At 45.3% G+C, this 60,948-nt stretch overlaps 2 protein-coding genes across 9 annotated transcripts; one reads left to right on the forward strand and one right to left on the reverse strand.

Annotated features, from left to right (window-relative positions):
* The first annotated feature begins 4,575 nt into the window (after positions 1-4,575).
* ZFP1 (ZFP1 zinc finger protein) lies at positions 4,576-31,372 on the forward strand. 8 transcript variants are annotated; one of them, XM_055306940.1, is made up of 4 exons: positions 4,588-4,710; positions 10,073-10,131; positions 26,371-26,522; positions 28,486-31,372. In XM_055306940.1, the coding sequence occupies exons 3-4, from the start codon at positions 26,372-26,374 to the stop codon at positions 29,559-29,561; spliced, it is 1,227 nt and encodes a 408-aa protein (XP_055162915.1). In that variant the 5' UTR covers positions 4,588-4,710; positions 10,073-10,131; position 26,371; the 3' UTR covers positions 29,562-31,372. The 8 variants fall into 8 exon arrangements, with proteins under 8 accessions (XP_055162916.1, XP_055162915.1, XP_055162917.1 ...); XM_055306942.1 differs by having other exon boundaries at positions 26,396-26,522; XM_055306948.1 differs by having other exon boundaries at positions 26,371-26,539; positions 28,486-28,746.
* A 23,902-nt stretch (positions 31,373-55,274) lies between these two features.
* On the reverse strand, positions 55,275-59,852 carry LOC129497655 (chymotrypsinogen 2-like). Its single transcript, XM_055306674.1, has 7 exons — positions 59,801-59,852; positions 57,809-57,912; positions 57,626-57,705; positions 57,444-57,522; positions 57,028-57,208; positions 55,857-55,990; positions 55,275-55,436 (listed from the first exon to the last, which is right to left on the reverse strand). Exons 1-7 carry the CDS (start codon positions 59,850-59,852, stop codon positions 55,275-55,277), a joined length of 792 nt encoding a protein of 263 aa, XP_055162649.1.
* Between the last annotated feature and the right edge of the window lie 1,096 nt (positions 59,853-60,948).

The raw sequence follows: 60,948 nt of genomic DNA on the forward strand, positions 1-60,948 counted from the left end.
AGGGAGTCTGCTTCTCCCCACCACTTTTGCTCTGTCTCTCTCAATATCTCTCAGATAAATAAACAAAATCTTTTAAAAAAAAAGAATCAAAGTACCCCAAAAACAAATAATCCATTTAAGAAATAGACATTTCTCCAAAAAAGACATCCAGACAGCCAACAGCCACATGAAAAGATGCTCAACACCACTCCTCATCAGGGAAAATACAAAACAAAACCACAATGAGATACCACCTCACACCTGTCAGAATGGCTAAAATTCACAACACAAGAAACAACAGGTCTTGGTGAGGATGTGGAGAAAGGGGAACCCTCTTACTCTGTTGGTAGGAATGCAGGCTGGTGCAGCCACTCTGGAAAACAGTGTGGAGGTTCCTCAAAAAGTTAGCAATAGAACTACCCTAGGACTACTACTGGGTTTTTACCCAAAGGATACAAAAATACTGATTCTAAGGGGGCACATACACAGCAATGTTTATAGCAGCATCATCAACAATAGCCAAATTATGAAAAGAGCTGAAATGCCCATCAACTGAAGAATCAATAAAGAAGACAGACACACACACACATATGTATATACACACACCACCACACCTACGTCTATACATATATATGGAATATATATATGTGGAATATTAGCCATAAAAAAGAATAAAATCTTGCCATTTGCAACAATATGGATGGAGCAGAGTGTATTATGCTAAGCAAAATCAATCAGAGAAAGACAAATACCATATGATTTCACTCCTGTGGAATTTAAGAAACACAACAGATGAATATAATAAGGGAAGGAAGAGGGGAAATAAGGAGAGGCAAACCATAAGAGACTATTAATTATAGAGAACAAATTGAGGGTTACTGGAGGGGAGATGGATGAGGGCTGAGCTACATGGGGTGATGGGCATTAAGAAGGGCACTTGTGATGAGCACTGGATATTGTATACAAGTGATGAATCACTAAATTCTATTCCTGAAACTAACATTACATGTTAACTAACTAGAATTTAAACAAAAACATGAAACAAATAAATAAATCTTGAGGGACGCCTAGGGGGCTCAGCGGTTAAGTGTCTGCCTTCGGCTCAGGCACTGATCCTGAAGTCCCGGTTTCAAGTCCCGCATTGGGCTCCCTACATGGAGCCTGCTTCTCCCTCTGCCTGTGTCTCTGTCTCTCTCTCTGTCTCTGTGTGTTTTTCATGAATAAATAAATAAAATATTTAAATCAATAAACCAATCAATCTTGAATCAAGCTTACACTTAGTTGTTTTAAAGGACAGTCTTGGGAATCTAACATTTTTTCCTTTGAATTGTTACTTAGTAGCCCAAGAATGATTATGGAATACTCCAGTCTTTCACTAGTGCTGTGAAAACAGACACTGAAGTAATATATACTCCTGAGCCTTTTTGTTTCTGGGGCCAGTACTAAAAGGTATTCATTATTTTGTGTAATACATTTTTTTAAAAATTTATTTATTCATTCATAATAGACAGAGAGAGAGGCAGAGATACAGGCAGAGGGAGAAGCAAGCTCCATGCCGGGAGCCCGATGCGGGACTCGATCCCAGGACTCCAGGACTCAATCCAGGGACTCCAGGATTGCGCCCTGGGCCAAAGGCAGGCGCTAAACCGCTGAGCCACCCAGAGATCCCCTATTTTGTGTAATACATTTTTATGTCTAATAGCTCTTAGTCTCTCTTTTTTAAAAAAAAAAAAACATGTCCTGAGTAGTCTGTTTTTCTTTCTGAAGTATGGAATTATTCCATAAAACAAAACAAAACAAAACAAAACAATAACCGGAAAAGTGTAATTAGTAAGTAACAAAACTCTTAGTAATTTATGGTTATGCATCCATCACTTCAATCCAGTATATTATTGTTTTAAAATTCTGATAAAATATACATGAAATGTGCCATTTTAACCATTTTAAGCACATAATTTAGTAGCATTAAGCATATTTACAATGTTGTACAGCCCCCAGCACTATCTTTTTTAAAAAATATTATTTATCTATTTATTGAGAGAGAGTGTGTGTGAGCAGGGGGGAGGGAGGGAACAGGGAGAGAGAGAATCTCAAGCAGGCTCTGTGCCACCAAGTAGGACCCTGAGATCATGACCTCAGCAGAAATCAAGAATCAGGTGTTCAACAGATGGAGTCACCCATGCGCCGCTAGCACTATCTCTTTTCAGAACCTTTTCTTGTCCCTCATAGAAACTCCCTACCATTGAGAACTAACTGTCCATGCCTCCCTCCCTCTAATCCTTGGTAATCTCTATTCTACTTTCTCTATGATTTTGCCTATTCTAGATACTTCTTGTAAGTGGTACTACACAATACTGGCTTAGTTCACTTAGCATATCTACACTGTTCATCCACATTGCAGCATATCTCAGAACTTCATTCATTTTTGGCTGAACAATATGCCATTATATGTATATACAACATTTATTTATCCATTCTTTTTTTTTAAATTTTTATTTATGTATGATAGTCACACACACACAGAGAGAGAGAGGCAGAGACACAGGCAGAGGGAGAAGCAGGCTCCATGCACTGGGAGCCCGACGTGGGATTCGATCCTGGGTCTCCAGGATCACGCCCTGGGCCAAAGGCAGGTGCCAAACTGCTGCGCCACCCAGGGATCCCTATTTATCCATTCTTTTGTTGATGGGCACTTGGGATCTTTCTACCATTTGGCTATTGTGAATAATGCCTCTATGATCATCGATCATAGATGTACAAGTACCTTTTTGAGACTATATATTGTTTTGATTAAAAGCTAGTTGCTATCACTACACACCTGTTAGAATGGCCAAAAGCCACAGCATGGACGATACCAAATGCTGGCAAGGATGTGGAGCAACAGGAGACCTCATTCACTGCTGATGGGAATGCAAAATGGCATGGCCGCTTTGAAAGACACTTTGGCAGTTTCTTACTGGATGAAACAAACTCCTTCCATGTGAGCTAGCAATTATACTCCTTAGTGCTTACCCAAGTAGGTTACTTTATGTCCACACAAAACCCTGCACATGAGTTTATAGTAGCTTTATTCATAATGGCCAAAACTTGGAAGCAGCCACTCAATAGATGAAGGGATAAATAAATGGTAGTACAACCATATAACAGATCATTATTCAGTGGTGAAAAGAAATGAGCTATTGGGGCACCTGGCTGTCTCAGTCAGTGGAGCATGCAATTCTTGATCTCAGGGTTGTGAGTTCAAGGCCCATGCTGGCTGTAGAGATTACTTAAAAATTAAAAAGCAAAATCTTTTTTTTTTTTTTTATAAATTTTTATTTATTTATGATAGTCACACAGAGAGAGAGAGGCAGAGACACAGGCAGAGGGAGAAGCAGGCTCCATGCACCGGGAGCCCGACGTGGGATTCGATCCCGGGTCTCCAGGATCGCGCCCCGGGTCAAAGGCAGGCGCCAAACCGCTGCGCCACCCAGGGATCCCTAAAAAGCAAAATCTTAAAAAAGAAACGAGCCATGAAAAAATATACAGGAACCTCTAATACATATTTGTAAGTGAATGAACCTTATCTGAAAAGGCTACATTCTACACGATTCCAACTATGCTAAACTATGCACATGTAAAGATCAGTGTTTTCCAGGGGCTCAGGGAGAGGGAGGAAGGGATTAATAGAAGCAGCACAGGGGATGAAAAACTATTCTGTATGATACTGTAGTGATGGATACATGTCATTATATATTATACATTGTATATATACATATCAAAATCCATAGAATGTACAGCACCAAGAGTGAATCCTAATGTAAACTATAGACTCTGGGTGATGTGTCAATGTACATTTCATTGTAACCAATTAACTACTGCTGTAGGGGATGTTGATAGTGGAGGAGACTGCATGTGCAGGGGCAAATGGTATACGGAAATTCTCTGTACTTTCTTCTCAAATTTTGCTGTGAACATAAAACTGCCCTAAAAAAAAAAAAAAAGACAAAAGCAGCTAGTTGTAGTGTGTAATATCTTTGTGGCCAATTTTATTTTTTTAAGATTTTATTTTTAGGTACTCTATACCCAGCATGGGGCTGGAATCCATGATCCTAAAATTGAGAGTTACATGCTCCATGGACTGAGCCAGCCAAGCTCCCCTGGTCAATTTTATTAAACAAACAAACAAACAAAAAAACCCATAAAGGTATGAACTTAATGATGGGGGTCTTTGAAGAATTAGAGATGACATTTATTTTTTTTTTATATACATTTAAACAATTTTACATACAGTTATCATAGATTACCTGTGTTATTTTTAAAAGCCAGGTTTTTGTATTTAGGGGGAGGAGGTGGTTGTAATTAATTCATAACCCTTTCTGGGGTAAACGAACAGTTCAGTCGCGGGATTATCGCCTCCGCCAGGGATTATTTTGCTCAGCCTCACGCTACCCGCGCCACTAGGCGAAGACTTTCCTGAGAGTCCCTACAAGCAAGAACACACCCCCGCCGCCGCCAAGACTTATGGGAAATGTAGTCCTGAAGTCCCGTAAGCCGCCCCTCTGAGGACCCTGGGACGGCGAGCAGCCCTTGCATCTGCGCATGTGCAATGCTGCGAGCGCGGCGGTGGCTGCCCTTCCCCCACCTCCTGCCGCGAGTGGGTGACAGGGCCCCGGTCTCCGCGCGTCTTCACCGACACGCGCCGTGACCCGGCCTGGCACCGAGCCACAAGTGGAGGCTGTGCCCCTCCAGGTATGAGGGGGCCCGCCACGCAGCTCCGCGGGGCCTGGGGGCCGAGGGGAAGGCGATGAGGGATGGGCTCCTGTCTGCGCGGGGTGGGAGCCCAAACTTCGGCTGCTCGCAGGCGGCGGTGACCCTCGGGGCGGCGTCGGGGGCCGCCCGGCGCTGTCCTCGGCGCGGGGCTGGCGGGGCCAGCCTGGCCGGACGTGCGGGGGCGGAGACGGCGGCGGCGAGGGAGGGCGGCGGCGAGGGCTCGCCTTCCTCCCTTTGTCAGGAGAAGCGCCGCCGAACGGCCGCCGGGCTCTCCTGCCGCGCGGGAGCGAGTCCGGAAGCCCGAGCGGGCGCGCGCGTGACCAGGCCCCGAGGGCGCGGGGCCCGGCCGGGGGCGGGGCCGGGGCCGGACACACCTGGCGGCGCCCGGAAGCCGCGCGTGGCGTCCGCGAGCCTCGCCAGGTGCAGCGCGGAGTGAGAGCCCCGGCAAGTTACCTGACGCACACGGCGTGCCAAGTGACGGCGCTGACCTCCGTGCAAAACCCTCTTGGGCCAGGTCTTCGTCTAACCCTTACACCTCGCCTGTGACGCGGCTGGCATCTCTGTTGCAGCTGTAGAAGAACCGAGGCTCAGATGGGCGGAATACCCGGCAGCACACGGCCAGCCACTTCGTGCGAATCGCACATGTTTTTCCATGTGCCTTTTGATTTCGCTCCCGGGTAGTTTCGCCCTGCAGGCGTTTTGAATTTCTCTGTAGTTAGTTTACTCTTCCTTTTTTATGACGTCCAGAAGCCTTCACCGCTTTGAGATTTTGCAAGTTGACTTATGATTTCCCACTGGTACTTTAGAATCAGTTACAGTTTTAAAAAAATTCTATCTGTATTTTTATTATGATCCTATTAATGGCTGCATTTAATATGGGCAGTGGACACCTTTATGATGTTGGGTCTTACTGTAGGCCTTACCAGTGTTCAGGTCCTGTTTTGTTTTGTCCCCCTTAACAGCACTTTATAATCTTATTTTCAGAAATTTGTCATTTTTCTCGACTTTATTCATATGTATTTTATTGCTATTTAAGATGTAATCATTTTCCCATTTCATATTTTTTCTCGTTTTTTGTTGATATTTTCTACTGCTCTTATTTTGTATATTTGGGATTTCTCCCCCCTTTTTGTTTTTGCCTCTTTAATTAGTGTGGCTGATGGTTATTTTTATTAAAGAATAACTCTTTGATATCTATAGCATCTGTAGTAGTGACTCTTCCATCATTTTTGATATTAATAATTGGTGTTCTCCATTTTTGTCCTTCCTTTTGGTCATTTTGACTAGAGGTTTTTCAGTATTATTGATCTTTTCAAAAAACTTTTGGTTTTATTGAATTTCTCTGTTTTTCTGTCTTGAGTTTTATTGATTTCTATGCTTTATTATTTCCTTCCTTATGCTTGCTTTGGGTTTAACTTTTTCTGATTTCTCAAGGTGGAAGCTGAGGTCATTGATTAAAATCTTCTTTTCTGATACAGTTTAATGCAACGTTCATAGTTACAGTTAATATAGTTAATAGTTTAATGCTGTATTACTACTTTGCTATATCCCTCCAAGTTTGATTTGTTGTGCTTTCATTTCCATGAATTCAGTCCTATGCTTTTTGAAGCTTTCTTTGTGACTTTTCACCCCCTTGGTTATTTAGAAGTCTGTTTAATTTCCAAATATTTGGAAGGAAGGAATTTCCATTTCTTAATTGATTTCTAGTTTAATTCTATTCAGGTCAAAGAATATACTGTGTTACAAATTTCTTTAAAACTTTCTTTAAAACTTCAGGTTTGTTTTCTGGCCAAAAATACGATCTATCTTAGGAATTTTTAGTATGTACTTTAATGACTTGTGCTGTTGGTGGGCTCTTCTATAAGTATGAAATGGGTCAGAGTGGTTGATAGGGTGGTTCAATTCTTTTATATCCTTACTGGTTTTCTGTCTACCTGTTCTGTTGCTCACTGAGAAAAGAGTAGTGAAGTCTCCAACCGTTATTGTGGATTTATCTATTTTTTCTCTTTCAGTTCTATCAATTTTTATTTCTTGTATTTTGAAGTTCTTTTGTTAGGTACATATACATTTAGGATTGTTTGGGTTTTTTTGTTTGTATTTTTAAAGATTTTATTTATTCACAAGGAACACAGAGAGAGGCACAGACATAGGCAGAGGGAGAAGCAGGCTCCTTGTGGGGAACCTGATGGGGGATTCCATCCCAGGAGTCTGGGATCATGACCTGAGCCAAAGGCAGCCGCTCAGCCACTGAGCCACCCAGCCCACATTTAGGATTGTTATGTCTCCTGGTCATTTGACACATTTATCAGGTGTTCTCTATCACAGTGACATTATGTAATATCACTAGCTGATAATATTTTGAAGTCTGCTTTGTTTGATATTAATATAATCACTCTAGTATTCTTTTGAAAGTGTCTACAAATCATATCTTTTTCATCCTTTTACTTTTTAAAAGAAGATTTTATTCATTTAGAGAAACGGAGGGAGAGAGAAAGAGCATGTGGTAGGGAGAGGAGCAGAAGGAGAGGGACTGAGCATGGAGCCCCATGCAGGGCTTGATCTCCACACCCTGAGATCATGACCTGAGCCAAAAGTAAGATATACTTGACTGAGCCACCCAGGCGCCCCCACCCTTTTACTTTTGATCTAGCTATGTTTTTATGTTTCAAACTGCTTATAAATAGTTTGGCCTTGCTTCCCCCCGCCCTCCTCAATTTGACGACCTCTATCATTTACTTGGTGTATTTATACCAACTATCAGTGTGGTTTGATTAAAATCTGCCATCTTGGGCAGCCCCGGTGGTGCAGCGGTTTGGCGCCACCTGCAGCCTGGGGTGTGATCCTGGAGAGCTGGGATCGGTCCCGCGTCGGGCTCCTGGCATGGAGCCTGCTTCTCCCTCTCCCTCTGCGTGTGTCTCTGCCTCTCTCTGTGTCTATGAATAAATAAATAAAATCTTAAAAAAAAAAATCTGCCATCTTGCTGGTTTTTCTACTTGTTCTATTTGGTCTTCATTCCTATTTTCTTTGTTTTCTGACTATTTTGGATTAGTCGGTACTTTTATGCTTTTATTTTTTAAAGATTTTATTTATTTTTTCATGAGAGAGAGAGAGAGGCAGAGACACAGGCAGAGGGAGAAGCAGGGTCATGCAGGGAGCCCAACGTGGGACTCGATCCTGGGTCTCCAGAATCAGGCCCTGGGCTGAAGGTGGTGCTAAACCGCTGAGCCACTGGGGCTGCCCCTGATTTCATTTTTTATCTCCAGTATTGGTTTATCATTTATACCTCTTATAAAAAAATTTTTTTTGTGGTTGCTGTAGGGTTTACAATATACAGCTGGGGTTAATCACAGTGGACCTTTAAGTAATATTATATCATTTAAAATTTTTTTTATCATTATTTATGATAGTCACAGAGAGAGAGAGAGAGAGAGAGGCAGAGACACAGGCAGAGGAAGAAGCAGGTTCCATGCACCGGGAGCCCAACGTGGGACTCGATCCCGGGTCTCCAGGATCGCGCCCTGGGCCAAAGGCAGGCGCCAAACCGCTGCACCACCCAGGGATCCCCTAATATTATATCATTTTATGTGTAAAATAAGATCATTACAATAGTATATTTCTAATTTCATCATCCCATCTTTTGTGCTATTGTCACGTATTTTACTTTTACAAATGCCGTAAGCCTATAAAACTTTGCTGCTATTTTTTGACAAATCAGTTATCTTTTAGAGTGATTAAAAGTAAGAAAAACTTTCCTTTAGAGTCATTATTTTAACCATTCCCAGAGATCTTTATTTCTTTATGTAGATCCAGGTTTTTGTCTGGTATCATATTCCTTCAACCTGAAGAACTACTTTAAATATTTCTTGTAGTACAAGTCTACTGGTAATGAATTCTAGTTTTTGTTTCAGTTTTTGAAAGATATATTTGTTGGGTATAGAATACTGAATTAGTTGATAGTTGCCCCTCTCCCTTTTTTTAAGTACTTTAAAGATGTCACTGCATTATCTTCTGGCTTGTATAATTTCTAATGAGAAATTGGCTATGACTCTTCATCTTGATCCTCTATATAATTGTCAATTTTCTGGCTTCTTTTTTTTTTTTTCTTTTTTTTTTTTTCCTCTGGCTTCTTTTAAGACTTTCCATTTAACCTCAGTTTTCAGTGGTTTGAATATGATGTGTTGCATATGGTTTGGTTTGGTGTTTATCCTGTTTGAATAAATTATTTGAGCTTCTTGGACCTATAGTTTGATATCATTCCTTATTTTTGGAAAATTCTTAGTATGTCTTCAGATATTTTAAGATTTTATTCATTTATTCGTGAGAGACACAGAGAGAGGCAGAGACATAGGCAGAGGGAGAAACTGCTTCCCCACGGAGCCGGACGCAGGACTCGATCCCAGGAACCTGAGATCACAACCTGAGCAGAAGGCAGACACACAACCACTGAGCCACCCAGGCATCCCGTCTTCAGATACTACTTCTGTCCCATTCTCTCTTTTCCTCTTGGGATTCCAACAACATGTTTGTTAGGCTGTTTGATATTGTACTATGGCCTTTGGATTCTGTTTATTTATTTTCATTCTACTTTGTGTTTCATTTTGGGTAATTTCTTTTGACTTGTCTTCAGAATTACTAAAAATTTCCTCTGAGTCCACTATTGAACCTGTTGAAGGTATTCTTTCAACTCTGTTACTGTGCTGTCTTTTCTGTTTGATTTCTTTCTCTTTTCAAATTTCCCATTTGTTTATTCATGTTGTCCATCTTTTCCATTAAAGCTTTTAAAATATGAGTCATAGTTGTTTTGTTTTAAATTCCTTGTCTGATAATTTCATCCATTGAAGCTTGTGTTGGTTGTTTTGTCTTTTGATAGTAGATTGTTTTAGTCTTGCCTTTTCTGGTGTCTCATAATGTTTGATGGAAGGTGAGTGCTGCCAGTATAATCCTTCCTGTCCCTTCTTTTTTTCAAAAAAGCTTTATTTAGGGGTAACTGGATGGCTAAGATGATTAAGTGGCCAACTTTTGATTTTGGCTCAGGTTGTGATTGCAGGATCATGGGATTGGGCCCTGCATCAGGCTCTGTGCTCCGTCTGTAGTCTGCTTGAGATTCTCTCTCCCTCTGTACTTCTGGCTCATCCTCTCTTTTGCCAAAATCAAGAGTTGACTGCTCAGCTAACTGAGCCACCAGGTACCCTCTCTTTGTCTCTTCTGAAAAGGCAAGGGACTATCCCAGTAGATGGTGTTTACCTAAATGATGTGTAAGGATCTGTAAAAAAGTCATTATAGGGGTTCCCAGGCAGGTCAGATCGTTAATAAAAATATCTTCCTTTTTTTTCTCTTCCAGTTCTGCTTTCATAGTTCTCAGCCTTCCCCTAAAAACTGCAAAAAATGAACAAATCCCAGGTGAGTTGATTGTTTTTCCCAACTTTATTTTTCAGTGCATCTGAGGAAGTTTATAAAGACCCAGAAAATGAAATAGAAAGGCATAGATGACTGAAACTCAAGGAAAACATAATAAGAATGATTGATCAATACCAGAAGCCAAAAAGCAAACCAAGTTAATTGCCTTAAACTGATTATGAGTCTCATCTCCTTGGTTCTCAGGTATTAGGTCTGAATAAATTTTATGGATCTTCATATAGATGGCGTTTTGGACATCAGAAACAATGGGTTTATTAGTTTGTGTCTGGTTATTTTATATAGCATTCTTCATTGTAAATACAGGGTTTTGTGTGTATTTTATTTTTTCAATCAAATTAGCATAATGCCAGAGAACTCAGTAAATCTTTGGATATGTATTTAAATTCTCCCCCAAATTCCACAAGTAACCACTGTCATTACTTTCTTGAGTAGCTTTCCAGAGTTTATATGTACATATTTATACAAGTACAAATATAGGTTGAGATAACATATTAATCATGCTGATTTGTTTTATGTGTTTTGTTTTTAATTAAAAGACTTCATTTTTTTAGAGGAGTTTTGAGTTTACAGAATATGTGAGCAAAAAGTACAGAGTTCCCATATACTCCTTCACTCCTTCCACACAGTTAACCCTGTTATTAACATCTTGCATTGATGTGGAACACTTGTTACAATTCATGAGCCAGTATGGACACTTTAACTAAAATCTGTATTTACATTATGTTTTATTCTTGATATCGTACATTCTATGGATTTTGACAAATATATAACATGTATCCACCACTATAGTTTCCTGCCCTAAAAATCCCGTGCTCCATCTGTTCATCCTCCTCTCCCTCTCCTGAGCCCTTGGAAACCGCTGATCTTTTTACTGTGTGCATAGTTTTGCCTTCTCCAGAATGTCATATAGTTGCAGTCCTACAGTATATAACCATTAGTGTCTTTCACTTAGAAATGTGCATGTGAAGTTCCTATATATCTTTTCATGTCTTGATAGATCATTTCTTTTTACCACCAAATGATATCCTGTTATATGGATATACCGCCATTTATTTATCTATTCACCTATTGAATAGTTGCTTCCAGGTTTTGACAGTTATGATACCTGCTACAAACAGTCCTGTGCAGGAGATAAAATAATTTGAGTGAATACTAAGGAGTGTAATGGCTAGATTATATGGTAAGAGTATGTTTAGTTTTGTAAGAAACTGCCAGGGTGTCTTTCTTTTTTTTTTTTTTTTTTTTCTTTTTTCTTTCAGAGTGTCTTTCAAAGTGTCTGTGCCATTTTGCATTTTCACCATCAGTGAATGAGAGTTCCTGTTGCTCCATATACTTGTCAGCATTTGGTGCTGTCAGTGTTGTAGATTTTGGCCATTCTGATAGGTGCATAGCAGTATTTCATTCTAACTTAAAATTCCTTTATGACATGTTGAGCATCTTTTCATATGTTTATTTGCCATCTGTATATTTTATTTGATGAGGTGTCTGTGAGGTCTCTTTGGCCCATTTTTAAATCAGGCTGTTTACTTTCATATTGTTGATTTTTAAGAATTCTTTTATATATTTTGGATACCAGTCCTTTATCAGTTACATATTTTGCAAAGATTTTCTCTCTATCTGTGGCTTGTCTTTTCATTCTCTTGATTTTATATTTTTATCACTGAATAACATATCTGAAGACTTTACATATCAGAACATAGGGTTTCCTCAAATTTTTTTTATTGTGTAATGTAGCATATATACAGAAGGGTATTTAGAGCATTGTAATACTCTATACACAGTATAACAATGTGTATAACAGAGGCACCTGGGTGTCTCAGTGGTTGAGTGTCTGCCTTTGGCTCAGGTCGTGATCCCAGGGTCCTGGAATCAAGTCCCACATCAGGCTCCCCACAAGGAGCCTGCTTCTCCCTCTGCCTATGTCTCTGCCTCTCTCTGTGTGTTTCTCATGAATAAATAAATAAAGTATTTTTTAAAAAGAACCCAACAATGTGTATAACAAATACGTATATCTTAAAGAGTAATAGTAAAATGGGCACCCATGTATCATACCCAAATTAAGAAATAGAACATTCTCTGGGGCACCTGGGTAGCTTTAGTCGGTTAAGCATCTGCCTTTGGCTCAGGGCATGATCCCAGGGTCCTGGAATTGAGCCCAGAGTTGGGCTCCCTGCTCGGCAGGGAGCCTGCTTCTCCCTCTCAGTCTGCCCACTCCCAATATGTGAGCGCACAGGCTCTCTCTCTCTCTCTCTCAAATAAATAACATCTTACAAAAAAAAAAAAAAAAAAGAAGGGACGCCTGGGTGGCTCAGCGGTTTAGCACCTGCCTTCGGCCCAGGGCATAATCCTGGAGTCTCAGGATAGAGTCCCACATTGGGCTCCCTGCATGGAGCCTCCTTCTCCCTCTGCCTGTGTCTCTGCCTCTCTGTCTCTGTGTCTTTTCATGAATAAATAAATAAAATATTTTTTAAAAAATAAGAAATGTTCTCTGTTCTTTATGGTACATTCTCTGATTCAGTCTTCCTAGTACTAGCCGCTATCTTGACATTTCTGTGAATTATTATCTTTTTTTTAAAGATTTTACCACTTATCTATATCCCTAATCAATATAAAATTCAATTTTGAGAAACTATAACTGGAATTTATATTACCTTGTTTTGCATAGTTTTCTTTCTGATTGGTGGAGTTTTTTCTTTTTCTTCCAGACATTAAGATCTAAAGATACTGTTTTATGCACCCATGTTCCCTTGGGTAAGACTTGGGTGTTTTTTGTTTTGGGGGGGTTTAAAAATTTTTTTATTTAAATTCAATTAATTTATAGTGTATTATCAGTTACTGAGGTTGAGTTCAGGGACGCAACAGTTGCATATAACACTCTGCTCATGATATAACATGCCCTCCTTATTGACCATCACCCAGTTATCCCATCCCCCCACCTACTTTCTCTCCAACAGCCCTGTTTTTTTTTTCACATAGTTAGGAGTCTCTTATGGTTTGTCTCCCCCTCTGATTTCATCTTATTTTTTTCCTCCCTTTTCCTATGATCCTCTGTTTTGTTTCTTAAATTTCACGTATGAGTGAAATCATAGAATTGTCTTTCCTGATTGACTTATTTCACTTAGCATAATACCCTCTAGTTCCATCCACATCATTGCAAATGGTAAAATTTCAGGTTTTTTGATGGCTGAGTAATATTCCATTGTATATATCTACCACATCTTCTTCATATGTTCATCTATTGATGGACATCTGGGCTCTTTCCATAGTTTGGCTATTGTGGACATTGCTGCTATAAACATTGGGATGCAGGTGCCCCTTCAGATCACTACATTTATATTCTTTGAGGTTTTTTTAATCTTTTTTTTTTTTTTTTCAAATTACATCAGCCAGTATTTGCTAAAGAGATGTAACCACTTGTGTTATTAGTGATAGTCTGAAATGATATGGCTTTACTGGGGAACAGTGTGGCAAAAATGATCAAGTAAGCATAAGTCTAGTTGTGTCTAGAAATTTTGCTGTTAATGAATAAAGGCTTCTAGGAGAAGATGAGCTGAATAGAGTTTCTGAGTCATAGTCTAGCTTCAGCTTTTCTGAGAGTTTCCAAAAATCCCATTTGGAGAAGTCATTGGCAAGGTCATGAGAAACATAGGAAAACATAGGGCTCATGGGATTGGGCCATCTGGCAGGGTCAAAGTATGGATCAGGTATTGAATTTCTGGTAGAAATATAATTAGAGCAAGTGGGTTGCTCTGTATTCTTTGCTTCTTAGCTCATTGGTCAACTGCCAACTCTCAGGAGTAGATCAAAGCAGAACACAAGAAGTGAGTGTCCTTACCTGATCCAAGGCATCCTAGATCAGCACATGTTCAAAACAAGTCAAACCAAGTACAGATAAGAATCTGAGCCAGGCTTACCCAGGCATTCTGCCCTCAGGTTAAAAAGGTGGTATAATACAGTAGGCATCTTGTTTATGACAGTCCTCAAGATGCCTGCTTTTGAATTACACTGTTCAAAACTATATGGCAAGCAGTTTGGAATCAATAGAGAATCACTGCCATCCTGCAGTCTCTTTCATACTTCTCCTAGGGATTTCCTTCAGCTCTGTTATTGATTGTTTGCCTCTTCCCATGTCTTTGTCTTATTTGGGTTACTGTTGTTTTATTGGAGTACATTCTCCAGTATCTTCTTAAGAAAGGGTATGTGAGAGATTTTTTTTAGACTTTGCATTTCTGAGAATGTCTTCATTCTGTTGTGATACTTGCTTGATAGTATGAATGTGTATGTGTGCATTCATTGCTCTAGTTCTGTCTGGTTTTGCTTGATGTAATTTGAAGCTGTGTTATTGAGTGCATGTGCGTTTATTATTCTGTTTTCCTGAGAGATTTATCTTTCTTTTTTTTTTTTTAAATTTTTTTTTAATTTATTTACGATAGTCATACAGAGAGAGAGAGAGGCAGAGACACAGGCAGAGGGAGAAGCAGGCTCCATGCACCGGGAGCCTGACGTGGGATTCGATCCTGGATCTCCAGGATCGCGCCCTGGGCCAAAGGCAGGCGCCAAACCACTGTGCCACCCAGGGATCCCTAGATTTATCTTTCTATCATTTTGGAATGCCTGTCTTTATCTGTGGTTATATAAATACAGCCATACCTACCTTTTTATGATTAGTGCTTTTGTGGTGTATTTTTAAAGTGGTTTCTGTAGGGATTACAGCTTGTATACTTTACTAATCACCTTGATCATCTTGAATTATTATTATAGTACCTCAGTATGATCCAAGAACAGTATACATGATATTGCAGTGAATTCTTGAAGCTTTTATCTGTATATATGCTTTTAGTTTACCTTTTTTTTTAAAGATTTATTTATTTTATTCATGATGAGAGAGAGAGAGAGAGAGAGAGAGAGAGAGAGGCAGAGACACAGGCAGAGGGAGAAGCAGGCTCCATGCAGGGAGCCCGACGTAGGACTCGATCCCAGGACTCTAGGATCGCGCCCTGGGCCGAAGGCAGGCGCCAAACCGCTGAGCCACCCAGGGATCCCCTAGTTTGCCTTTTTTTAAAAAAATATTTATTCATGAGAGACACAACACAGAGACAGAGAGAGGCAGAGACACAGGCAGAAGGAGAAGCAGGCTCCATGCAGGGAGCCCAACGTGGGACTCAATCCCGGGTCTCCAGGATCACACTCTAGGCTGAAGGTGTGCTTAACCGCTGAGCCACCCAGGCTGCCCTTTAGTTTACTTTTTTTTTTTTTTTTTTTAAGATTTCTTTATTCATGAGAGACATACAGAGAGAGAAAGAGGCAGAGATGCAGGCAGAGGGAGAAGCAGGCTCCACACAAGGAGCCCAATGCGGGACCCAGTCCTGGATCCTGGGATCACAACCTGATTCGAAATCAGCCACCCAACCACTGAGCCACCCAGGCATCCATAGTTTACCTTTTTTAAAAAAGATTTTATTTATTCATTTGAGAAAGCACATAAGTGGAGGGGAGAGGCAGAGAGAGAAGGAAACTCCTCACTGAGCAGGGACCCCAACTTGGGGTTTGATCCCAGGACCCAGAGATCATGACCCCAGCCGAAGGCAGACACCCAACCATTTGAGTCACCCAGACACCCTTGTTTTACTTTTGTTTTATTTTTAAAGATTTTATATATTAGAGAGACAGAGCATGTACATGCATGAGCAGGGGGGAGAGGAAGAAGCAGACTCCTCATTGCATAGGGAACCCAGTGTGTAGCTCGATACCAGAACCCTGGGATCATGACCAGAGCCGAAGGCAGACACTTAAATGGCTGAACTACCCAGATGTCCCTACCTTTATTTTGAAAAATATTTTAACCAGTAGTACATTAAACTTTTTGGGCATATCTCACATTTTTTATGTTTTGGGTTTTCCTCCATTTTTTTTTCCTCTCTGTTTTATTTTTTATTTATTTATTTTTTTTTTATGATAGTCATCACAGAGAGAGAGAGAGAGAGAGAGGCAGAGACACAGGCAGAGGGAGAAGCAGGCTCCATGCACCGGGAGCCCGACGTGGGATTCGATACCGGGTCTCCAGGATCGCGCCCCGGGCCAAAGGCAGGCGCCAAACCGCTGCGCCACCCAGGGATCCCTTCCTCTCTGTTTTAACTTGAAAATATTTTTATTGGCTTGTTTTCTTTTTTCTTTTTTTTTTCTTTTTTTTTAATTTTTTTGATAGGCACACAGTGAGAGAGAGAGAGAGGCAGAGACACAGGCAGAGGGAGAAGCAGGCTCCATGCACCGGGAGCCCGACATGGGATTCGATTCCGGGTCTCCAGGATCACGCCCTGGGCCAAAGGCAGGCGCCAAACCACTGCGCCACCCAGGGATCCCTATTGGCTTGTTTTCAAGTCCATTCTTGTTTTCTGCTGTGTCTAGTCTTCTATTAAAGTCTATACTGTGAGTTCTTAATTTTAGTTAAAAACTATATTTTGCAGGGGTGCCTGGGTGGCTCAGTCAGTTAAGTGTCTGCCTTCCACTCAAGTGTGATTCCAGGGTCCTGGGATCCAGCCCCACATTGGGCTTCCTACTCATGGGGGAGTCTGCTTCTCCATCTCCCTCTGCCTTGTCCCCCCAACTCACGTGCATGCTTTCTCTCTCAGTGTCTCAAATAAATAATCTTTTTATTTAAAAAATACATTTTGCAGTTCTGTATGTCCATCTGCTTCCTTTTTGTAGATTCTAGTTCTTTGTTGAAATATTCCCATATTTTTATATGCATTATCCATCTTTTTCTCTGTATTTTTTTTCTATTAGGTAAACTGTACCCACAATGTGGGGCTTGAACTCATGACCCCAAGATCAAGAGTCACATGCTCTACCAACTGAGTCAGCCAGGCACCCCTTTCTGTATTCTTTTACATACTGCTTTACAGTTAATCTGAAGGTTTTTTTTTTTTTTAAGATTTTATTTATTTATTCATGAGACACACACACACAGAGAGAGACAGGGACACAGGCAGAGGGAGAAGCAGGCCCCACACAGGGAGCAGGATGTAATCCTAGGACTCCAAGATCACGCCCTGTGCCGAAGGCAGGCGCTAAATTGCTGAGCCACCCAGGGATCCCCAGAAGTCTTATGCAGTAACTGTAATCAGTGGATTATCTCTGCATATAGATTGTTGACTGTTCATCCCCCGCCCTTTTTTTTTTTTTATCTTATCACTGCTTTTTTGGTGTTCCATATGTCTAGTAATTTTTATTTATATGCTGGACACAAGTATGACACATAACAAAATATGTTAAATTTTGTTTTGTCAACAACTTATCTACCAGAACAAAACTATTGCCATCTACTATTTCTCCTAGAGACTTGGCCTACTTGCACATATTAGGAACCAGCCAAAGATCTGAGGCGAATTTTAGAGCCCCTTCTCTGTGTCTTCTTTATCTTCATTACCTTGCCCCCAAATCTCAGTTGCTTTGCAGACCCAAATGCTAATTTTAATTTTTTCAATGTAGCAGCAGTGCCATTTGCTGCTTAGGTTCTATTTCTCTGTGCTACCATTTAGAAATACCTTTAGGGAGGTTTTTGCTGTATATAGAATTCAAGATTGATTTTTCAGCACTTTCATCATCATTGTGGATGTAGGGTTCCCCTCATATTCACTGTCCTTTCAATAATTAGAGCCCTGCAATGGTTGCTCTCCAGTGTCTGCAAATTGTTTTATGTATTTGTCTAGCTTTTATTGTTTTTCTCTTTCAGAATTTCAAAGTGATTGCTTTTTAGTGTTGTAGACATGAAGTCCAAAGGCCTTTCTACTTACCAGAATGTGACCTTTCAGTTCTCTACTGAAACTAGTAGGCTTTCCTCTTTGTATTCAGTATTATAAAATTTTCTGATTGCTTTTTAATTCCTGTTTGCAGCATGGTAGTTTATATTTTTTCTTACCTTTGTTTGATTTTGTAAAGTGTGAAAATGCAGAGAAATACAAATAAAATTGTATTATGTTGAGCTATATGAAAGTGCATGATTTGTATATCAAAACGGTTGAATGGCATCAATTTCAATATGGTTCTTTCTAATAACTATGAATCTGTTGCAGTATCCAGTAGTCAAGACTTAACATCTTGGCCTATTTTCTTCCATACTCTGTGTGTGTGTGTGTGTGTGTGTGTGTGTGTGTGTACACACCATGTGTATATATGTATTTTTTCTTTATGTTATATAGTTCATACTCGAATTCTCTCTCTCTTACTCTTTCTCACAGTCATGGTTCTCTGATCTCCCTAGCAGGCTGTCTTTCCTGGCATTAAATCACCTTATTCAGTACTAAAATCCTCTTAACCATTAAAGCTTGTCTCCTCACTTTTTAAAAAAATTTTTTAAAGATTTTATTTATTCATGAGAGACACACACAGAGAGAGGCAGGGACATAGGCAGGGGGAGAAGCAGGCTCCATGCAGGGAGCCCAATGCGGGACTCCATCCTGGTACTCCAGGATCATATCCTGAGCCGAAGACAGATGTGCCGAACCATTGAGCCACCCAGGCATCCTGTCTCCTCACTTTAGAGGTAGCCAGTATTATAAGTTGTGTGCAGTTGTATCCACTTTCTTTTTTTTCATTCTTTTGTATGCATTAAATAGAGTTTATAGAATTTGGGAGTTGTGGCATATACATATTTTTGGAATTCTGTTTTCACTAATTTTTTAATCATTGAGGTTCCTGTGCCAGCTTTTCTAAGTGCCTTTTATTTTGAAGCTTTGTTATTTAAGTTTGCCTCTTGTAAAAAGGTATGTGGTTTTGTTAGTTTTTTTTTTTTTTTTTTTTAACTCTCTGGGGGCACCTGGGTAACACAGTTGGTTAAGCATCAAGTGTCCAACTCTTGGTTTCAGCTTGAGTCATGATCTCAGAATTAGAAGATTGAGCTCCCTGTTTGGCTCTGCACTCAGCATGGAGTCTACTTAAGTTTCTCTTTTGGTCTCCCTCTGTCCCTCCCCCACTAAAATAAATAAACCTTAAAAAAATCATCTAAGGGTCTTAACCTTTTATTAAATGTTTATTTGGGGCAGCCCGGGTGGCTCAGTGGTTTAGCGCACCTTCAGCCCAGGGCCTGATACTGGAGACCCAGGATTGAGTCCCATATCAGGCTCCCTGCATGGAGCCTGCTTCTCCCTCTGCCTGTGTCTCTGTCTCTGTCTCTCTCTCTCTCTTTCTCTCTTTCTCTGTGTGTCTCTCATGAATAAATCTCTAATACATAAATAAATGTGTTTTTTTTTTGTTTTTTTGTTTTTTTTTAAGATTTCATTTACTTGATAGTAAGCCAGGGAACACTGGGGGGAACAGCAGAGAGAGTGAAAGAAGCAGGCTTTTCTTTCTCTTGGCACTTTTAGCACTTTTCTTCCTCTACTGGTCTGTCAAAATATATTTCCATTCTTTTTTTTTTTTTTTAAGATTTTACATATTTATTTTAGAGAGAGAATGAAGGGGAAGGGAAGAGGGAGAGGGAGAAAGAGAATTTTAAACAGACTCCATGCAGAGCCCAACCAAGAGTTGGATGCTTAACCAGCTGAGCCATCAAGGCACCCCATTTCCATTCTTTTAACAATTTAGCTTACTCTTTTGTTGTTTATATTTTAAACAAAGTTTAAAAAGTTAATCACAATTTATATTTTCCTTCCAAACACAATATTTTCCTATTTTCCCCTGCTACAATTGCTGGAATCCTAAAATTAGTTTCAGCTAACTATTTAATACCTTCTTCCCATACCCCATATATACTTATTTTAACAACATATTTTGCTGACTTTTTTGCTCCCTGATGTTTTTTGCATCCAACTGACTCTTCTTAGATTTAATTGTCTTCTTTATGGTTCATATCATTCAATAGTAGTAAATAAAAATAGCTAACACTTACCTGACATTTATTATTTAGTAGCTACCATTTTTTTTAAGATTGTATTTATTTATTTATTTATTTATTTATTTGAGAGAGAGAGAGATCACAAGCAGGAAGAAGGAAGAGAAAGAGAAGCAGACTCCTCACTGAGCAAGAAGCCTGATACGGGGCTTGATCCTAAAACCCTGAGATCATGACCTGACCCAAAGGCAGATGCTTAACCCACTGAGCCACCCAGGTGCCTAGTAGCCATCATTTTAAATCAGGTTGTTGAACTAATGCCCGTGAGCCAAATGGCCTTCTGCTTTCTTTGGTATGGCCCACAGCTTGAGTGTTTTTTACATTTTTAATGGCTAGAAAAAAAAAATCAAAAGAATAGTATTTCATGGTGTGAAAATTATATGAGATTCACATTTCAGTGTCCATAAATCAAGTTTTATTGGAACATAGCCATGCCCATTTATTTACATATTTCCTATGGCGGCTGTCTCCATACAATGGCCGACTTTATTGGTTATAGTTGGGACTGCATGTGGTCTGCAGAATCAAAAACATTTACTGCTTGGCCCTTTATAGAAAGTTTGCCAACTCATTTTCTAGTATCTTCAGCACTTTAAAGATATTCTGTTATTTTCTGGTTTACATTGTTTCTGTTGAAAAGTCAGCTGTCAGTTTTATTGTGCCTTTGTAGGCAGTGCATCTTTTTTCCTCTGGGATTTTTAGCAGTTGTATAGTGTATATAAGTGTGTTTTTCTTTGTATTTGTTCTTTTTGGGGTTAATGGTGTTTGATGGTCTGATGTGTGAGCTGTTTTGGAAAATTCTAAGCCATTGTCTCCATGTAGTTTCCTTGCATTTTGCCTCTTGTGCTGGGACTCCCAACTACAAGTATATTATGCCTTTTTATTTTTAATTTATTTTTTAAAAGATTATTTATTTATTCATTCACGAGAGAGAGAGAGAGAAGCAGGCTCCATGTAGGGAGCCCGACTTGGGACTCGATCCCGGGTCTCCAGGATCAGGCCCTGGACCGAAGGCAGCGCTAAATCACTGAGCCACCCAGGCTGCCCCATATTATGCCTTTTTAGTTTACCCCATGTGCCTTTTAGTCTCTTTGATGTGTTCCCATCCTTTGTTCTTTTCTCAGTTTCAGTCTCCGTTCCTTACTGACCTATCCAGTTTTCAAGTCATCTTTTTAGGATGTGTTTAACCTACTGTTAAATCCAGTTACATATTTTAAAAATATGTTTTCTAACATTCTTTCTTTCCTGTTTAGTTGTACTCTGTGCTGTTCCTTTCTTTTGTGAGAGGTTATGTGGCCCATGACTTTTTTTTTTTTTTTTAGATTTATTTATTCATGAGAGACACAGAGAGGCAGAGACCTAGGTAGAGGGAGAAGCAGGCTCCCTATGGGGAGCTGGATGAAGAACTCAATCCCAGGACCCCAGGATCCCAGGATCATACTTTGAGCCAAAGGCAGATACAACCACTGAGCCACCCAGGTGCCCTTGTGACCCATGACTTATGCCTGGGTCATGACATGTCACATTGTATGTCTCTATGTACGTTATGCTGACAATGTGGAGGTGATTTCACTTTTACTTCGTGAATGGAGTGATCATATCTTGGGTGCTGAAAAGCTTAACCACTACAAAAACTGATATCCAGATACAAATGAAGTTGTCAAGTACAAATAAAGCTAGAATTGATCTAGTAACATACAGATTAAAACTGAATAAAGGGCAGCCCAGGTGGCTCAGCGGTTTACTGCTGCCTTCAGCCCAGGGTGTGATCCTGGAGACCCAGGATCAAGTCCCGTGTTGGGCTCCCTGCATGGAGCCTGCTTCTCTCTCTGCCTGTGTCTCTGCCTCTCTCTCTCTCTCTCTCTTTTTGTGTTTCTCATGAATAAATAAATAATCTTTAAAAAAAAACTGAATAAAAAGCATTTTTAATGAGGAGACAAGCATATTGGAGCATGCATGACATCTTAGAGAAATGAGCCATATATTATATTAGGATTTAGCAAATATTACCAAAATCTTTACATAATCTGGGGATCTCTGGGTGGCTCAGTGGTTTGGTGCCTGCCTTTGGCTCAGGGCGTGACCCTGAGGTCCCAGGATCGGGTCCTGCATGGATCCTGCTTCTCCCTCTGCCTATGTCTCTGCCTCTCTCTCTGTGTGTGTCTTTCATGAATAGATGAATAAAATCTTTTAAAAAAAAATCTTTACATAATCTGAGTATGAACAGTACAGATACTATATTATTTTGGCTGGCTACTTAGGATGTTGCTATAAGAATTATGTGGCATGTCTCTTCAGGAAGAAGAAAATAATGAAAAATAAAACTGAATACTCCATTCAATTTAGCATTATTTTATTTGCTTGTGCCTAACATACTAATGTACTTTGTGCTAACAGGAATATAAAGATGAACAAGATACAATTTCTAGTCTAAAAAATTTTTATCAGGACGCCTGGGTGGCTCACTTGTTGGGCATCTGCCTTCGGCTCAGGTCATGACCCCAGGACCTGGGATTGAGTCTCACATAGGATAGGGCTCCTTGTGGGGCGCCTGCTTCTCCCTCTGCCTGTGTTTCTGCCTCTCTCTGTGTCTCTCATGAATAAATAAAATCTTAAAAATTATCTAGTGGGGAAAGTGGAAGGAATAAGACACATTTAACAAAAGAAAGCAAGGTAAAATTATCACAAGAGATATAAAATATCCCTGGGTTTAAAACTGAGCAGAGACTCAAAATATGGAAGGATCACACCTAAGTAATCTAGAATGTGATCTTCCTGGAAAGATCTTTGCATAGAGAGGAGAGCCATGGGAAAGAGGGTTGGAAAAGAAATTTGAATGATGTTGAATACTGAGATATTTATTAGTTTTCAGTACCTACTCAAGGTATCATATACTAGAGCTACTCTCTAGAAAAATGTTAGTTTTAGAATATAAGGTAGATGAGAATAAGAGGAGACAGAAAATAAGAGGAGGCTTTTGTAATAATTGGGGTGGCTGTGGAAACAGTAAACAGATGAAAGACTTGAGGGGTTCTGTAGCTTGCCTATAAGGGGAAGCTTGATTTTGCTTTTTGTGTCCCTAGTACTTAGTTTAGTCCCTTGGAAATTTCCTAGTGATCTTGTTTTTTGAACTATAACTTTAGAAGCGATCTGATAATAGTAATAAATATTTACTACTGAGAAAATGTTGATTCTCTGATTGTTGACCCTCCATGGCCTTAATCTCAGGTATGACCCACGACCTACATTCTCTACTTTCATGCCAAGTGGCTAAAAAATCCTAGGAGATGTCATGAAATAATGTTAAGCTACTTGCAAATTTGTGGAGTATAACCAGGTCATTTGTAATACTCAGACCTTTATGTCCTTTGTTTTCTTAAAAATTTTTCCCAAGGCTAGGAGTTATGAATGGGAGATGCTGAGAAGTCAGTAGGGCAAGGGTTTTAAAGATGGTGACAAGTGTAATCTAGATTTTGGAGGTATGGAATCTTACATGGACAGTGACAGTTGGGAAGAATCACAAAGGCCTAAGGAATCAAAGGTCATAACTGAAGATGAAAGATTATAGATTCAGAATAGAGAAAATGTGAATAGGTTAAAGAAAATTCTTGTACTCAAAAGTGAAGTTGAGGCAACAGTTTAGATGTGTAGAAAGCCCCCAGCATGAGATTGTTTAACTTATGATTTTTTTTGCTTTACAGTGTTGTGAAAGCAATACACATTCAGTAGAAACTGTACTTGGAATTTTGAACTTTGGGCAAACACTATGTGGTAGGATATTCTTGTAATGGTGGGCAGTGGCAGCAAACCACAGCTCCCACTCAGCCACATGATCAAGAGGGTAAACAACCAGTAGCCTTAAAACCATTCTGTACCATACAACTATTCTGTTTATCATTTCAGTATAGATTTAAATAGATTATATGAAATATTCAACACTTTATTGTAAAATAGGCTTAGAGTTGAGTGATTTTGCCCACATGTCCGCTAATGTCAATGTTCTGAGCACATTTAAGGTAGGCTAAGCAGAGCTACAATGTTTAGCGGGTTAGGTGAACTAACTGCATTTTCAACTTATTTTCACAATTATGATGGTTTATCAGGGTGTAACCCCATCATAAGTTAAGGAAGATCTAACAGTCTGAAGAGTTGAGGAAGGAGTATTAAAAAATAGTCTGCTCTAGATGTCAAATATGGTAGGCACACCTCTACTCAGGGCATAGGCTTTCTACCCAGAACACCAAATTCATTCCAGATAGAAAATACACTGTCTTGACAAAAGTCTTTCAAGTCAGTCATGCTTTATATCACTTTTAATGCTCTTGGATCATAATTATGTTTCATCCAACAATTTTTTGAGTTGTTTGTATAGAGTATGGAAGAATAACACTGAGAAAAAAAACAAAATAGTTTCACATTTGATGTTGGAGTCATTTCTAAATTATTGTAGTCAAAGTTAATTTATTTGAGTCAAAGTAATGTGCCACAGGTTTATCCTCCTTGTTGGTCTGGCAGCCATACAAAAGTTCTTATTGTACCTATCATTTGGTCAAGTGGATGTAGATGAATAAAATCCATGTAGCCACCATTTCAGGCCAAGAAATAGAAATTAGCCAGGATTCTTGAAGCTCTTGTGAAATCCTCCCTGTGTGGCTGGAATTAGTTCATTTCCATTGCTTTATAGGACTCAGTTGTTTTAATATACCATAGGATATTAATCTATTATTGATAAACATTTGTTTTTCCAGCTTTGGGCTCTTAATGTAAAATGTGAGTGTGAACATTTTTTTTAAAATTTTTGAGGTATAATGACATAGGATTATTAGTTTCATGTGTGCAGTGTAATGACTTGATATATATTGCTAAATGATCACCACAGTGATTCTGATAAACATCCATTACTATACACGTTACAGTTTTTTTTCCTTGTGATGAGAGTTTAGCAACTTTCAAATATGCAGTATTGTATTGTTAATTGTAGTCACTGTGCTGCACATTACATCACCACATCTTTGCTTATAATTGGACGTTTGTATCTTTTTAACAAACCCTCTTCCCCCATTTTGCCCACTCCCCACCTCCACTCTGGCAACCAGTCTGTTCTCTGTATTCATGAGCTTGGTTATTTTGGGGTTGTTCTAGATTCCACATATAGGTGAGATGATACAGTATTTGTCTTTCTCTGACTTATTTCGCTTAGCATGATAGCCTCAAGATCCGTCCATGTTGTCACAAGTGACCACAAATTTTCTTTTTTACCTGAGTAATAGTCCATTGTGTGTGTTTGCCACATTTCCTTTTCCATTCGTCATTGGACACTTAGGTTGTTTCCGTATCTTGGCTATCATAAATAAGGCTGCAGCGAATATGGGAGTGCATAGATCTTTTCAAGTTAGTGTTTTTGTTTTCTTTGGATAAATACCAGAAGTGGAATTGCTGGATCATGTGATAGTTCTGTTTTTTTGAGGTGGCTTCATACTGTATTCCTTAGTGGCTATACCAGTTTACCTTTCCACCGTTTACCTTTCCACCAACAGTCCACAAGGGTTCCCTTTTCTCCACATCCTCACCAACATTTCTTATCTTTTTGATAAGAGCCATTCTAACAGGTATGAGGTAATCCATTAGTGATGGGTTGAGCAATCTTCTCATGTACCTGTTGGCCATATATAGGTCTTCTTTGGAAAAATGTCTGTTCAGATCTACCCATTTTTTAATTGGATTGTTTTGCTATTGAGCTGTGAGTTCTTTGTAGATTTTGGATGTTAACCCCTTATCAGATGATTTGCAAGTATTTTATTCCATTCAGTAGGTTGCCTTTGATGGTTTCCTTTCTGTGCAGAACACTTTTAACTTGATATAGGTCCACTTTTTTATTTCTGCCTATCATTTTTATCACTTGGATATGGTAGAGTTCTGTTTATGCCTGACATTTTGTCTTATAATTAGAAGTTCATATTTTGCCTTTAAATATTCAGAGCTTTAATTGACTCTTTAATACTGTCTGGTTTGATACCACAAAAACACCAGAGCACCATCTCTGCCCTGGTAACACTAAATACTGCATATTTATGTATTAATCTCCATATATACATTTTCAGAGAACACTGTTTTATAATCTTAGACGCTTGTCAGCTATGATAGTGCCAGAGGTATAGGGGAATCTAAATAAATGCTTTAACTATTATAAAAAATATTTTTGGAAACATGAAACCTTGAAGATGTATAACTGGTATTCTATATAAATTTTCATGGTGAGTGAATGTTTTATAACAAGGTAAGAATAAGTTTTCACATATCCTTTCTACATCACCAAATGTTGATCATTTCAGAATGAATAGCAATATGCCATTTCAGGGATCTGTTTCATTCACGGATGTGACTGTGGACTTCACTCAGGAGGAATGGGAGCAACTGGACCCCTCACAGAGGATCCTGTACATGGATGTGATGTTGGAGAATTATAGCAACTTACTGTCAGTGGGTAAGGACAGCTTTCGGGTGTAGTTCAGTGTTTGCCTATGATTTATGTACTTTCTGCATTAACCAAAAATTCTGAGCTTCTGAATTACAAAGTAGTTTTGGCCTTGAGCTTCAGTTGTTAAAGCTGAGCAATAAGGAAGAACTTGAGAGTCTGCACTCTTTATTTTAGGGATTTCAGAAGTCAAAGCAGTTAGAAGCTATGTTCCAGTAGCAAGTTCTCTGATATTATCAAACCAGATGTAATTTTCAAGCATCAGGAAGAGGTATAGATAGCATATTAAGAATTGCAAGTTCACAACTTTCTAGGGAAGATGGTGAAAGAGGGAAGGAGAATCAGAAGCCAATGGAAGTGATAGCCTAGGGATTATGAATGGGTTGAAATATTTCAAATTTTTTTTAAAGATTTTATCTATTTGAGAGAGCGTACCCACTCACGAGAGTGCAAGCAGCAGGGAGGGGCAGAGGAAGGAGTAGACTCCCTGCTGAGCAAGGAGCCTAATATGGGGCCCGATCCCAGGACCATGACCTGCGCTGAAGGCAGATGCTTAACTGACTGAGCCACCTAGGTACCCCTAAAATATTTTTTAAGAATCAATTTTTCAGATCTCCAAACCTTCAGAGATGGCCAAACTGGATGACCTATATTCCTCAGGTCTCAGAATCATACCCGTAAAGTATCAGTCTTACATTTTTCCTTTCACACTTGGCATTTGTCTACCTGTCTTAAGCCTTTGTGATTAGTTGTGCTCTTTCATTTGTATTCTCTGCTTGCCAGAATGGTGACTTTGATATTTTAGGTCATGAAATTGGCTTAACAACCTTAAGGAAAATACAGATTATACACACACTTTTTTTTTTTTTTTTTAGTGTGGGGTGATATTGTCCTAAACACAAATGGCAGCAAGATCACAAGAGTCAGGAATAATCAGGAACACATAGATGAAAATAAAGGTTATTAAAGGTCAAGGGTTGGGTAAATTTCCTTCAAATAAAAGCAGGAACAAGATTGGTTTAAGAAGAAATGGAATATATTAGAAAAATATTGTAGTAGAAAAAAGTAGTAAAATGTTTCTGTCAAAAGGCTCTTGGACCCTTGATTAATTTTCTGTTTCCCACAAAATAGTTCTGGGTCTTAACATCCATTTGCAAAAGTCAGACTTTAGAGATCTGGATCTTTGCAATAGGATCAGCTCTGCAGACCTGTGAGAAGTGTTGGCTTTAGGAAGTTGTGTGGCAGAGAGGAGCAGACCACAGTAATTCAGAGCTTGAGGGGTAGTTGCTAAACTCAGATCTGCCTTGGCTTTTTTCCCTTAAAGAAAAGGAGATGTTAAGACTTTTTAATTTATTTATGAGACACACAGAGAGAGAGGCAGACACACAGGCAGAAGGAGAAGCAGGCTCCATGCAGGAAGCCCAATGTGGGACTTAATCCAGGGTCTCCAGGATCACACCTGGACTGAAGGCGACGCTAAACTGCTGAGCCACCCGGGCTGCCCAACTCCTTATTTTCTTGATCCGTGCTGTTTGGTGTCTTTAAGGATAATTTTGAATCTCCTTCCCACATCATGTTTGCTGCCTTTTGTTTTTATTTCACCTTTTAGGGTCATTTTGTAATCTGGCAATGCTACTTGTGTCCATTGTCAGTTTCCATTTCTTTTTCAAAGTTTAAGAATTAGGCAAAATTTCCATTAGAGACTTAAAAAAAAAAATTTATTCATGAAAGACACAGAGAGAGAGAGAGCGAGGCAGAGACATAGGCAGAAGGAGAAGCAGGCTCCCTGCAAGGAGCCCGACAGCAGTGTTGAGCCACCCAGGCTGCCCATGCATTGGAGACTTTTTAATACTGGAAGACCAAATCCTACCTAAAGAGGCAGCCCCCCGATTGGAACATTTGTGGAAATTTCACATTCTCTAACATTACAGGGAAGGGGCTGACAGATCGTATTTTGTGTGCTCTTTCCTAGAGGTGTGGAAGGCTGACGACCAGATGGAGAGGGACCACAGCAACCCAGATGAGCAGGCGAAACCATTTATCATTTTTAAAAACCAAACCCCAATTGAGGAAAGAGGGAATCTCTTTGGAAAAACATTTAATCTGAGCACAGATTTTGTTTCTTTAAGGCAAGTACCCTATAAATATGACTTATATGAAAAAACTTTGAAATCTAATTCAGACTTACTTAATAGTAATAGAAACTATATAAGAAAGAGAGCTGATGAGTGTAATGGATTTGGAAAAGCACTCCTCTATCTGAAGCAAGAGAAAACCCATAATGGATTAGAATACTCTGAATATAATAAAAGTGGGAAAGTCTTTAAAGAATCCATTTTTAAACATCAGAAAATAAGAAATTTGGTCCAACCTTTTATTTGTAATTACTGTGACAAGGCTTTTTCCTTTAAGTCACTGCTCATTAGTCACAAGAGAATACACACTGGAGAGAAACCTTATGAATGTAATGTGTGCAAGAAAACTTTCTCCCATAAGGCAAACCTCATCAAACATCAAAGAATTCATACAGGGGAGAAACCCTTTGAATGTATTGAATGCGGAAAAGCTTTCACGCACCAGTCAAACCTCATTGTACACCAGAGAGCACACATGGAGAAGAAGCCCTATGAATGCAGTGATTGCGGCAAGACATTTGCCCAGAAATTTGAACTTACTACACACCAGAGAATTCATACAGGAGAACGACCCTATGAGTGTAACGAATGTGCAAAAACCTTCTTTAAGAAATCAAACCTCATCATACATCAGAAAATTCACACGGGGGAGAAACGCTACGAGTGCAGTGAATGTGGAAAGTCCTTTATCCAGAACTCACAACTCATTATACATATGAGAACTCATACGGGAGAAAAACCCTACGAATGTACTGAATGTGGCAAAACATTCAGCCAGAGATCAACCCTTAGATTGCATTTGCGAATCCATACAGGAGAGAAACCATATGAGTGTTCGGAATGTGGGAAGGCCTTCAGCAGGAAATCCCGACTCAGTGTCCATCAGAGAGTTCACATGAGGGAAAAGCCCTGAGACTGCAGCCAGCTGGAACTGTGGGAAACCCTTCCATCCTAACCCTTCCCGTTGGGAAAAAACTGCACAAAGGTACTGACGGAACGTACAAGTTCACAGTGAGATACAATCTACCAAATCAAAAACACGTAAAAACAGGGTCCCCTAAGAACAATGTTATACCCAAAGTTAGATATAACGCCCAGCTAAGGAATATATATCAGCATATATCCAATTGTAAATAGACATGCTTAGTTGTATTACAGTGAATTACTCAAGAATGAAATATTCTGAGCAGCAGCATTAAGGATCGGTACCTTAGGAATTTACTGGTTGTGTGTGATCCTATTTTAGATCCACACATGTAAATTTAACACTCTCATTGGGAGTTTGAAATCCTGGTCCTCTTATAATTGGGACATGAATAGGATTTTCCATGCTAGACATGTGTTTTTCAGTACCTTTCCAAGCCAGTATGCATTCCACAGGAAATAGGTAACAGAGTTTCAGTGGCATGTTGCATATGTTTTCTCCTATTGCTCATTGGCATAGAGAGTCGGTCCAACCAACATTATTCAGCTGCCTCTTCAATAAACAGAAGACAAGGTTGAAGTTTTAGCTTGTTTCTGGGGTTGCTAGAAGCATTATTCATATAAATATGTACGTGAGAGAGAATTAAGAGGAGATCTAGAGACATACCACTGTGGGCCATCTCTCCATAGGCACCACAGCTGAAGAGTGCGCCCCATCTCTAGTGCGCAGTTACTTTGCAGTGGGGTGTTTACATACAAATGCATGTCTTTTAACATTGTATAACCCAGAAACTACTTGTACTTTTATTTGTGTGTTTCCCTATTTCTCTTAATATTTTACAAATTGTCTTACAAAAAGTAGAATATGTATGTGGTTCACAAATGTTACATTTTAGAGACTTTAGAGAAAAAATTTAAGAAACTGTCAGTAAATGTCTTAATGCTTTTTTAATTGTCCATGTGCACAACCCACTTTAGAAATGCATTTTTGCCCCATTCTGTGTAAAGGAGGCATTTCCACTCCCTGAGTTTCACGGTCATCAACCAGAAGCATCTCCCTTTGGAACTTGAGTACAAGTTAAGCCTTTCCTTTAAAAGTTCACACATTAAAGGTTACAAGTTAGACTTTTCAGCTATCTCTCCATATGTTTAACAACCTAAAAAAAGCTTTTTGCATAACTCAGAGGCAAAGTATTGATTTCAGATTCCCAAGTTTCTCTCCTGATCAGTCATAAATCACACACTAGATTTGTCACTGGCAACTATAACTGGCCTTTTTTCTTCCTTGCTTCTGAATGTCATTGATGTGCTGTGACTATATATGAATATGAGTGACCGGAACAGATTTACCAGAACATCTATGTCCAGTAAGTCTTTGTCTTTCTAAATTGTCATCTTGTCTACTACCAAGCAAGGAAGCAGGGGAAAAGATTCATCTCATACACTGCTGTTAGAAATGTGTAAAGTGTAACTCTTCTAACATTAAGAATACACATACCCTTCAATCCAGGAGTCTCACTCCTGGGAATCTATCCCTAAGAAAAAATAAAGTGCCAGTATTTAAGATTATATGTTTATCAATGTATATTGTATTTTTTGATAAAGACAAAAACAATGTGAATGACCATCAGTAAGAGAATGAATAAACCTCAGTAAAGATATACCATGCTGGATGGCATTCCATGGAAAAGAATGTAGGAGCAAATGCCTCCAGGTCAGATGAGAAGAGGGAGAGGGAAGGGGAGAGAAGGAAGAGTTTATGTGTGTACACCACATTTTTAAAATAAAGATCTAAGAACATTATGTTTATTTGTATGATTTTATGGTCCTGGAGAATAGAATTCTATATCAAAAAAATATAATTACCATTAAGTCTAATGGAAAATGTTTCATGCATTCCTTGGTCCCTAAATTAACGTATTTATACTAAAACAACACCATAACTCATAACACAGATAATTAACATTAGTTAACAACATAAGGCAGGTTCTCTTAGTTTATAAAATGGCTGTCTGCTGTTCTCAGGCTCTAGTTTTCATAGCTTTATGATATGCTTGAGGCAGTGTTCTCCACGAAAACAGATATTTGACATTCATTGTTCACACAAGGAAACCTTTAATTCAAAAAAAAAAATAGTCAAGACAGAAAAATCCGTGAAAAAATTGCCAGGAACATCAAGGTCATTATTAGAAATCAGATTACAAATGCTTTGACAAAACATTCCCACCCTTACAAATGCAAAGGTCACCATTGGGGTGACTATATTTTGTGAGCTGTTTGCTACCAAGGCCCTAGAAATCCATATCAGAATTAAAAAAAATAAATCTCTCGTAATCCTTATTAACCAAAGTCATTTTAGCTGATATTCTCCTGAAACAGGTTCTTAGAGCCTGGGCATATGACTGCATTTCAGCCTTGCAGTTCTCTGGGTACGGCAGGCCAAAGGCAGTGCACTTTGCACAGCAAAACCCAGCTAGTAGGGGCTGTTTCCAGATTCTGACCTCTGCCTACCTGATTCCAACACCCATGCCCACTGCACTTGGCCCTGTTATCTGTCTTTATTCCATTTGATATTTTTTTTTTAATTTTTATTTATTTATGATAGGGAGAGAGAGAGAGAGAGAGGCACAAAGACATAGGCAGAGGGAGAAGCAGGCTCCATGCACCAGGAGCCCGATGTGGGATTCAATCCTGGGTCTCCAGGATCGCGCCCTGGGCCAAAGGCAGGCGCCAAACCGCTGCGCCACCCAGGGATCCCTGATATTATTTCATAGTTTCTATTTCCATTGATTTTTTTCATAGCTAAAATGCTTAAGTACTTAACGCTTTAAAAATCTAAAGTTGGGGAGCATCTTGTCATAAAGCTGGCATCGATAAATCTAATTGGCATCTCTCTACTTTTAAGTGTAAGGATGATGGGATTGTGTATCTAAGGAAAATGGGGGTTGAGGTGCCAAGGCACAAAGCTTGAAAAAACATGGAAATGTGAGATGCTATGGGTCCTCAGGGTTGGGAGGTGACTTTGTGGAATGTGGCTAGAGATCTCATCTAGCCACTCCTGCTCTGTCCTCATTCTCTGCAGCTGCATGATGACACAGAGCCCCTCTCCCTACTGGACAGCTGGTTTGGGATGGGACATCAGCAACCTGAGCCATCCTCAGGCCTTGTCTGGCCATAATTTTTGACTCAACTACTTGCCTGGATTGTCCCATCAAATCCTGATGTCCAAAGTAGAGAGGACTCTTGGTACCTGGTCTCCACTTGTATCTCCTCACTTGGCTAGGTCTGTGCTCTGGGGGGTTTTGAAGAGGAATACTCCCGTAGTTCATCCTGCTGAACGTATCTCAGACCCTCTGCTCCGGTTTTCCAGATCTTAGCTCATAATTGGTGACCTTATCCTCAAATCTTACCTCTTCTGTCCTGAGAGACTGCTCTTCTATCTTAGACATACACACTGAATTCTATGTAACACATTTGATTAAAGGACAGTGTACCTTTCTCAGTTTTAAAAGGATGGTCAAGATGTTAAAATACAACAAACCAACCAAAACACACCTATAAAAGCTAGTGAAAGAACTCCAAGATGGGTACGGAAGACTTTATTAGTAGTAAAGGGAGAATAACCCCCATGAGAAGACCACAGCTGTTGACACTGATAGTGGATGTGGGGACATTCATTCATCCCAAAAGACATTTTAAGCACCAACAAAGTGAGCTGCCAGGGATTACAGCAGTACACAAGATCATACGATGACAGCTCCTGTCTTGGAGGTATTTACGTATTAGCAGTGCTTCTCAAGAGCAGATGGAAAACCTGGGCAGAGGACATACTACAGGAAGCTAGAGACATAGGTAAGGCCTGTGAGAAAAGTGAGAATCCATAGGAGAGCTTCCAATAAGGGACAGCATCATCTGCTTTTTAACAAGTGAGCTTGATGTTAACTGGGAGGAGCATTGGGGTAGATCCCTCAAATAGAAACCCCCCCACTTGGGATCCCTGGGTGGCGCAGCGGTTTGGCGCCTGCCTTTGGCCCAGGGCGCGATCCTGGAGACCCCGGATCAAGTCCCACGTCGGGCTCCCGGTGCATGGGGCCTGCTTCTCCCTCTGCCTGTGTCTCTGTGTCTCTGCCTCTCTCTCTCTCTATCATAAATAAATAAAAAAATATAAATAAAAAATAAAAAAAAAGAAACCCCCCACTCAGGAAGAGAACCCTAAGAGAGAAAGTTCTACCAACTCATGGCCCCCATTTCAGTAGCTTTCAAAAAAACTTCAAATAGCAACTAAGCATTTCATCACTGATTGTTGGCAATTTATGAGAAATCCTCTTGCAGGGATCCAAGTTCACCTGAATTCCTGCATAGATCTCTTCCTAATGTCTCTGGTGTTTGAACCATCCAGACTCATGAGCCCATCCTCATCTCAAAACTCTGGGATTCCACACCCAAAAGAATAGAATAACTGTCCAGGTGATCTGGAGCAGGGCTGACCTGAGCACTTTCTCCCTGTCTGGCTGGTGCTAAATGTGGGAAGGGGAGTTATCTGAGGCTGGAATCCCTGCAAGGTGCTGAGGCCATTACTGAAAGTGAGAAAAGGAGGAATAGTGCATGAGAGTTGATACCTCTTAGCAAAATGAGAGGCCAGGACTGACAGGGGCTGCTCCCTTTAAATTGAGGCAGAGACCAACGTGTGAGAAGTCCTCTCATGCCGGGAAGTATATATTTGAAGGTAGCAGGAGGCCTGTGGCACCATGGCCTCAGATCACTTTACTCAGGACAATAGACATTGTAATGTTGAAAAATAAAGCGAGACTTTGTGATAAGGATCAGGCAAGGGGTGGGGCAGGGACTGGCTGTGGTCAGCTGGTTTGGCTGTACTGGATACAGGAACAGGCTGAAGAGTAGGCACCGAATGGCCAGGTCTGGGCAAGGAAGGGGCAGTGGAGACAAACTCATTGATGGAACAGGCCATCTAGAGGAATGGGTGACTGACAGTAGGTGAGAAAACATGGCCAAATGGATCAAGCTACTGCAGATACTCAATATGGCTCTCTTGTGGCCCCAGGAGGTCAAATGCTAATAAAAAGTAATAGCAACAGCTGCCACCAGACCAGTAGTAGTAGTAACAACAGTACTGCTAGCAGTGATGGTAAATAGGTATTGCCTGCTTATTATGCTTTTGGCAGCATGTTACTTGCTTTATATACATTAGCTCATTTAATAGTCAAATAACCCATTATTTTTTACCCATACGTTTCTTATTGTTTATAAGAAACAAGTTCAGAGAGGCCAAGATACCCGCTCAAAGCACATGAAGTGGTTACAATACTAAGAAGCATATGAAAAGTTAAGGTTGTATATCACAGTCTAGAACAACCATCACAAAAAAGAAAAATCATGACGAGGTATATCTAAAAAGCCAATAGATAAAATGGAACTCAAAAAATATTTCTAACCCCCAAAAAAGGCAAGAAAGAAGAAAAGGAACAAAACAGGAAAGGAAAACAGGAAACAAAAAGTAGAACGGTGGACTTGAAGTTCAACCATATTAAAAATATTGTCCAGTGAATAATAACAAGATCCAACTACATGCTCTGTAGAGCTATTTTTATTATAAAGAAAATTTGGAAAGTGAGAAAAACCTTACATATAACCACTAAACTTAAGAAGCTTATTAATATCAGAAAAAGTAGACTTCAAGACAGGATTCTAGAGACAAAGGGTAATTCATGATAAAGGGGTCAGTTTAGGAGAATAAACATGCAAGTGCCCAATAATAGGACTTCAAAATAGAGAAAGCAAAAATGGACATATTTAAAGGAAAAGACAATCCACAAGCACAGTTGATTTTAACACCTCTCAGCAACTGACAAAACTCAAAAATATAGAAAACTTGACAACTTTACAAAAACCTAAAAAATAATAGAAAATATGAACACCACTATTAACGACCTTGATCTAATTGGTTTTCATGGAACACTTTACCAACAGCTACAGAATATACATTCTTTTCAAGTGCCTGTAGCACATTTACCAAAACAGATGTATGCTGGGCCATAGAAGTCTTAATGCATTTATAAGGGTTGAAATCCTGCAGGGTGTTCTCTGACCACAACAAAATTAAATAAAAATCAGTAACAAGATAAATGTAGTGTAAGCACCTGACAGTGGGTCCTTTTTTTTTTTATTGTAATGCAAGCCCTGACAAGCCATCCACTTGAAAGATCACTATTTCAAAAGAACACATTGCCAGCACAACACAACTGGGTAAGTAGCCAGGCTGCTCCCTGACCTCACACACGCCTAAAGTTTCCTTTATTTTAGAGATCTCTGGTTGACTTAGGTAACTATTTGGCTTGTTTTTCCCTGCCTGCATTTTAATTCCTGCCCTTAAATCCACCAATGAAGAGTGAACTCAAAACACTAGGCCCCCACCCTCAACCCCAGGCCTACTCACTGATATTCCTCTCCAACTTCACGTAGGCTCTGGGACAGGTCATGTCCTCTCCAGAACCTGTGAATACTAAACCTCAGTGTCCTTTCACACACACACACACACACACACACACACACACACACACAATTTCCAGTAATAACCCAATAGTTATTACTGAAGGAGTCTTGCAATTGGAAGAAGGGCTGGTCCAGCCACATTGGTTCAGAAAAGGGAGATGTCTGGGGGTGAGTTCACTGGGCCCAGGTGAGCTCCCCCAGGCATTTCTAGCTGATAGCCACACCACCGATAGGCTGAGACCAAAATAATTGGCAGAGTCAGCAAGATTCCTTGATTGCTCTTGCAGCCAGTAACAATCTAGGAAAGGGACACCAGTTGCCAGGATCCGTCACACTGCTGTGTGCTTTTGCCTGTTACCTCTCTCATTTGTTGCCTGCGGCATTCATCCCAAAACGTCCAGAATAATTCAGCGTCTCCCCAGAGCAGCAGGGTCAAGGCCTATTGTCTGACAAGAAGATTGGCCCAGTAGTTATAAAAGCCTTAACTATTTATGTATGTAAGGGTCCTCCAGGCCTCGAAGCCCAGGGGAGTTAAGGGGAGTACACTGGATCACAAGACTGTTGTCACGCCCGAGGAGAGGCTCTGGGCTGAAGGCGTGAGGAAAGGCTATCCATCACTCCACCCCTTCACCCCACAAGCAAGGACAGGAGACCTCCACTGGGCCCACCTGGTCAGTGAGTGGGCCCAGACCATACATCCTACCCTGAGCGAAATAGCCTTGCAAATGGAAACCAGTGGCACCATGAAAGGGAAATGCAGCAGAGGACTATGGTCGCTGAGTCACTGCCTCCCTTCCTGCTGTCATTTTGAGTCCCCTGACCCAGCGGGATATCGTGAGTTCAATCCCTGGTGTGATGCTACTTAAAAAAAAAAAAAAAAAAAAAGGACAAATATAAATGTCCAAAACATCTGCAGCCAGCATCCCCTAAAAACTCAGGGGGTCCATCAGTCCCTTGACAAATGCAAAACCTCTGTGAAAGGTTCCTGGGGGCGTTGCTCAGTGCCACGGCACGCCTACTGCCAGGTCTTGGACATTAATACTCCAGAGGTCTAGGGGCTTTTCCCAAAGTGAGTATTGCACTCATGGAGACAGACCCCAACCCCAGAGGGGTCACGGAAAGCAAAGTTGGCTGCCTAGGAAGAGGGTGCACAAGAATATCATCCACAGATTTTCCAGCAACAACATGAGATTAGGGTTAACAGGAGAACATCACAAAGTAGAAACTGAGATCAGAAACTATACTTTAGGGACGCCTGGGTGGCTCAGTGGTTGGGCTCTGCCTTCGGCTCAGGGCATGATCCTTGGGGTTCAGGGATTGGTCCCCCATCGGGCTCCCTGAGGGGAGCCTGCTTCTCCCTCAACCTTTGCCTATGTCTCTGCCTCCCTCTGTGTCTCTCATGAATGAGTAGATAGGATCTTTAAACAAAGAAGGAAAGAAGGAAAGAAGGAAAGGAAAGGAAAGGAAAGGAAAGGAAAGGAAAGGAAAGGAAAGGAAAGGAAAGGAAAGGAAAGGAAAGGAAGAAAGAAGGAAAGGCAAGGAGAAAGGCAAGGAGAAAGGCAAGGGGAAAGGCAAGGGGAAAGGCAAGGGAAGGCAAGGGAAGGGAACTGTACCTTAACTGAAACTCAAGCCTTTAAGATTTTATGCAGCAGGAAAGAGAAGGGAATTGATTGGCTCTCACATGTGTTGGGTTCTGCATTATCACTCCCAGTGGCTGAAATGCTTTCACTGGCCAATACGTCCAGAGACCACATGACCCATAACCTGCTAAAGATCCATCTGGGTTATATGCTTGTGTCCCCCAAGATGCCACAGATCCGGAGCCCCCTCTGCTTTCACCTGATCAGGGCAGAACCAAGAAACCTACCTCACACAGCTCCCCTGCCGCCAGAAGAAAAGCTGCCAGGGTTAGGAGACCTGCAGTGATGAGGAAGACGGAGAAGGGAAGGTCCAGGCCCCAGAGCACCCACTTGTACCAGGGCCCTCCCTCTCATCACTGGGATATTTACTGCCGGTGCAGTGCCCACCCTTCCATCACAGTGAGGACAGCTAAGGCTCCCAGTGAATGGAGAACATTAAGGAGGCTCATCACCTGCTGCACAAAGGTAGCTGGCTCCGTCGGTAAAGGGCTCTGCACCTGCTCCCACTGCACGTGTGGGAGTGGGGTTTCCCCCACACCAGCCAGCAACGATTCTCAGACAGCAGCTGGGTGCCCTAAGACTCAGCTCAATTCTGACGCTATCCACTTAGAGATCACATCAGATTCCACCGGTTAAAGTTTCAGTCCTAAACCCCTTTTGGGTTTTTATGAAGGCTTCATTACATTGGCACGATTGATTAAATCATTGATAGTTGGCGATTAAATGCAATCTCCAGGCTCTCGCTTCTCCTCAAAGGTCAGGGGGTGGGACTCAAAGTTCCAACCTGCTAGTCCCCTGATTGGCTCCATTGGCAACCAGCCCCCATCCTTAGCAGAGTTCCAAAAGTCAGCTTATTAATATAACAAAAGACAACTTTATCCTTCTTATCACTTAGGAAATTCCAAGGATTTATTAGCTCTGTGCCAGAAATGGGGACAAAGACCAAGTATACATTTATCATGAATCACAACATCACACAGCCCATCCCTGTTTTCAAACATGGATCCCTTAGAGCAAAACAATCTTAACAGAAGTTACTGGCATATTACTAGAATCCTATTCAGTCATTGATAACTATCCAATCACGTCCTGTGAAAATGTCTCCTATGGTGAGGCCACTCAGGTTTGCAGGCTCACATTCAGTCCAGTCGGGTTCCAAAGGCAGGAGTGGTCTCAATGATACCTGCACCCTTTTGGGCATCTGGGGTTGTCCAGCTAAGGACTGTATCTCCTTTTGCTCAGAGCCTCTTTCAAGGTGTTAATGTAATATTTATTTTCCCTCATCACATAACCCATGTATTCAATCCTTTACTTGTAGCCATTATTTTTCCTTCTCTCCATTTATACTTCCACTTGCTCCCTTTGGAAGGGACATTAGATTTGGCCATTATGCTGGTCTAGATTTCCAAGCAGGATGTTGTCCATTCATCTTGATACTGCCTCCCATAAACCAAGCAGCTCTTGTTGGCCAGATGAGAGCTGTTTCTAGGGCACCATCCACATGACAGTTGGTTCTGATGGCTCCTCAGGTGGCTCCAAAGGCTATCCTAGAGGAAGTCTCCCTGCTTGTGGATGCAGCGTGCTCCTGTGTGAATGATTTCCGTGTTATTATAGAACACTTCTGGGCATGGTCTTCCTTACTGGAGCGTTTCTCAGACACCACACCCCAGACATTATGAGCATCTCAGGTTGCATGATTCCAGGTATACCCTGGAACCGTCTCAATCAGTGCCCAAAAGCAGGCTAATAACTGTCGCTCAAATAGCATACACCAGCCGCAACATCTGCCATCTGAGAACTTTCTGGTCCAAGGTCCCCTAGTCACCACTATATAAAAGCACCTCTGCCTGTTGTCTGTCCACAAGATCTTTTCCAAAAGATGCAGTTTTATTCAATCATAAAGCAAAGTTAACATAATTGTAGAGCAGTTTCAGGATTCCAAACTCAATGACATTTCACTACACATTTAACTTTGCTTTGTGTGGCACATACGGAGCCAAGTCCAATAATACAAAGTCACACCACAAAGCTAACCCAAGGGGCAAGAAATTAACGAAACAGGCGTGAAGTCGGTCTGTGAGCAGGCGGTTGAGATGAGGCCCCTGTGCTGTCCTGTCCGGGTCAGGTGTCGACACTTACTGCTTATTACATTCAACACTGGAGCTGCTGGGTTATGTCCAGAGATCAGGGGGCAGAGCCTTTGGTGGCAGCTGCCTTTCTAAGGTGGTCGGCTATGAAACAGCACCTAGGGAGTCCGACAGTCTGCTCCCAAAGTCCGCCTTTTTCAAGGAGTGTCATCAGCCTTGGGCCTTTGCACATCTCCTGGTTCTAGTGATCATCCTCTCAGTTCTTCCAGAGAGGTTCACACGGCCTCAGAGATGACCAGTCCTTAGTCCTATGGCTCTGTGCTGGCTTTGGAGCTATAGGGCCATAGCTACAACGCCCTTGGGCTGCTTACGTCACTGCTTGACATGAGTGACTCCATCCTGCTCTCCGTGGAGGTGCTCATGGGCTTTTGCCTTAAGCCCCAGTCTGTAGGACTACAGGTGGCAGACACCTCCACAGTCACATGTGAGTGGGGATCACATGGGTCCAACGGCATCAAGAGCTACCGCCTTCTGTAATTTTTTTTAAAAGATTTTATTTTTATTTATTTGTGAGAGACAGAGAGAGAGGCAGAGACACAGGCAGAGGGAGAAGCAGGCTCCACGCAGGGAGCGCAACGTGGGACTCGATTCCAGGTCCCCAGGATCAGGCCCCAGGCTGAAGGTGGCGCTAAACCGCTGAGCCACCCGGGCTGCCCCACCTTCCGTAATTCAGACATGACCTGCTTTTGTTCGGGTCTCTACTGAAATATAGCTTTATTTTGGGTAGTCTTAGCAATAAGAGTTAGCAAAACTCCCAGATGTAGACCATGCATTTTCCAAAATCCAAATAAACTACCCAAACGCTCACTTCTTGTTTGGTTCTAGGGATGGGTAGTGACAGTTATTTTTAGTTACTTGCATGATATCCCGGTGGCTCCTGCCCAGGTCGTTCCTGAGAATTTCACTGCTTGAGTAGATCCTTGGACCCTTCCTGGATTTATCAAACAGGACTATCTGGTCACGTGCATCATCATCATCACGTTCTAGTCAGTCCCAGCCTGATCTTCATGTTTCCAATCTTTCGTAATGTCATTACTGTAGATTATCACACTTGTGACCTGCATCAAGTCCGAATCCCTTCTGACCACATCATGACAGTAGCTGGTGAGATCAGATAACCAAAGGCAGCTTGGTAAACGTAGATCGGGATCCTTCCCATGCGGAGGCGGAGGCAGAGGCGGAGGCAGAGGCAGAGGGAGAGGCAGAGGGAGAGGCAGGCTCCTTGCTGAGCAGGGAGTCCCATGTGGGCTCCATCCCAGGACCCCAGGATTAGGACCTGAGCCAAAGGCAGATGCTTAGCCAACTGAGCCACCCAGGCGCCCTTTGCTGTTCAGTTTGGTTACAGTTGTTACATGTGCAGAAGTGGCCTCCTTAGTCACGTCCAGTGGCTGAATATTCCTATTATCATAAACCCAATCCTGCAGGGCTGGCATACAAAGCATATCAGCTGCTTTACCTGGGGTGTTCCAGTTGGTATTTATAAGGCGGGGAGCAGTCCCCCTTCTCAGGATAGACACACCTCACAGGGGCTCTCATCCAGACCACCCAAAGCCCTGTTCCATCAGCTATAACCTCTTGTGTGTCCGGATCGAGTGCAGCGATATCGGTTCAACTCACTTCTGACACTACCTCCCCCGAGATAGCATCGGATTCCTGTTGGAGGAGACCGTCCCACCCACGGACCCACTAACTAGACCCAGACCATCAGAAGCTCCTTACCCCTCCCCTGACCTTGGCATGTATATTCCCCACTGTTCCTGTACTCGGAGCCCCTTGAAGAATGTAGCCTTGACAGATGAATGTGTTTCAAGGCCAGCTGGACAGTATGTGACTGAACCCCACCACGGCCTCTGTATCAACTTGTAGGATTCTCGCGGGCGGGTGTGGAGATCTACTCAACGTGCAGCTGCCCAAGGGAGACTTTGTCTAAATACTGGGCTTATGAAACCTGCCCCCTACCAGGCTACAGTGGTCCACCTCTTTTTCCAGTCTCTCCTTGCCCTTCCTGTATGGAGGCTGGTTTCAAATTTCACCCAGAGAGCTCCTGAGGCTGCAAACCCAAGAATTCCATAGTTTAGGGGTTCAGTCCCACAAGACTGCATGTGCACCACCCCCATTTCAGACACCGGTCACAAGGTCAGGTTTTCACCTGTGCTTCTGACCGACTGGCCATAAATCAGATTCCTCCCTTGTGTTCAATTAATTTGCTAGAGCAGCTCACAGAATTCGAGAAACTCTTTTACTCACTAGGTTACCATTTTATTGTAAAAAGATGTAACTCAGGAGCAGCCAGATGGAAGAGCTGCAGAAGGCAAGGTGTGTGGGCGAGCACAGAGACTCCATGCTCTCTAGGGGCCCCACTCTTCTGAATCTCCGCAGGTTCACTAACCCGGAAGCTCTCTAAACCTGTTGGGGTTTTGTGGAGGTTTCATTACATAGGCACGACTGATTAAACCATCAGCCACTGGATTGAACTCCATCGCCAGCCTCTCTCTCCTCCCCAGAGGCCAAGGGATGTGACTCAAAGTTCCAACCCTCTAATCACATGGCTGGCTCCACTGGAAACCCACCCCCATCCTAAATGAGTTCCAAAAGTCACCTTATTAACCTAACACCTCCAGCGCTCTCACCACGTAGGACATTCCAAAGGTCTTAGGGGCCCTGCCCCAACAACAGGGACAAAGATCAGATGTGTATCTATTATAAATCACAGTCTCACAAATGGGTTTATCATTTACGTGACCAGTGACCCACATGACCCTTTCTCCATTTCCAACTCTGAAGAGGCTCACTTACCCACAGGGGAGAGAAATTTTTTTGCAAGGTCCTCCCCCTAATTAGGGGGCATTGCTCCTACATGTTATCAGGATTGTTAAAACCATCCACAAGGCACTAGAGGGTATGGACGATGCTTACTGGACACAGAGAAGACGGCCCCCCAGACACCCAGACACTTCGGACTCATGCCCCTCTGCTCCTGCTACCCCAGAAGGGTCTCCCCTCCAGCAAATTTCCTTCAATAGAAAAGGTGGCCCGCTCCTTCCCCAGTAAACTCCTGGTCCAGTTTTGCCCGTTATGTGAATACAAAGGTAAACCTTTCTCAGGAGTTATGAACACTTGGGAGGTCTGGCAACTTGCTTTCTGGACAACTGTTCTTTGAACTCCAGGCCCTGAAACTGGCATTCTCCCAGCTACAGTCCCCTCTCTGCCATCCATCCTCCTGCCACACACCTGCCCTGTGACTTTTGGCCTGGAGCCCATCCTGGCTCCTCCTTCTGCCTCCTTTACCAACCTCCAGGACTGGTCGTCACCTAAGCACCTGCCCTAAGAACCTGGTGGCCCCCTAGGGATTGTCCCACTTCCCAGAGGGAATCGCCCCCATACCATCTGGTGGTCCACTGAGATAATAAAAATGCACAGTCAGTTTGGGCCCCTATCAGGCACCAGGGGCCAAGTCAATGTCGTTCTAGGAAATCCCTCCAAATTCTCTGGAGGGAATTCTTCTACCTACAAGGCATTCTCAGCGAAACACTCAAAGGTACGCAAACCTGTTCAGATGTAACCACGAGGCCATTGACCTCGGCTTCCTCTGCTGGTGGCCCCCTGGCCCACTCTTTCCAAACACGGGTGCATTGACACCACCATGGCATAGAGGACAAACCCAAGCTCCTGTCTGTCCTGGTGGGACTCACCAGGTGGATGCTGGCAACTCTTCCTCCCTCGGCGAGGACAGAAAGCACTCCTGGATACGGCATGATGCCGGCAATGAAACCCAAGGACCAGTCATTAGAGATGTGATGATAGGAGTCACGAAGCCTACAATGTCCTGCTGTGACAGTCCCATGTGGCTACTTTTATGCAGTTCCCAATGGGATTTAGATTTTTATTTTTTAGAGTGATCGAGCGGGGAGTGGGGGAGAACTGAGGGAGAGCGAAAATCTTGAGCGGGCTCCACATCCAGCGTGAAGCCCGACACGGGGCTCGATCTCATAACCCTGAGATCATGACTTGAGCCGAAATCAAGATTTGGATGCTAAACTGACTGCGCCATCCAGGCGCCCCCACAATGGGATATTCACACAGCCCTACAATCATATGTAACCCCTGCAACCAGGATTTAAATACTTCACAGTAAGAGTATGTTTTGGAGCCTTCCACCGGTGACGTTATGTGGAGGGGTCCCTCCAGGGCCGTGGTCTGGGCCTCCGGTGCACCTGCACAGGCCACCTACATACACAAACCCCGAGGCCCAGCCTCATCAGTCACATCCCTGGGCAGCAGCTGGTTCTCTGAGGCCTGAGAAACCCCTCCTGCATCACACAGGAATCACTAGCTGTTAAACCACCATCCACACTCACACAGGCACAGCGCCCCTTGGCAACCGCCAGCCCGCCTCAGCTTTCCTCCCAGGGCCAAGTTCCACTCGAGTGCTCCCCACACTGGGCAACGACCCCTCCCAGCATCTCCGGAGCAAAAGGCTAAGGGCTTTCAGCCTGAGCACCTTCCCCCAGCACCAGCCCAATACGTGCCCCTGGAGCACCAGCTTCAGGAACCCCACTGGGCTCCTTTAGAGCCCATGGCCCTCCCAGCTCCCACCCCTGTGAACAAGCTCCTGTTCTCCTCAGGTGAGGACTCTGGCTTGGCACCACCCCGGAGACCTCCTGGGTGGAGGGGCCTTCAGGAGGGCTAACCCTGACCTTGGCCCCAGCACCCACACTCCCCAGCAGCTCGTGCAGGGCCACGTGAGTTCAGGTCACAGGGGGCGGTTGATGCCTTCACCACCTGGGCTCAGGCCTTGCCCTCTCCACAGGCCAGTGATCCCTGAAATGGATCAAAGTCTTGCCCAGGCCCTCATCTTGCTGGATTCTTGCCCCCTGGGCCTTCACACCCCTTGCGCTCCCCAAACAATTGTTATAACCCCCCCCCCCCCAGAATTCTACTTTCTGTCATCTGGGGCAATCCTCAAGCTCTCACTCTCCAGGACAGTGGCTTTTCTTTCTGTCCTGATTCCACACCTCCCTTCCTTCTGATTTCCCCAGCAGCTCGCCATTGACTTCATACCGGTGAGCTGATGGAGGCCGACAGTCCAGGGTGACGCCCCATCCCTGAATCCCTCCCCAGGTGGAGACGCTCCAGCAGGAGCCACCTCCCTGCCAGCCGCCAACACGATGGATGGCTCAGGGGCTGGCTAACGAAGCTAAAATTCTCGCTAAACTCCAGGAAGCAGAAATCCTCTCCCGGGGCCCCACCAGTGGCATGGTTTGGGAATCCAAAAGAAAGAGAAACTCTGGTCGACATGAGCCATGGAGTGAGAGCTCAAGGCACAGCCGTCCCGCTAGTCGGGATACCCCATCGCAGCTGCTGGGCCCTGGGGAGGCGGCCCAGGCTCGTCAGACGCTGAGGCTCTCTGGGCTGTGCACGCTGGGTGACAGGGTAGGTGGGCCCCGGGGCTCACATCACACAGACACGGGCTGAAGTAACACCACTCTGGCCCACGGTTGCACCACTGGATGGAAAAGCAGGCGATGTTGGAGACGCCTGTCGGCGGGGCTCAGGCCAGCATGCCACGAGTCTGGGCGGCAAGGGGATTGGAGTTTTTTGTTTTGTTTTTAAGATTTTATTTACTCATGAGACACACACAGAGAGGGGCAGAGATGTAGGCAGGGAGCCTGACGTGAGACTTGATCCCAGGACGGCGGGATCACACCGCGAGCCAAAGGCAGCCGCTCAACCGCTGAGCCACCCAGGCGTCCCGAGGCTGAATCTCTTTGAGCAACGAGCCCTTGCAAGCCCCACAAGTGTCCTCCGACGGACACTCCCTCCCCCCAGCTTCTGTGCCGCACATGTGGCTGCAAGCTAACTGGCCATCTGACTGCGTGTCCGAGACCTTGCCGACGGCCCAAGAGGTGAAGATAGTCCACAACATTACCTAAATCTTTGAAGAGATTCCCAGGGCCTCTGAGATCACCAGGCTACTCTCACGGCCGGACGCCAGGTCTGGGGCTGTGGCTTCGCGCTGGATTTCAGACCAGCGCCTGTGTAATCATTACAAGGTTCGCCGCTAGAATCTTGATTAGGTGCGAACTCGGTTAACCATGCTCTCCCGGACTTTTTTTTTTTTTTTTATGATAGTCACACAGAGAGAGAGAGAGAGGCAGAGACACAGGCAGAGGGAGAAGCAGGCTCCATGCAGGGAGCCCGACGTGGGATTTGATCCCGGGTCCCCAGGATCGCGCCCTGGGCCAAAGGCAGGCGCCAAACCGCTGCACCACCCAGGGATCCCTCTCCCGGACTTTTAACCCATCGGCTACCAACGCTGCCGAGGTGCTCCCCAGGGGCTCCCCTGCCTGAGGCATCACAGCCCGGCTGACTGCTGGTCCTGGAGGCAAGTGTCTGACTTGAGCTTCCGATTGCCAAGGCACCCCCTTCCAGAACACCTATCTCAACTAACACTCGCCAGCCTCTCTAGATAAGGAGCCAGGCCGCCCCTCCACCTGCACCCCAGTTTGTTTTAGTGAGCTCTGGCTGACTTGGATAGCTGACCCTTGGCTTCGTTTTTCCCTTCTGGGGCTTTAATTCCTGCAAGTATGTTTTAAAATCCCCAATAAAGAGTGAGCCTTTGAAACCCTAGGCCCGGCCCCACTAGTAAGCTCCCGCTCGGAGAAGCCCTGCACACGGGGGAACGGCTCCTGTCCGGAGGCCCACGATCCGGGTGGAACTGGAGAGTCCGGGGGCCACACGCGGTCCCTAACAGCGGGGCATCCGAGGTGCCCCCTGGGAGCACGGCGCAGGGGGTGCCTCTAACTTCACTTGAGGCAAAGGAAGCCTGCTGCAGATCTGAGGTGCCCAGAAAGCCAGACTAGGGGGCAACTTAGCCTGTTGGTCATCGCCCTTGATTTCGTTAGGTCGGACAGACGGAGCAGAGCCCCTCTAGGGGTCCCCCTATCCTGCCCCAGGGCTGCTGGCCCAAGGAGACGGAGCAGGGCAGGACCCCCAGGCCACTGCATCCCGCGGCCACGCACCAGGGGTCCCAGCAGGTGGCCCTGGGCAGCTCAGCTCCGCGGCAGCGCCCCCGCCACCCCCGGCCTGGCGCGGGGAGCCCAGGGGCCTTCCTAGGCCTGCCCCGGCCCCTGTCACCCGCTCGTTCCCCCCCGCTGTGGTCGGCGGGCGCACCTCCTGGGCTTCCCCTGGAACAGCCAGCCCCCTGCGGTGGCCTCGCGCCCGGGCCGGTGGAGCCCACTCCTGGCCCTTCCCCACCCCCCGCACCTCTGGCATTTCGGCCTCATCTACCGAGACCCAGAGCTGCTTCCCGCGCTTCTGGGAGCCCCCTGGCAGCCCCGCCCCCGGGCCGGCCTCGACCCAGTGCTGCGCTCACCTGGCGGAGCAGCACCCGCGGCCGGGCCCAGCGCACCTGCGGATCCTTCTCGGCCTTCTGGCGGAGATCACGTGTAGAGCACCCGCGGGCCCGGCTTCCCGCATCTCCCACCAGGCCTGGCTCAGCGTCATGACCAGAAGCGGAGGGGGAGGGGGCCGACTGGGGGCCCCGCCGCCCCGCAGGGCCCGGGCCTCACGGCCCCTGTGTAGGCTGAGGCCAGCCTTGGGACTGGCCCTGACTCCGGCCCGGATCCGTCCTCAGCTTCCTTGGTCGGGCAGACCCGGAGGGGAGCTCCTCTCCCTGAGCTCCCAACAGGGCGCAGCGCCTGACAATCACTCTCAGCTTTTTCTTTTCCCAAAAACTTAACTGGGTTTAGCAACAGCCGGGCCATTTCATGGTCCTCCTGGTTTCTCCCTCCCTGCATGTTCTTCAAACTCCTGATATATGGAACCCACTGGTGACTCCTCTTCCACCAGAATACCACCCAGTTCATCAGCGGCAAACATGTGAGCAACCTCGTTGTCGGGGCACCCGGGTGGCTCAGCAGTTGAGCGTCTGCCTTCGGCCCAGGGCCTGATCCTGGAGACCCGCCATCCAGTCCCACATCGGGCTCCCTGCGTGGAGCCTGCTTCTCCCTCTGCCTGTGTCTCTGCCTCTCTCTGTGTGTCTCTCATGAATAAATAAAATTAAAATCTTTAAAAAACCCAACTTCACTGTTACCTTGTGCCAGGGGTCCTCACTGCCAGCCAGCAGCCCCTCCCTGGTCCAGCTCCAGAACCCCATCCCGGAGTCTGCTTTCTGGGGACCACTCCTAGATGAAGCTCAGCATAAAGAAAGCTTCTCGGAGGGTGCTCCCCACCTGGCTTAGGAGGACCTAGATGCAGCCCTGGGCAGAGGGAGAAGGTGGACTTCACCACTACCCTCATTTTAGGTGAAGAGATTGGGTGCTTACAACCCTCCTGACCAATCAGGAGTGGGGGTTGCCTAGAAAGGCAGCGTGGCCTTGCTCTCAATGATTCTCTTCAGCTGAGGAATTCCCCAGAGAGGGCTGACAGCTGAGGGCTGCCTGCTGGCAACACTCCCAAGGCCTGGGATATAAATCGTCTCAGGATCTGCCAGGCTGTGGGTACAGATGGAGGCTGAGAGGTGGTCAGTGAACAGTGTGACATTGTCCAGATGTGAATGGAGAACATTCTCTTCTGATCAATCCAGATGTTTCAGTTAGGTAGAAAGCAAGGGGGATCCCTGGGTGGCGCAGCGCGATCCTGGAGACCCGGGATCGAATCCCACGTCGGGCTCCCGGTGCATGGAGCCTGCTTCTCCCTCTGCCTATGTCTCTGCCTCTCTCTCTCTCTCTCTCTCTCTCTCTCTCTCTCTGTGACTATCATAAATAAATAAAAATTAAAAAAAAAGAAAGCAAGGGCACCTGCGGACAGAGAAGTTGTGGGGCATGCTTTGTGTCAAACGTGTCTAACTTGGAAAAAGAATATGGGGCAGCGGATCCCGTCCTACAGAGGGTCTGTTTACAGACTGGGACAGACTCCCAGTTAAATTGTGGAATTTGATTAACTTTATTCAACTAACTGTAAAAATGTATATTTGGAACAACTTGGATACATAAATCAGACTTTTCAACTGTAATTTTTATGAAACTTAAATGCGGATCAAGTATTCCTTTTGAAAATTTAGCATCTTACTGGAGATGGGCTGTAAGTGCAAGTTACACACTGGATTTCAGAGACGAAGTATGAGAAAAAGAATGTAAAATATTCCATTACTAATTTTAAACATGGATTACATGTTGAAATGGTAACATGTGCATATGCTGCGTTAAATAAAACATAGTGATAAAATTAAATCACCTATTTCTTTTGACCTTTTTTTAGTACGGCTTCCAGGTAATGTAAAATCGCTTACTTGGCTTGCCTCCTATTTTTGCACTGCGCGGAGTTAGAGGTTGGCAAGACACAGCCATGCGATTCTCATACTGGCCACTGGGTGGCGACCTTAGCCCAGGACCGCGATTTTCGGGCTCCAGGAGGCCGCCTCCCCCCACCAACATCAATCTCCAGGGAAATCTAGAGGAAACTGTGGAAATAGAAAAATGGGAGAAAGACCTAGGAGAGGAAAGGATGCTCTGAACCGAGGGTTGTGTGTGGCCATGGCTGTGACCCACGGCAGGAGGCTGTGGGCTCAGCTCTGGGAGAATAAAATAGAAGTGCACTGTCTGAACCCCAACTCCAGGGCTTTGGGGCAATGGGCCTGCCCCCTGCCCACCTCTGACAAGGAGGGAAGACGTGCTAGGGATAAATGCATCATGCAGAAACTCTGCTGGTGAGGAGTCAAGGAGGAGAGAAAGACCACTTCCATGGCCCCACCCCACCCTTCCCAACCCCTGCTGGGTGCTGCTTCTCCCTGGGGACTGAGCACCAACATAGCTCAGAGCAGTCTCCTGGTGGGAAGTGCAGCGATGAGCTGTGGTTGTGGCTGGGGCTCATCCACTGCTCTGGGTCCTGAGCTCAAGGGATGGCTACCCAATAGGGGCTTTCACGTGTGTGTGTGTGTGTGTGTGTGTGTGTGTGTGTGTGTGTGTGTTTTGCAGGACCCAGTACTATGGAGTATATGCCCTGTAGGAATATACACTCCTAGGCCAAAATAAGGAGAATTCTGAGGACTTCAGCTCCTTCAAAAGATATCCACAGTCGGGAATTACAGACTCCACTGGAAACAGACATAAGGGGGTGGAAATGGACCAAGACTTAAAATGGGCACGAAAACCATCCTAAATAAGATAATTTGCCAGCAATATCAAATTAGGACAAGAAACTAGAAAAAGAAGAGCCAAGTAGAAATAATAGGCATGAAAACCACAGTGATTGAAGTAAAGAACATAATAGAAGGATCAATCGCAGAATTAATTATGTAAGTCTTCATTCAATAGAAAGTTTACTAGAGTGGGCTCCTGGATAGCTCAGTGGTTGAGCGTCTGCCTTTGGTTCAGGCTGTGACCCCAGGGTCCTGGGATTGAGTCTCGCATCGGACTCTCTGCAGGGAGGCTGCTTCTCTTTGCCTGTGTCTCTGCCTCTCTCTCATGAATAAATAAATAAATGAAATCTTTTTTAAAAATTTACTAGAGCAGGAGAAAACATGCTGCCGTATAACTCATGAGCTGAAGAAATCATAATGGAAATAGAAAATACTTAGGACAATATATTATATATCAAAATTTATGGGCATCAGTGAAATCAGTGCTTTGAGGGAAATGTAAAGCCTGAAATATTCATATTAGGAAAGAGGACAGGCAGCAAATTAATGAGCCAAACAGCCCAACTAAGATGTTAGAGATCACTAATAATAAACACAACGAAATCAGGAGGCTAGTGTTACCCTGATACCAATGCCAGATGAAACATTACCAAAAAAAAAAAGAAAAGAAAAAGAAAAAGAAAATTGTGGAGTATCTCTCATGAGTATAAAAGTAAAAGTTGGGATCCCTGGATGGCACAGCGGTTTGGCGCCTGCCTTTGGCCCAGGGCGCGATCCTGGAGACCCGGGATCGAATCCCACATCGGGCTCTCGGTGCATGGAGCCTGCTTCTCCCTCTGCCTGTGTCTCTGCCTCTCTCTCTCTCTCTGTGACTATCATAAATAAATAATAAATAAAAATTTTAAAAAAAGTAAAAGTCTTCCATAAAATACTAGCACACCATATCCACCGGCATACTGAAAAGATGATACACCATGACCAAGTGGGTTTTATCCCAGGCTCACATAAGAACATAAGAACCGATCAGTGGAATATACCATGTTAACAGAATGAAGAAAAATCCATATGATGGCCTCAATTGATGCAGAAAAAAAATCTTTGACCAAATTCCATACCCTTCCATGATAAAAAGCACACAGAAAACTAAGACAATGAAAACTAATACAAAAGAACTAGCTCGATGCTAAGGGGCATTTATGAAAAACACACACAGGTAACGGTGTGTCCAGTGGTGAAGGATTGGAAGCTTTCCCCTAAGATCAGGAATAAGACCAAAGATGCCTGCTTTCACCACTGCCAGCAAATATTGTACTGGCCAGAACAATTTACACAAGGAAAAAATTAATAAAATCATCAAAATTGGAAAGAAAAAAGTACAACTATCTCTATTTGCACATGACATGATCCTACATATAGAAAATCCCAAAGAATCAACAAGCAAGTGATTCAAGCTAATAACTTCAGGAAGGTTGCAGGGTACAAGGGCAACACACAAACATCAGTGGGGTCCTATGTACCTATAATAATAATTCTGAAAAGGAAATTAAGAAAGCTGTTCCAGGGGCACCAGTGGCTCAGTCGGGTAAGCATCCTACTCTTGGTTTCAGCTCAGGTCATGATCTGCAAAGTCAGCTTGAGATTCTCTCTCCCTCTCCCTCTGCTCCTCCTCCCACTCTCCCTCGCTTTCTCAAATAAATAAATATTTTTTACAAAAGAAGCTATTCCACTAACAGTAGCATCAGATTAATGAAATAGCACATATTCAAAGCAATTCTTAACAAAATAGGATGAGGGCTTATAATAAAAACGGGGGAATAACTACAGCTGGGAAGGATAGGGAGAAATTGGAACCCTCATGCATCACTGGTGGGAAAGCATATGGTGCCTCTGCTGTGGAACACAGGCCAGAGAAGCCAGTGTCTGTGCCGAGAGCTGCAGAAGAAAGACCTCACTTGCGGGCAGGCAGGCAGACGTCCCCTTCCTACAGGGCCAGTGGTGATCACAAACATTGGGAAGTTGTACCAGTGGTCGGTGGGCACATGAGAAGATCAAAACCACCACTCGTTAGGGAAATGCAAATCGAAACCAGAGTGAGATAGAGTTCATACCCATTAGGACGGCAGATATATGTAAAAACCAAAAAAGAGAAATTAACTAGAATTGGTGTGGTTGGGGAAAAATCGGAACCCTCGTACATCACCAGTGGGAACGCAAAATGGTGCATCTGCTGCGGAAAACCGGTATCTGTGTGCAGAGAGCAGCAGAAGAAAGACTTCACTTGAGGAACAGGGGTGCAGAGGGCAGGAGGCCAGAGTGCCTGGTGTCCATGTTGGGAGGGCCACGGGAGGCCATCACTGGGTGGGACCAGGGTGGGAGATCACTAAGGGACCACCTGTGTTGGGGGAGGGGCCGGGGCAGAGCCCCATGGACACCCTCTGACTAATCCTCTAACTGCCAGAACCTTCCTCCTGCAGTCTCCCTCCAGAACCTTCTATGAGCACACATCACATGGTGGTCATTGTCCAAAAGAAATGCTTTCAGGAATTCCATCCATTAGGGCAGAGTGGGGACTCAAGGGTGAATTTTGAGCCGATAGGCTCTAATTGCCAGTTGAGGGCCCAAACCGCCCCGGCCATGCACAATGTCAAGGAGCATTAATCCCATGAGTCTCTCCTAAGAAACCTACGGAGAATGAGCTTCCCTCAAACTGGCTACAGAGGCAGGCCCAGAGGCCCGGTGGCGAGCCCCAAACACACACACACACACACACACACACACACTTGCAGGCTGCAAGACAGGTCACAGCAGGGAAGGGCTCCGTGGAGATATCCAACAACTATTCAAAACCGGGGACAGCAAAACACAACTTAACCATTTTCACCCATTATATTGGTGAAGGTAGTGTTGTTGTCCTGGAACGGCTGTGTGTAGTAGGAGACGTAGCACAGACATAATCTTGGGATATTCTAATTCCATCATTCCCTGTGTCCTTGAGAATGAGGCTTCTTGCCGTAGAGCAAAAACATACCAGTATACTCTATTTCCACGTAAGGAAAAAATGCTCTAGTCTTGAATTTGAAATGCCAGTATTTGAACTCATGAGGCATTTCATCTTTCAAAGGATTTACCTATAAATATTCCCTTGCTCTGCCCACTGGAAAGGAAACAACACAATGACTATGAGCATCCCCCTCACCCAGACTGTGGTCTTGAAATTCCTTTTCCAACTAAAAGAAACCAGGGAGTTTTTTTTTTTTAAGATTTTATTTATTTATCCATGAGACACACACACACACACACAGAGAGAGAGAGAGAGAGAGAGAGAGAGAGAGAGAGAGGCAGAGGGAGAAGCAGGCTCCATGCCGGGAGCCCAACGTGGGACTTGATCCGGTGACCTGAATCAAAGGCAGAGGCTCAAGCACTGAGCCACCCAGGGATCCCTAAGCCAGAGAGTTTTAGACAAAGAGCTGACTCCAGGCCTGGGACATCTTGTTACCCCAGACAGCGAAGAAGCTCTGAAACCCTACTTGGGCCATGTCAGCACATCTCTGACCCAAGGGGAAAAGCTCCCTCTGGTCCAGGTGGCACAATCTGAGCTTCAATAAAGACAATAAATATGACGGATCAAAACCCTTATATACATTTAAATGTTTATTTTTTATTTTTTTTTATTTTTTAAGAGTGAGTAGGGAGGGGCAGAGGGAGAGGGAGAGAGAGAATCTTAAACAGGCTGCATGCCCAGCATGGTACCCGATGTGGGGCTCAATTTCACGACCCCAAGATCACTAACTGAGGTGAAATCAAGAGTCGGACACTTAACAGATTGAGCTGCCCAGGCACCCCAACCCTTGTGTACATTAAGATCTATAGGAATGACATAATAATTCTAAAACACTAAAACGTAATGGACTGGGTCACCTTTGGAGGATGATAAAGAACAAATGAATTATCCTGAAAATCAGTGAAAGAGAAAATGTTTCAAATTCTGTAAAGGTGGGGCACCTGGGTGGTGCAGTCGGATGGGCGACCGACTTGATTCCAGCTCAGGCCGTGATCTCTGGATCTTGAAATCGAGCCCCGCCTCCGGCTCCGAGCTAAGTGCGGGCTTGGAGTCCCCCCTCTCCCCCTGCCCCTCCCCAGTGCACGTGCCCTCTCCCTATCTCAAATAAATGCAGTAATCTTTAAAAAAAAATCTGTAGGGGATCCCTGGATGGCTCAGCAGTTTGGCACCTGCCTTCAGCCTAGGGCGTGATCCTGGAGACCTGGGATCGAGTCCCACGTCAGGCTGCATGGAGCCTGCTTCTTCCTCTGCCTGTGTCTCTGCATCCCTCTCTCTCTCTGTGTGTGTCTCATGAAGAAATAAAATCTTAAAAAAAAATAAAAATAAATAAAAATAAATTTAAAAAATCTGTAAAGGAGAAGTTGGTAACCGTTTCCCCTCCGTGTGCTATGCAAGCAGCACTTCTGCGCAATTGGCTGATAGACAGGGGCGTCTCTATGGAACTACTCCAGACAATAGAGGAGAAAGAAATGTTAAAATTAAGCTGCTGCCATTGTGCAAACCCCAGGAAAAGCAATGAGGCTCAGGCAGTGAGTTTCAGGTGGGCTCGCCTCACAAAAATAGGGGCCCATCCCGACGCCTCCTAAGGAAGGAAGCCAGCTCCCACCTACAGCCTGGCCAACAGTGCTGAACCCCTACATTTAACTGCTGAGGCCCAGAAATGCAGAGGACACGGAGGGAACTGAGAGGACAGAAGGGCCCGGCGCTGGTGCTGGCCTGGAGCCTCCTGGAGCTACAGAGGCTCACTACCCTGTGGGGGCGCTGGGACCCCAGCAGGGACGGGCAAAGGACACTGGAAGGGAGGGAGAGGGAGGACCGGCGGTGCAGGAGCACATGGTGCCAGGAGTAGGCTTGATGGGCAGGCTGTCTGGGTCCTTGAAGCTCACCCTCTAGGGCTATGGACTCCATAGCCTGGCCAGGACAGCTCCCTTCCAGAAAGCTCCCTGGGTAAAGCTGGGCCCAGTAGGTAGAACTAAGGTTCTACCTTAGTTGGTGGAGTCCCAAGCCAGGAGGATGGGAAATGCGTACAGCTTCCCTAAGAAGTCAGGAATGTTAACAGGGGGCTGACAAGGTCGCCCCAGGGGGATGACAGGATACCTCAGCCCCATGTCTCCTGGGCCACACAGATACAGGTGTACTCAGTGCTTCCCTTTATGTGCCTTTATTGGAAACACTTAGGGTTTGGGTAGTGGGAACCAAGAGCTCAGTTGGCAGCAAGTATTTCCTGAACCCAAGGAATGAGTTCAGTGACGCGGGAGTACACAGCAGGAACAGAGGTGGAGCAGGTGCCGCTGCCCCAGGACACGATGCCCACCAGGGTCCAGGCTCCATCCTTCTGGCAGACCAGGGGGCCACCAGAGTCGCCCTGCAGGAGGAGAAGGGACTCGTTTTCAAGGCCGAAGCAGGGTGCCAGGACCCCGATGTGCCCCGACCTGCCCCAGCCCAGGTTTTGTGCAGGGAAATGACCAGCATAGTGTGGGCATGGGGAGCGGGCAGGAGCCCCCAGCTGTGGCCCCATGGCAGCCCCAGCTGTCACCTGCTCCCGGAGGGCCTGGGGCAGCGGGCTAACCCCCTGACCGGGCCGGTGTCTGCACAACGGGCTGGACATATCGAGCTCAGGGGGGCTGGCAGGAGGACGCCATCACCCCGGGAGCCCCGCACCAGCCCGGCCAGGGCAGCTGGCCTGGGCCAGGGGGAGCAGGTGCCGCAGAGAGGAGCCGCCCTCCCGACCCGAGCGGGCCTGAGCAGGGCAGGGCGAGGGCAGGGAGGGCAGAGCCGGGCCTACCTTGCAGGAGGAGACGCCGCTGGCACCGGCGCAAATCATCACGTCGGTGATCTTGCTGCCCCAGAACTTCTTGCACTCGGCGTTGGACAGGAGGGGCAGGGCCGCCTGCTGCAGCTTGTCGGGGGTCTTGTTGGCTGCGGGGACACAGCCGGCCGGGGGGATCAGGACACCCCCCTCCCGGTGGCAGGGACCAGTGGCCGCCTGGAGACCCCGCCTCCCCTGCCTGGTCCTAGTCCTTGGCCTTTGCCGCGGCCCCGGGACCGGAGCTGCCAACCGCCCCTGAGACAAACAGCGCCTGCGGCCCCGGTGGTGCTCAGACAGCCCCCACCCCCCCACACCCCCCCACACACACCCGCTTCCGTGCGGCCTGGGCCCTGGGAGATGCTGGGGGGGCGCTGTCTCCCAGGGAAGGGGGCTGACACCCTTGGGCCCGGGGACACAGCGGGGGCGCGCCGCTCTGGGGGGGCACAGGAGGGAGCCCCCTCCCCTGGCCGCTCCTGTCCTGTTAAAGGGACAGCAGGGGAGCTGGGGCCTGGGCAGGAGCAGCGAGGACGATGTTGCAGGGGGAGTGCGGGCGGGGAGCAGCCGGAGACCGAGGGGGGCCCCCACCCCCTGCACCCAGACGCCTGAGCGGCTCAACACGGCCACTGTCCTCGGGTGTGGGGAGCAGTCGGGGCGGGGATGGGGCGACAGGGGCCCTGGTGCAAGGCGGCGGCGAGGCTTGCTGGCACTTGGCTGTTTCTCAGCCAGTTTGTCTTCCAGCAGAGTCTTTATGCTGATCTTTTAAAAAGATTTTATCTATGAGAGAGAGAGAGAGAGAGAGAGAGAGAGAACGAGGGGTGGGAAGCAGCAGAGGCAGAGGAGAAGCAGAGTCTCCTTTGAGCAGGGAACCTGAGGCGGGTTGGGATCCCAGGACTTGGGATCATGACCTGAGCCAAAGGCAGATGCTGAACCGATTGGGCCACCCAGGCATCCCTCAGCTCATCTCTATTCATGCTTGGTAAGTTTTTCATTAAGAGAGTTTTAAATAAACAGAAAGATTTATGGCCACGCTGCATTTTGGAGAAAAAAAAGGGAAAAGCCACTTGGGTGTCCCCTGGAGACTTCCTGCTGCTCAGGCGGCCCCAAGGCCAGACGCGTGCCCTGGGAGGACATGCCAGGTGGCCCTCACCATTGTACTTGGTCCGTCCCCAGCCGGTGGTGACGCACAACAAGCCCGGGGGGAACTCGTCGGTGGCCTGGGGCAGGCACACGGGGGACACGGTCTCGGAGAAGCGGGCGGGCGTGGCCAGCTTCAGCAGGGTGATGTCGTTGCGGACGGTGAACATGTTGAACTTGGGGTTCTTGAACACCTGAGCGTGGAGCCAGAACAACCGCGTTAGGCCCTCGGATTCGTCAGCAATCTGAGGGCTGCAAGGAGGCAAGTTCTTTTTCCGGTGCCCCCGTGGGGACACGGACCCACAGGGGCCCGGAAAGAGAAGTCGAGGCCCACCCCGGCCACCCGGGCCCTGCGTCTCAAGCAGCCGAGGCGCTGTCCTTCCCGCCCCTGCCCCAGCACCTCGGCCAGGCGGCGGGGCTCGGACGCACCTCGGCGATCTTCAGGACCTGGATGTTCTCTTCATTTGAGCTCTGGTCAAACTCTCCGGCCACGACCAGGTGAGAGGTCCTGGGGGAGTCACGTGGAGGTTAAGGCCTGGGGGTGGCTCCTGCTCCCTCCTCACCCCCCAAATGTAGCCAGAAGCAGAGCCCTGAGCCTGCCCAGGCCTCACCTGACCCCGCAGTGGGCGGCCGTGACCACCCAGTCCTCGCTGATGAGGGAGCCCCCGCAGAAGTGGAAGCCGGTGCTGTCCTGGAGGAAGACGGGGAGGGTCAGGCCTACCTGGACGCCAGTAGCCCCCAGCCTGGCTCGTACCCCAGTGTGTCCCCCACTCACGTACAGAAAACCCCCTCACCTGCAGGGACACCTGCCAGGGCCAGGAGCCCGGGATGGCGTCTTCCCCATTGACGATCCTGGACAGGCCGTTCAGGACAGGTTCGATGGCGGGGACCCCGCAGTCTGAGGGGGGCGGGCAGCAGGGGGCAGAGAAGAAGGCTGAGGCCCAGGGCCACTCTGCAGAATTCCTGGTTTCTTCCAGGCCAGAGCAGGACCCCACACCGGCCTCCTACCGCCCCCAGGCAACTTGGGCTGCGCTCCTCAGCCCGCAGGCACGAGGAGCCCCACGTACACCTGCTAACCCAGTCAGTGCGCGGCTGCGGACGGGGGCCGGGCTGCTCCCACCCGAAGCCTTCCCGACGAAGGAGCAGAAAACAGGCTGAGAAATCAGCCCGCCGGGTGGACTCCCAGGCCCAGCCTTCTTGCTGTAAGGCCTCAGGGGGTCACTGAAATCTCCACTGCTCACCCTCCTCAGTAAACTGGGGAGCAAACACGACTCACCTCACAGGTCAGAGCTCGCCTGTCGGATGGGGGGAGTGGCATGAACACCGCTGGCCCCCAGGGCACGGGGCCTAGAACCTGGATGCTCTGCTCAGGCGGGGTAGCCAGTGGTACGTCCCACCCTGCCGTGCCCACACTGAATTTCCTCCTCCAGAGAGTTCAGGAACTATTCTCATATAAAGGTTCAGCGTCTTAATTAGCTAATAAAACAGGACTTGGATTCCGCACCACGGAGAAAACAGAAATCAAGGGCTTGAATTGTCACAGACGGTGAGAAAAGATGGGTGTACTTAAGCTGTCTGTGAGGCATTCGCTGTGCCAGCACCTGGGGAAATCTCAGCACCTGTGCAAGCAAAGTTAGGGTCTCGCAGCCCGAGCACCAGGCAGCCCTCCTCGAGGTGACACAGGCCAGCACCTGCCCCACTGTCCCTGCATAACCCAATGCAGAGCATTATTGCCAAAACGTAGGTCATCGTACTAATCACTTTCTTTGTGACACTAAAAACATTTGAACTAAACCAGGACGTATTTACGCAGCTGACTACGGTGATTACAGTGAATGGGTCTCTGTACCAACAGGGATAAATCTAAAACGTTACACCTGAATGGGTGGGAAAAGCCCCCACTTTTTGTTTTTGTTTGTTTTTAAGTAGACTGTCCTTGTGGGGCTCGAACTCTCCACCTTGAGTTCAAGAGTCGCATGCTCTACCGACTGTGCCGGCCCAGGTGCCCCAGGCACGTTTTAAAATTGATGTAGAGTATAATGCCGTTTGTGGAAGTTTGTACACATTCCATACAGTGTTTATGGATTTATAAATATGTAGTAAATTGGTAAAACCTGCACAGAAATGAGGCACAGCAAGCTTGGCATCGGGCTTACCTTCCACCAGGGGAGGAGGGGGAGGGTGGCTTTAGCTGAATCTATTTTATGTTTTAAAAAAAGAAATACCTGAAGCCAGTCTGCTAAAAAGTAATATTTGCAAAACCCTGATGTAAGTACATGGTTGTCATATTATTTTCTGTATTTTTTTTCTCTTTCTTCTCCTTTTTATTTTTATTTTTTTTCTTCTCCTTTTTAAATGGAAAATAAAGGACTTCACAAGTGCTTGGCACAATAAATAAAAACCCGAGGAGGGGCGCTGAGAGTCTCCTGCAACACACCCCTACTCTGCTTGCAGCACCCCGCCCGAGCCGCTCCAGAGGCCGAACTCGGTGTGGCCCAGGCTGGTCTTGGACAGCCCCCTGGCTGGGGTGCACGTGCTCAGAGAACCCCGAAGGACCTCTGTGCTCCCTGCAGCCTCAGCGTGCCAGTCTGGGCAGAGGCCCCAGGTGCAGGGAAAGGGTCACCAAACTCCCTCTTGGCTGGGCCCCAGGGCTCACTGCAGACAGAGTCCCCGGGCTCCTTCGGTGGCCTAGCTGCAGGGCTGCCGGGGACTGGGAACCTCTGTCTCAACCTGCTCCAGGCCGGGCAGGCCAACCCTGGGATCCCCGGGGTCCCGACACTCACGACTGGAGGCAGCCCCCACAAGGGCGAAGCAGGAGAGAAGCCACAGAAAGGCCATGTTGCTGCGGTCAGGAAGGCGTGAGGTGACCACTGCAGGGGTCCTCCTTTTAAGTCACCTGGGCCACCCCAAGCCCTGCCCAGCCCCTTTGGCCTTGCCTAGGTGGAGAAGCCTGAGAGCCACCCTCCCCATTTTCCGAGGACCTTGAGCGATAAGTGAGGGTCAAACCCCTCTCACGGGCTGGCCTGGCTCTCGGCCCGGGATGCCCCAGCCCCTGGGAAAGGGGCAGCTGCTCTGATGCCATGTCACCCCTAAGACTTGGCAATACCTGGCATCCCGAAGGCTCTGTGCGCAGCGTCAGCACCCTGGCCGGGAGCCTGGGCCCTGCAGAGCCCAGTCTGGGCGGCCTTTAGCCAGTCCCAGGGGCAGGGACCCGGCGCTGCCAGGGAGGAATCCCAGTTCCTAACCAGAGGCAATCCCACCTGGGGACGCCTCCAGGACAGTGACCATACGCTGCAGGTTCTCAGTAAAGAGTATTTTCAACCCAATATCACCTACAAGTAAAGTAGCCTACACACGCCCTGGGTTACCTAGAGGGTCACCTTCAAACCACCTCAGCCAAGCAGCTTCTGAGCGTAGGTCAGGCTGTGTCAAGGTCAGGGCGTCACCCCCATGGAGCCCACCAGCAGGTTCTAGGTGGACAGACAGGCTGACAGGCTGTCACGCATCGAGCTCTGGGCTCTGAATCTCTTTCTGTGGTAACTCACAGTTTGAGGAATGAGCCACTGTAGATAGCTCCGTGTCCTATAAAATGGGGTGTTGATTCCACACCATTAAACGATGCACAAGGAAACAGAACAGAAACGATGTTGATGGTCCCAGAACAATGAGAGAAGGAAGGTGTACATAATAGGGGGGTGACGCGTTTGCTGCAAGTAGGGGCTGAATGAGCTCTTAGCAGCAGCCCCTGGTGTAGGCGCTGGATGCTCACATGCACACAGCACAGGGGCACCCCTGTCCTCATGAGGCCGAGAGCCTAGGGACAGAGACAGACACCAGAGGGACAGGAATGTGATGTTGTGAGCCCCATAGTCCAGGCACGAAAAGGAGAGTGCTGCTGTTCTGGAAGGTGCTCTGGGCCTCAACCCTGAGCCGG

The sequence above is a fragment of the Nyctereutes procyonoides genome, unplaced genomic scaffold (assembly GCF_905146905.1).
Source record: "Nyctereutes procyonoides isolate TBG_1078 unplaced genomic scaffold, NYPRO_anot_genome, whole genome shotgun sequence".
Lineage (NCBI taxonomy): Eukaryota > Metazoa > Chordata > Mammalia > Carnivora > Canidae > Nyctereutes > Nyctereutes procyonoides.

Excerpts from the sequence above, each read along its gene's own strand:
- ZFP1 (XM_055306941.1), top strand. The coding sequence starts at position 26,372 with ATGAATAGCAATATGCCATTTCAGGGATCTGTTTCATTCACGGATGTG. Across the intron at positions 26,523-28,485 it reads TAGCAACTTACTGTCAGTGG|AGGTGTGGAAGGCTGACGAC; the intron begins GTAAGGACAGCT and ends GCTCTTTCCTAG.
- LOC129497655 (XM_055306674.1), bottom strand. The coding sequence starts at position 59,852 with ATGGCCTTTCTGTGGCTTCTCTCCTGCTTCGCCCTTGTGGGGGCTGCC. Across the intron at positions 57,913-59,800 it reads CCTTGTGGGGGCTGCCTCCA|ACTGCGGGGTCCCCGCCATC; the intron begins GTCGTGAGTGTC and ends CGCCCCCCTCAG. Across the intron at positions 57,523-57,625 it reads GCCGCCCACTGCGGGGTCAG|GACCTCTCACCTGGTCGTGG; the intron begins GTGAGGCCTGGG and ends TGACTCCCCCAG.